We start from the raw sequence: 72,089 nt of genomic DNA, 5'->3' as shown, positions 1-72,089 counted from the left end.
TAATCTGTAGTACTGAAATTATTCGTAGAAAGGGTCACATAAACTCAAATCACAGACCAATCACATAAATTAACTGTTACAGCCTGGCTCGAGGCTAGCAACAAAAAGGGAGGCCACGCACATTTAACAAACCAATAAGTCATTTCTTTGACACAAATTGTCAATTAAATTAAAGTTACATGTGAGATGTGTAAGTATGATAGGAATCAGTCATGTCTGAAGTGTATGGGTGTGTGAAAATGTGGTGTCAAGCATGTTGGCTGGTGCAAACAAACCAAACAAAAGAAGATGGCCTAGGTGGATGCAGGAGGCGCAGCTGAGAGAGAGTGAACCTCCCAGAGAGGCAGTGTTTTATGCCTTCCTGCAAAACCAACCCTGATAGGCAGGACTGAAATAAAGACAGCCCTTCCAGCTCCGCTTCAAACAGCTCCTAGACCTGCAACAAGGCAGCAGAGTTAGAACAGACAGGCAGAGTGGGAGGGTTCGCCACAACCCCACCCTTAAAGAATGAGGCTCCAACCAGAATCTCAGTCAAAAATTTGACCAAAATTCAACCTGTCAAATCACCCACGATTACCCAAAACAATAGTCAAACAACATATCTAGTCAAAGCCAGTCTGGTACATAACTGCTAAATTGTAAAATGTCTGTACCACCTGCAGGCAGGCTCAAACTGACCATCAAGGCCATCCCCTCAGCAACTTTGGTACCTTAGAAGCATTTAAGAGAAGAGTACCTGAACGGGCAGAAAGAGAGACGCTGCAGAGAGAAAACACAAGTTAATTTATAAAGTCATGGCTCGAGACATGGCATCAGCCACTTTGTTTTCCACTCATGTCGTATGTCTAAATGATATGGCTGGAGGAAAAGACACCAACGCATAAGCCATTGGTTTGGAGTGGATTGTGGTCAGTGTACACCACTAAAGGTCTTACTCCACTCCCAACATAAACCTTGAAGTATTTTAGTGCCCAGATCAGTGCCAGAGCCTCATTTTTAATGACAGAATAATTCAACTAGTGTGAGTTAAACCTTTTTTGAAAAGAAACTCACTGGACAGTCTGCACCATTTTCATTGGTCTGCATGAGCACAGCACCAGCTTCCACGTTACTAGCATCAACATACAGTGAAAAAGGCTAGTCCATCTGTGGGGCTGCCAAGACATTGGCAGAACACAACAAAGACTTCACAGACTCAAAAGCTTTCTGACATGAGGGAGACACATTCAAACCTAAACCTAAACAAGAGAAGTGAGTGGAGCAACCACGGTAGAGAAGTTTTTACAAAATCCACATTAACGGTTGACCATGCCCAAGAACCGATAAAGTTGTTTTTTGGTAGTTGGGACAGGACACTCGTCAACTGCTAAAACCTTTGCTCTTCTTGGACACACCTGCCCCTGGCCAACAAGTTTTTCCAAATTTGTGACTGTTGCCTTAGCAAACTCACATTTTGCCAGGTTAATGGTCAGATTAGCCTAAGTCAGACGGTCAAACAGGGCCCTGATGCGCTGAAGATGTTCCTCCCAAGTGTCACTGTAAATAACAACATCATCCAGATATACCGCACAGCCTACCGAACCTGACACCACCTTGCTCATTTGGGTGGTGGAAGTTGTCTGGGGCATTTCATAGCCTAAATGGCATAACTATGTCGTAATACAACCCACTAGGCGGTAATAAAGGCGGTTCTTTCCTTTGCTCTCTGCCAGTAACCCTTAAGTAGGTCAAACCTCCTGACAAACTTAGCATAGCCAACCTGGTCCACATAATCCTCCATATGCGGAAGTCACTTATTTACTTTACGAAGGGCAGTACATGGTCGAAATGTACCATCTGGTTTCTATACAAGCAGGCAGGGAGAAGACCAACTAGAGGCACATGGCTCAGCAATGTTATTTTCCAACATGTAACTGACCTCTGCTTCTAACTGCTCACGCTTGTCTGGAGATGTGCAATAAAAGCATTGTCTGACTGGCAGAGCATCTCCCACATCAGTGTCATGCTCTACAGGATGAGTATGAGATGAGTATCACTAAACAGACATGATTAACTTTTAATGAGGTTTACCAGCTCTGTTAGGTTAGCTTCAGGTAAATGTTTCAACATTATCTCCAGATTTGTCAGTGACTCTGAGTTTTAGAGTCGACCTCTTAAAATCCCATCATCTGGTGAACACAAATTTTCCTCAACATCTGCAACCAGGTCAAGAGATGGAGGAGACTGATCAATAGTTTTTCACTGTTGCTGTAGAAGAAAGTGACACTTTAGGACCTGGTACAGAAGAGCACGCAAAATGCGGTTTTAACAAGTTAATGTGGCACAATTGTACAGATTTCTTCAGATCAGGAGTTGATATTAAATAGTTCAGGTCTGACACTTTGCAGGTCACTGTATAAGGGCCAGAAAACTTGGCTTGAAAAGGAGAACAGCCAAAGGCAGAAGTGCCAGAACCTGATCACCATGACTGAACTCATGACGTTCTCCACAGGATCATGGAGGCTTTTCATTTTTGTCCCGGCTACTTGCAGAATTTCCTTCACCATTTTATTTGCTCAATACAGTCATTGTTGGACATCATTTGCATAATCATTTAAGTTTTTTGGGCCCTCCATAGCTTGCCAGTCACTGTTAAGGGCAGCTAAAGGGCCTTGGTCTGTGTGACCGAAAACCAGATCATTTGGGCTAAAACCCCAATTCTCTTGGGAAACCTCCCTTGCAGCTAACATAAGCCACAGTAACCCCTCCTCCCAGTCGCGGTCCAACTCAGTGCAATATGCAAGGAGGAGCGAATTTAAGGTTTGATGAAACCATTCCAGAGCTCCTTGGCTCTGAGGATGGTAGGCACTAGACTGAGAATGTTTGATGTGTAGCTGCTTCATAAACTCTGAAAACAACAGAAATTAGAGCTCTGATAAGACTAAATAACCTTTGGTATGCCAAAAATAGACTCATAAAGAATGCCACCTCACAGTGAGGCTACAACGAGCCTGCCCGTTAACAATCCAAACAAGTTTTTAAAAAGCTGAAGCTGTTACACACACACACACACACACACACACACACACAGCAAGCATACAAGCACACAAAGTAAAATATAATTAGTCATCAACACATAAACCAATACAACCATATAGTGGAAGTCACACTGGTGGAAACAGTAACATTACTCACTGTTTAATTTATTTTACATGACAATTTTGTCAATTTTCTGTCCAGCCGAGGCAAAATTTCAGGTCAAGATAAGCTAGGTACGCTGAGCTTTTTTTTTTTCTCCCACCGGTGCAGGGTGTGATTGGCTAGTCAGTAGGGCGGGACAAAGCAGAACGAAGCCTACACATTGGCAGGTTATCTGATATTGCTTTCAATTGGCCTGATTGGCTGATTGTTTGCTGGCACACGTGGGTGCTCGGCCTTATTCTTGGGTGCTCAAACCCTGAAGCACCCATGCAATTAGATCTATGTTTGCAGATAACACAGTGGCTGCAGTGGAGTATTGGTTATTTAATCATGGAAATACAGCAGTTAAAGCACAAGGCAGCTCTGCAGCAGCACCATTGCTGTGTATGTGCAGCAGCAGTTCACACACACAGTGTGTGTGAGCTTCAGATGTTGTCATAGATTGGTCTACGCTGAAGTTGGTGGAAGTGTCAAGCCAGTGACAGATTTGTAGACAATGAGAAGTACTTTAAAACAAATGTGGTGTTTAACTGGGTGCTACCAGGGCCTCATGTGGCTGAGACTTCTCCTAGATGAGTTCATGAATAGATGGATTCTAACCTTTATTTGTTTTTCTTCCAATGCTTTTTATTACATTACATCCATTTATTATATTATCAGTTTCTACATACCCTATAGTATTGTACAACCCCAATTCATATGAAGTTGGAACATGTAACATGTGTAAAACCTGTATTCAATTGAATACAATACAAAGACAAGATATTTAATGTTCAAACTGATAAACTTTATTGATTTTGGCAAATATTCACTCAATTTGATGCCTGCAACACGTTCCAAAGAAGCTGCGACAGGGGCAACAGAAGACTGGGAAAGTTGAGGAACGCTCAAAAAACACCTGTTTGGAACATTCCACAGGTGAACAGGTTAATTAGAAACAGGTAAGTATCAGGATTGGGTATAAAAAGAGCATCCCTAAAAGGCTCAGTCGTTCACAAGCAAGGATGGGGCGAGGTTTACCAATTTGTGAACAACTGCGTGAGCAAATAGTCCAACAGTTTCAGAACAACGTTTCTCAACATACAATGACAAGGAATTTAGGGATTTCATCATCTACAATAATATGATCAAAAGATTCACAGAATCTGGAGAAATCTCTGCAGGTAAGCGGCAATCCCGAAAACCAACATTAAATGCCTGTGACCATTGATCCCTCAGGCGGCACTGCATTAAAAACTGATATCATCCTGTAAAGGATATTACCACGTGGGCTCAGGAACACTTTTGAAAACCACCAGAAAACCATTGTCAGTTAACACAGTTCGTCACAACATCTACAAATGAAGTTAAAACTCTACCATGCAAAGCAAAAGCCATATATCAACAACACCCAGAAACGCCACCGGCTTCTTGGCGTGAGTCCATCTCAGATGGACTGATGCAAAGTGGAAAAGTGTTCTGTGGTCTGATGAGACCACATTTCAAATTGTCTTTGGAAATCATGGACATCATGTCCTGTGGGCCAAAGAAGAAAAGGATCATCCAGACTGTTATCAGCGCAAAGCGCGGGCAGGATGAGGAAATGAACAGATATAACGTAGACACCATGAGCAAAGATTGGAGGAAGTGAAAAACAAGGCAAAACAGCAGCAGCGGCATGGCGGTGTTCCTGCCTGCACTCCCTCTCACACTCACACACATAAATCACGGGCAGGACTGTCCTTGCATGATAGAGCCAAATTATTATGGCTAAACACACAAGAATACAGAATGATTAAAGTGTCTGGAGCCTTCTAGGAGGAGATGGAGACATGATTTATTACCCTCCACACAGCAGCAGACTGAAATGTAAAAAAAGAATGAATATACAGCGTTGCCTGTTGGCTCCTGCAGTGTTTCAATGAAAACATAGTACAGTAGGTGGACAGTTTTAAGGACAGGCACTGACTGTTTGTGAACACTGTTGGGATTTTAATACCATTTATGTCATCCCTCTGCACCTCAATCTGTCTTCATAGGTTTCTGTCTTGTCCAGAGGTAGTAGAGAAACCCAAACTGCCCTAAAGTAAAAGTACTGTTAGTCGGATACTGATATCATGAGCTTAACATAATGTTTTGCTCTCTGTATCTGTTTGGGCTCGCTGCTGCAGCAAGTGCTAACTCTAATGTTAGTAGAGTAAACAGCAATAATTGATGGAAATTCAGAAATAGCGGCTTGTTCTTATTCCGAACTCATCATATACCATGGCTTTTGCAGTGCTTTCGGGGAAAAATACCAACACCGAAAGCCACCTCTTGCGTCTGCATGATATGCCACTGGACGCCGTCAGGTGAGAACACGGCCGGACAGAACCGGTTGAAGTGTTATTATATGACTACCAGATGGCACATGCTGCAATTGCATGATACACAGACGGTCCGCGTCAGTTGAAAATGCAGCTGAACTGAAACTGTCGCGTTCACATGATTTTACTGGATGGAGTCAGGTTGAAATGTTGATGGTAATCATATAATATAAGAAGTGCCAAAGCGTCTATAGAGCGGGCAGGAGGGTCAGTGGATGTATCCCATGAATTTCAGGCTTTCGTACAGTAGTTGGTGTTTGCTTTCCTTCTGAATGTGATGAGTTTTTTTTGTTTTTTGTTTCTTACCATGTGCCTCTTTTCCTTAATCCTAACCAAGTGCAGTGTAATACCACTATGTGCATTTGTTGATATCACACATCCTGGAACGTCAACAGCAGATGCAGAAATATACCTAGAGCGTAAAATGTAGACGTGGAAGTCCACTGCTAAACGGCAACATGTTATGACTTGGGGTGTGAAGGTGCTGGTAGTTGAAAACGAATCAGGGACTGCGTTGTAGTTGCTGATGTAAAATCCAGCTGAATAGTTATGGCGGTTCTTGTATGGCGTAAGATAGCTGTCAAAAAGATGTATCCATAATTAATCATTCTTATTTGTAATTAATATAATTAATAACCTTCTCACGCCTTCCATGTTATCACAAAGTTATTGGTTCACATTAACTCATCCCAAATGTGGCATGATTGTTAATGCTGTAGTGATGAACATATAGGGACAGTGCATTATGTTTTGGGTAACGTTATATGTTTCATATCATGCAGTTCAGTGCTAACTAATGAAAATAACTTCATTCTTAACTCATTCATAACTTCACTAGCACTGGCCAACTTCTAATCCCAGTAACGATAGCACTAAGATAGCATCATCGGCGTGTAAATGTCTTTAGCTTGCAAGTTAAAGCAATACGTTTGTGACTCCAAGAAATGTATATTATACATAATGGTTCGATTTTATAAAATAAATAATGGCTATGCAATGCACATTATGATTGACATTACCTGTGATGTTTTCTCCGGAGCTGCTACTACTTGGTACGCTGTTGCCGCCCATGGTTGCCTCTGGGGCATGCGCATGCGCATGTGCAGTTGGAGGAATTGTGGATCGATTACTCTCCCTGCGACCTGACTTTGACCTCAGTGACGTCATTTCAGCACTTTTCGATTCATGTAAACTTGGATTCCTGCTCACAGTGAAGACTTCGTAGCAGTAGAAACGTGAGCTGTAATCATAAGACTTTGCACTCACAGATTTTACACACATACTCATATAAAAACAATCCAAACTCGAATCCAGTTTCACAGACTCACGTATGTGACAGCAGAATTTTGTGTAAAACAACTTTTTTGACATACAAATTGTTAAAATTACAAATAAGTCAAGTCAAGTCAAGTCAGTTTTATTTATAGAGCCCATTATCACAAAACATGGTTTGCCTCAGAGGGCTTTACAGTAATAAGAATGATTAATAATGGATACATCTTTTTGACAGCTATCTTACACCACATTCTTGAAGCAAAAAGTGCTCCAATGTTAATAGTGTAAACACAGCAACAAGTGAATTTTTTTTAGTAAGTAAGTAAAAGACGTTTTCACCATTCTTCCAACCAGATTTTTTCCAAGCTTGACTTATTAACTGGCTTTGTTGGTGATGAAGAAGATGTTCTCTGGCACATCCATGACCATTCACTGATTGCGCTAATGGAGGAGCAGATAAGAGCTGCTGCAAAGCTGGAGATCACGGACATGCAGATCAGTGTGTTCACAATTCCTCTAACAGATAACAAGGACACTGCCAGCTGGTATTCAGCAGTCCAGAGGCACCTTGCTAATTTAGAAATTGCAAAATATGCTGGCAACACCAGTGTATCCCTGGGATTGTTGTTGATGAGGTACACGTCACATGCAAATATATAAAATTGGGTAAATATCAATAAATTGTTACTTACGGATCAGATCTACTGTTACTGTCTAACATACAAACATATTTGTGTAATACAGGCTAGTGTTAATGTCAGGATTGGCTGAGGGAGTCTGTCCGTCAAAGCGAGTAACTCCCACTCACTGAAGGTGTTTGGGGTTTCACAGAGTCCAGACTGATACACAGAGAGAAACAGGATGTTGAGCTCACATCATTGGGATAGTCTCACCAGTAAAAAAAAGTACTCCAATAGTAGTTAAATTAGCCTTTGCAGTGAGTCCTCGAGTAAGTGTATCCACTGGATGAACTACCTCAGTGATGAGTAATTTCATAAGTAAAACAAAATATGAAAAAACATCAAGACACACCACTGCTTATTTGACCTTATGTTAATCTCTATAAAAACAGTCAGTTTATAGTCTGGGCAGTGCTGACCAATCAGTCAGTACTATAGATTAATAAACCTATTGTCTCATTAATCTATTATTTTTCAAAATGTGTGGCCACACCAGGCTAGTAAAAGAGACTGGGCATCTAATTGCAACTAGCTCATGTTTGAAGTTTTACAATAAGCCTAAATAAAAGTGTAATGAGTATCCTAGTGATACAGAGTTAAAGTATACATTTCTTTAAAATGAACTCACCAAAAAATAAAAAGTATACTGCATTAAAATCACTCCATGAAGGACAATTTACTCAAATAAGTTATTTGGGTAGATGTGAAAATTAAATCCAACTATGACCACCCACCTCTGGTCCCATCTACAACAGACAATTACAATCTATGGGAAGCACAAATACTAATTTGCCCCCAGTTTCTTGTCAATGAGTGTTTGCTAAAATCCCTGTGTTGGAGACCACAGGCATTTTTCTTTATCCTATACTGTGAGTGGCCTGATGGCCTGCCCTTTTAAGGCCATAAATTGTGATTGCTCTTCGCACTGCTAATCTGCACACAATGCTTTTTCCACATAAATTATCAATAAGTGAAATGTCACGGGGCAATGAGAGAAATGGTGTCTGGTTACCCCGTGTCTGTGGCCTATCGGAGAAACACTCCCTGAGTTGTAAAAAATCATGCATCACTGCTGGAGCTGAAGATTTACTCAACATTACAAGTGCATCAGACAGTGTCCTGCATCAGCTCCAGCATATCATGATACAGGAGAAGGCTTGGTGCTTTTGTAATTTGGTTTCAAATAATAACATTTTAGAAGGTTATTTTTCTTTCTTTTTTTAATGACAAGGTAGCATACCTGTACATTTTCATCCCAATTCGTCAAATTGTGCCGCTCTGTCACTGACTTGCGTCTACTTGTAACGTTTGAGGTATCCTTCTGCGTCAGCTGTTTACGTCCCAGGATGTTGCTACCGTGACATCAACAAATGCACATAATGGGATGACACTGCATGGTCCTTGTTACGAGCACATGGCAACCAACGCAGACCGTCAGAATGGTTAGGATCAGGCTACAGAGTCACAGATGGATAGGTTTAGACAAAAGAGGCACATGATAAGATGCCGGAAAAAAAAAACACACATGTCCACATGGGAAACAAACTCTAGACTCCCACACAGAAGTCAGTTGTTTGTGGGATCCCCTTATATTCAGCTTTTACCAGCAGCGTTATTACCTGACGCTGTGACCAGTACCATCCAGCCACATTCTTAACTGACACCATCCAGCCGCATCCTGGTTGGACGGAGAAGGTTGGCATCACGCTCGTTTGCCAAAAACACTGACAGAGGGGATGTATTTGATGAGTTTGCAGTGTGAAAGTGCTGTATGTGCTTATGCTCTGTGCGTCTTTCGGCTGCTGCCCTGAGGTCTCTCTTGGTCTTGATTTCAATGAGATCACCTGGTCAAAAAAAGTTTGTACATACGATACATTCTAAGCACCGATACATTGTGTTATCTCACACTACGACACATGGTCGCGGACCAATCAAAGATGAAGCTTTAAGTGTCAAACTGACTCATTTCAAGCCAGCGTTGAGTGCAGAATTTACACTCTGACTTTTAATGACGTGTAATGGGCTGCAGGTGTTGAGTGTTAGCCTTGGGCGCCTGTAAATGGAAGTAAGAGTGTTCGCAGTACAAGAAAAGATTTGTTTTGCTAAGAGCGCTTAATGGCACCAGCTCGAGGAATACAAACAGTGCTGGTGGCACCTTGCCACGAGGGTGCTTATTGCTGCACTGGGATTTAGATGTGCTTCCTCCAAATTCAGATGAAGCATCCCTAACAGCACCAGGCAGAATAACAAAAAGCATCACCCTCAGTGGCAATGCAAATTGCACTTTAGAAATCTTATATTGTGCACTTGCTTCTTAACAGATTGCCCTTATATCCTTAATTTTCTTTATGGAAAAACAAAGCAGACAGCACGACACAAATATCACTTTAGCTGTGCGTGAAGCCACCGTCCTTACAGTGTGTTCTCGATTAGAATATATTACATTTAAAGAGGAGCCAATTGTGCTGAGGGTGCTCAGGATGATTTCCAGCACTGAGAGAAATGTTTATGCATGACCCCCCCCCTCCTTTCTACTCTCTCTGTCTGATGCCACGGGAATTCTTTTTGGCATTATTCAATTTCACCCATCACCTCTCATTAACGTATGGCACTCTGTACATTGAGGAATTCAAACCTCCAATTTGCAGTCGCACTGATGATTTCTCAATTGACATTTGAATGCACCTGCATAAAAAACACATGGAAATAAGCCTAATGATTATTAATGTGCTATGAGTCTATGTGTGTGTGTGTGTGTGTGTGTGTGTGTGTGCATGTGTGACAGTCATCCCCGGACTGATATGGTTAAGCACTGGACTGATGGCTGAGCGAAGGAGAAGCTAAGGCTCTTCTAGGAGAGTTTAGCAAGATCAAATTGAAATATGGAGGTATATTGGCTACCTTACTGTACAGCCAAGTCTCCCTTTTATCACTGTTACAAGTAATCAAATAATGAAGAATGTGTGAAGGTAAAAGTGCGCCGACACACAGGCATACTACTCAAGATGAAAACCCACTCAAAGCAGATCATAAGCTAAACACACAGAAAATGTCATTATCAGGCTTTTTCCTGAGACAGTCTGTCATCGCAGCAACTCCAACACTCTCAGAGTGTGTGAAGGTAAGTCATTCATAGATAGATTAAATATTGGATTGTCAATAAACCCTGCTGATAATAAAAATCATATGAGAGTCAGTGACATTCCCATCTAATATGATGGATATGATGACCTTTGCTTTATAATATTGTATATGTAGTATAGATGTTATCAATACTACAACCAGTGATTCAATAAACTTCCTTTTTTATCCGTGTATCCATGTGCAATTGTGGCAACCTCATCTGCTGTGAATCATATGCAAGTAAAACTATTTTGAAAAACTTGAGGTTTAAAGTTTATTTCTGGAAACAATACTTACACAATTTCACCTCAAGGTCCATTGAATAATTGTTCCTGACGTGAAAACACTTGGCACACAAAAGTTTTATCTTCTTTTTTAAAGCATCTTTGAACACTGGAAATATCATACATATTTTCTCTGAATAATGACTATTGGCAGCAGAAGGGACCCACAGACTGTATAATAATAATGGACTTGGGCATCACCTATTTTTTTGGATTCCTTTTTTGAAGCTTCGAGTTTGGTATTTGGATGTTTTTGAGCCAGAGGTGAACAAACATATTTGGATGAGAGGGTGAAGCTGTGGAGGAGGGGGCGTGGATCTTACTGAGAAGCCAAGAGCACTATCAGCAGACAGCCATGTATATATATATATATATATATATATATATATATATATATATATATATATATATATATACATATATATACACATACATACACACATACATACATACATATATATATATATATATATATATATATATATATATATATATATATATATATATATATATATATATATATATATATATATATATATATATATAGTGTATAGTGTGGGTCTTTAGTGTTGTTGTTGATTGATGATTGATTCAAGTCCAACTCTTGACATTTGGGTGCAATTTCTCATGACATCTTTGTGTATGGGACAGGTAGGTGCTGTGGATCAAGAGGCAGCACGGTTGAGTGACTGGATGTGTCTTTGCCCCCTCCCAGCCCTGCCGACTTTTAAGACTTTTTTCACATTCGAGGTAGGAGGCACTCAAGCAAAAAGTGGAGGGTTTAGTTCTTCCTTGAGGTGACACTATGTGACTGATATTAGGTGCTCATCATAGCGACTGCCTTTGCACAGTGTTCTGTAGCACCTACTATAGGGCAGAAGAAAGGTGATTAACACTGTGTTGTCTGAAAACTTTAGGAGTTTAACAGGTGGGTCTTTAAGTGTGCAGTTATTTTTGTAGTGGGAAAACTGCAATGGGGAAAGCACACATCCAGCACCAGCGCTGATGGATCAGGTGCTGGATGTGATTGTCCCCAGCTGCAACTGCTGCCTCTGGTCTGTCTGGAAGTCTGAGATGCACTGACAGGTGGAGGCTGAGACAGTAAGCTGAGCGAGTTCGTTAAAACAATACATTCTTAACCCAGAACTTCACATTGTGCATCTCTGTCAGTGACTTCTGGGTCTACTTAGAAAATTTTAGGTATCCTTCTGCATCAACTGTTCAAGCTCTGGAATGCCATCAACAAATGCACATGGTTGGACAAAGCAGCTTGGTCCTTATGTTTACACAACTGCACATGGCAACCAACGTGCACCGTCACAAAGGTTAGGATTTGGCAACAAAGTCATGGATGTGTTTAGGCAAAAGAGGCACATGGTAAAGTGTAAAAAAAAACAAAAAACAAAACACCCACACAAACACACACACATTCACACGGGATGTAAACTCTTCTCATCTGACGCCATCCAGCCGCATTCCAGTTGGACACGGAAGGTGGCTTTTTGCGTTCAGAATGACAACGGACTGGATGAGAAGGATTCCAGTGATAATGGTGTTAAACACCAAGCTGAGCCGGATCCTTGCACCTCTCCGGGGTGTGGAGGTGTTGCAGGGTGCAGTGTAGTTCCATGATGACTGATTCACCCACTAACCTGTTTGCTTGGTAGGCAATCCACACGGGGTCCAGTAGGGGGCCTGTGATGATTATAAATTATTCAACCAGCTTATTTGCTAAAATATGGGTTCCGCATGAAGTTGTTCTCTGGGATTGATGTTGCATTACACTTGCTTTCAGAATACTGATCATTTCCATGTAAAAGAGACAGTTTTGCTCTTGAATAAGCCTCAGGTCACACAGAGTTTTGGTTATTTTAGCACAGGACTTGCTGTGAATACAGCTTGAGTGAAGCTTATGAAGGCCAGTGGCCCTATCTAGCCAGCGTCACTGCCTAATGGCTCCTCCATTGGCACTGCTGTTCTGCCTTTGGCTCAGCAAGCATGGTCACTAGCTTTTCAGGCCACACAAGGTCAGAGTTTCTAAAGGAAAGGAAAATTCCGCTGATGGGGTGGACACAATCAATAGTGCTGCAAACAGCTTGAAAAATATAATAAAGAAAAATGCTTTCTAGGTAGGTCAATTAAAAAAATATCTTTTATTTATTTATTCATTAATTTTTGCATGTTTTTCTGCTCAGAGTTACTACAAGAACATTCCAAGTTCTCACTACCAACTCATCAAATATGGATGCACAAAGGCACCCTCTAGAATCTGCAGGAGACGCACTGAGCCACATCATGATTTGACGCTCTGAGCAACAGCTGTAGTAAAGAAAACAAGACAGTTCAAGAAGGGAATATTTTGGGATGGATGGATGGGTAAAACACAGGATAACTTAGGAGTCTACTGCCCAATGTTGATACTGAGTTGTTATCAAGCTGTCGCAGCAGGTGCCAGCACTTTTTCATAACACTGCAAATAAAGCTGCAAAAGGTGGCTTTTAGCATCAAGATGTGCCAAAATCACTGCAAAAGTGTCATTATTTGATGACCTCGGAATGAGAACAAGCCGTGGTTACATACAGTGACAACATATTTACTGGAGGACTTTATCAGTTGCACGATGGGAAAAAGTAATGTTTTAGGAACTTAAATATACCAGAAGCCTCTGCTGCTTCAAATTGGACATTTTAACACAAAGGATGTTTTTTTTTTTGTTTTTTGTTTTTTTTTTTAGTTCTTCAACTTTCAAGAGCTACAGCACTGAATCATTTGACTCAAATTCATAGTCTGACAGCAATTTTAGCATCTTTGTTCATTCATTTTGACAGAAATGGCAAATGTTTTATAGATCACTGTAGCCAGTTTATTCTACTACACACACACACACACACACACACTCACAAATGCATAAATGGACACAACACAGATTGGCATAAATCCCACACATATACTGTGACTGTATAATGTCTATAATGTGAAAGTGTTTCTCACATAACAGTGTTTGACAGAGGGGCATATGGTCGTTTATTGTATAGTCTTTCTGATGACTGCTGGAGGGCGACCATACAGATGTTTTAATGTGTTTTTTCATTGGTTTTATGTTGATTATTGAGACCTTGAGAATGCGAGACAAACTTACAGGTTTCGTCCTGTCCTGGTCTGTCCTGTCCTGCTGTCCTGTCCTGTCTAGCTCCAATTCCCCAATTAAGACACACAATCCAGAAAGAAAGGCTCCTATCTGTGAGAATAAATCCAGTCTATTGCTGTAGGGCCAGCAAAAAAAAATATTCTAAACAGTTTGCGTACAGTTTTCTTGGATTGTAACTGACTTTACAGGTGTGCTCACGGTTCGACCTCCAAATAAAAAGTAGTTGAGAGATAAATAGTTGATTAACGTGCAAGGAGGCTCCAGGCTGAAAAATCATCTGTGTCTCTCCATCCCACCACCCCAACATTAATAAGAATACAAGGCCTTCCTAAAGGCCCTAAATATTAACATTAATACAAACATGTTTGCAAAAAATGAAATCAACACAAACTGCCACACAGTGAGCACACAGTTTTACGGGCCCCTGGTGACCAGTGACTGCTTTCTTTGGGTGATGTCATGTTCAAAAATTTTAGCAATTGCTTCATATCATAACTTATAGAAATGATGGGCAAAACTTGAAAAAGTAAAGTCGTAATAAAGTGGAATATTATCTTTCAGTTCCTCATTGAGTGAGACTTGTATAAGACAGAGCGGCAGCACAGAGTGGGCAGTCAGACTATGTCCTTGGCTCTCGCTGTAATTGCCTTACATAAGATTGTCATTTGGTGTCAATATCTGTCAAACCCCAGGATGCCAGGGACAGTTACATCACATCCAGGGCCTTGCAAAGGCACATTCAATTTACGCTGGCTGTAGAATAGCTCCTGGAAAAGCCTGTCTGCACGCTGTCACCAGGATCCACCGGCGCACAAGGACTGCTGAGGCCCGTTCTGCCCCCGAGGCTCTGCTATCACAAGAGACCCAGGGAGCCTCAGCAGGATCCTGCAGGCTCAATGCTCCGCACACCTGGAGCTCACCTGTCACATGGCTCTGTGTGTGTGTGTGAGTGTGTGTGTGTGTGTGTGTGTGTGTGTGTGTGTGTGTGTGTGTGTGTGTCTGTGTGTGTGTGTATCTTGGTGTGTGTCTGTGTGTAGTGTGACAAGATTTTACTTTGAAGTTTTACTTTACCTGAGAGTCAGGATTTAAAACAAATGAAATTACATCTGAGGGGTTAACCTTTTGAACCCTGGATCGACATCAGTTTTCTTGTGCTGCATTTTAATGCCTTTTACAAGCTATCTAACCCTTTGAAACCTGAGCAAATAGGTCTGGTTTCTTAGGGACCAAAAAAGGAACTAGTTTTAAATAAGGAGATAGTTAAAAAAAAAAAAAAAAAAAAAGAGGTTAGATTTTTTTTTTTTTTTAAAGAAAAATAGGGAGAAATATCAAAGAAACTATATTTCAATGACTTTTTAAGAATAATTTTATGGTTGTCTTTTTTTACTTTTCTTTGTTGCTTATTATCAGGTAATGGTCTTGCATTTTGTTTTTAATTTATTGCAATTTTTTGGGTGATGTCTTGTTAAGTTGCCTATTGCCTTCTCCCTATGTTTCTACAAGAAATCAAACCAACTTGCCCAAGTTAAAAGGGTTCATTAGGAATGTCCTGAGACAATCCCGAGTATTGTTATCAGCACCAATCTGGAAATGGATTGGAATCAGCTAAAATAAAGCTGATAAAAACCTGATCCTTTCTCAATGTTGCTCTTTCCACCTCAGTTTGGTAATGCTGCAAAGCTACTCTCATAAATAACACCTGGGATCTATTTGCAAGTGTATAAGTGTACTACATTTGAATCAGCACCTTCAGTTTTTGGATGAAGTGCATGTTGCTCATGAAAAATAACCTGGGCTAAATTTAGAAACCTAGTTGTTATTTAAGTTAGTCAGATACATATTTAATCAACATTTACTGGAATATACTCTAACTATCAGCCAGGATTTCCTGTCACATTTTTTTCCCCAGCAGCAGTGCTGAATTTTGCAAATTTTGTTGTGCTCTGCTGGAAGAGATTTTAGCGTGTCCGCTGACATGAGAAGAGCTTTAGAGATATGAGTTGTAAAGGTCAAATCCCATCTAATAAGAAGGTTTCTATACTGCATATGGTGTTACAGTAATGTTTGACATCTAGTGTTTCAATCAGTGTTATAACTCTAACAGTGCTTGTAAAAAACAATTGATGACTCTTAACTGGTGTCAAGTAGAACACAGAAGTTTACCACATAAAAAAAATAAAAAATATTTCCAAATAGTAGAGGACTGGGTAAAGTAACATCAAAACCCTAAGTTGTTACAATTGGCCCCCATCTCCCCTAATCAACCCTGTGTTTCCAGTTGCAGAGATGAAACAAATCCTTAATCTGAAAAGATTTTGGTTGTTAGAATTGACTGACACCGGAACTCTGTAGATGTCGACTAGCTGATAAGATTACCGTGGAGGCTGATCATCATTCTTGTTCTTAAGGCCAGCACTCACATCGGCTTCATCTCTAGTGACTTAAATAGCGAAAATAAACAATTTTACAATTCATGTAATATTTTTAGGTGTTTTTTTTTAATTATGAGAAGAATTTAAAACAAAAAAGGTTTTTATTCAAAAGAAAATTACAGTTACATAAGATGCACATCATATGTTGCATTTTCAGAGCTCATCTTGGTGTAAAATTTTAAAAAAAAATAAATAAAAATAAAACAACATGTCCAAAGTTTTCATCATTATATATGTCATTGCCAGTCTGGATGATATAGTGATAATAATAATCACCATTTATCATCATCATCTTGGTGGTAGTATAATAATAGTAATAATAATAATACTCAAATAGAATAATATTAGTAATCTAAACCACTCACATGAAAGGTTGGATGACCCTCCCTTCAGTTACCCTCACCTAAACCCCAGAAAGTGTCTGTGGGACAGGCAAACACCTCAACGCTGAGGGTCAATGAAACAACATGGAGAAGGACTAAAAATACTAATGCTAAATATTTGTGAAATTAAGAAAGAATAAATAAATAAATGAAACCATCATGGTGCATCAGGTGAAGGAGAGAGGAGAGAGAGGTGATGGTGGCAGACAGCAGACAGCTTGCATCTCTCTGTTTCCCCTCATCTTCATAATCATAAGGCACCCAGGGTGCTACAGCTGTGCCAATATTATGCGAATGGGCCCCACATCAGCATGTGAGGGTAGCGGTCGGGCAGTGTGGGTGGTAGGTGGGCGGTTGGGTGATTACATTAGTCTTTAAGCCTCGGTGCTCAGGCGTCTGTGCCTGCAACAGACTGCAAAGGAGAGTGGAGGGACCTTTGAAAACAGGAACGTTGAATATTACAGAAATTGGATAAAATTTTGAAAAATGTGTCTAAATTCGAACACCCTGCACCTCCTAGCTCACCCTCCCTCACTTTTCATTCAGTACCCCCGACTGCTCAGTATTCAGCTCCACTGGTAAACAACCTAATAAAAAAGGAGACAGGCGGAATATGAAATGCAGCAGCCCTCTGCATAGACACTCGCAAGCACATGTTCACACACTGACGCACATACACCACCAAATACTGTATGCTCTGAAAATAAGTGATGGGACTGGAGGCTGGGTGTGCTGTGCTTTCAGGCCCATTTCTTCAGGTTTCTTGATGGGATTACCAAATTGGAATAAATGTATTCTTCTTTTTTCATAATCTGTATTTTGCCATCATTCTAGCAGGACAGGAAAAATCAGAGGCAGGTTGATCTATAGAGCCCCTTCCCCACAGGATAAAATACCCACTAACACCCACTAACATCTGGATTTTGTCTTTAGTGGGTTACAATGGGAGTCAAATGACTCTGCGGTAGTCATGGATATTTATCAGCTCCAGCTCTGATCCGCTGTGATTGGCAGTGACGGAAACATCCAGCACATTTCCATCTTAAGTCGTCACATATTGCATTGGACTTTCGCATCTACATATTACACTCTAGGTATCCTACTGTATCTTTTGGCAACAAAGGCACAACAACCAACACCAGGATCAATAAACATACATGCTGGCACAGATGGCTTGGATTAGGGGAAGGAAGCACATGATAAGGAGCAGAAAAATACATTGCGGTCAGACGGGAAGCAAACACCTGATTCTGCATGAAAGTCCATGGTTTGTTGGATCCATCCACCACCTTTCTGCCCGCTGTATAGACGCCCTTGCGTTCCTTAAATTATGTCCTTACCAGCAGTGTTTCAACCTGATGCCAATTTGTGGTGCATCAACGCAGGTTCCATCCTACGTTCTCAAGTGAAGCCGCCTGTCAGTGTATCAGGCTGACACAGCAGATGCTGTCCGGCGGCATACAATGACAACACAACCATTTCTGTCCGGCCATGTTCTCAACAGATACCATCGTAAGGCATATCATGTGAATGCAAAAGGTGGCTTTTGGCATTGGGATCCGTCCAAATCACTGTCAAAGCAGCGCTATTTGACAAATTCGGATTGAGAATGGGCTCGCCCTTTAAATCTGGTTTGACATCAGTTTTCTTGAGCTGTTTTTAGATGCCTCTTACAAGCTATTTAACCCTTTGAAACCTGAACAAATTTGTTTGATTTCTTTCAAAAACATGGGGAAAAAGGCAAAGACCAACTTAGCAAGAAGTGTCCCACAAACTAACCCTAACCCTTAAAAAAGGGGTCTGTTATAAAAAGAATATATCAAAAAAAGATTTTGCTTGTTTTCAGGTAATTTTTGGGCCATGTGTAGTTAAGTTCCTCATTGCTTCCTTACCATGTTTTTAAAATAAATCAACTAGACACATGAGAAAAACAAAAAAAAAAACAGGAAGGCATACTCATCTATTGCAGTTCCTTGTACATGGTGGTCCACAGGCAAAAGTACAGGATATGTATTTTAAGTGGCTTTTCCTGTGTTTAAATAAATAAACAAACTCACCCATGTGTTATTTAGGTGGAAAAGGGTTGATGGTTACCATAAAGAAACTCTACAAAACAACCATCGTAGACTGAAAACTTGTCTGTTCAGATTCCATCTTGGCCCATGAAATACAGTAAAAATAGATAAATAAAAGAAAAGCCAACAAAAACCTTTTTCTTTATCTCCTGTTGTCTCTGAATGAAAGTAATGAAGTAGATGCAGTTCATGCACCAGCATGATTCGTGCACTGTTTGGGTTGCACCCACATGGTTTAATGCACTTATTGTAAGTTGATTTAAATAAAGGCATCAGTTTAATCAATGTAACGTAATTGTTGCATAGAAAACAAAACAAAAATGTGGATGGATTCATAAAGGTCTGGTACACCTATCAACAAATGTTTGATTCCCTCAGCACACTTACAGGATATTCTGTTGATGTCATGCACACCAACTAACTGTCAAGTTAACACTTTAATGTTCCAGTTTCACCTAGTGGCTCAACAGCAACAGGCATTAGTAATAGATGAGGCAGTGGGACAATTAGTGTTTTGTTCTTTTTTTTTTGTTTTATAATGTGCTATGAGAAGCTGCAGCAACATTTTATTTTAAGTGCACCGTGATGTCTAACCAGCAGATTTTAAAAGCATTAGAAGCAGAGATCAGCTTTCATCACACATCAGGGAGAACATTATCAGCAACGTTACAGAATCACAATTCAGTTTGATATTGTGTCATTAACTAAACAGCTTCCCCATGAACTCTTCAGCTTCTCAGAGTTTTTGCACATTGTGTATATTATATGAAGGTATGACATTTGTATTATTACGGCATGCATATCACTTATAAGACACCATTAATCCATACAAGCAATTTCCAGATAACACCCAAAGTCCAGCGAAGCAGCAAAACAAGCTGGAAACACAACATTACATACTGTCATCATATCAAGCTGTTAAGAAGGAGCCTCTTTTCACGGTTGACAAAACATCACCACTATACCCTTAGATATGATGGTAAGTGGAGCTGCACTTGTATAGCGCTTTTCTAATTATTTGGCCACTTGACTGACCACCCTCCGGAAAGATTGACAGTTCAGAATTCAGAAAGTTCAGTTCAGAATTATCAGTATGCTTAATGTTTTGCTTTATCCCTTAATAGGCATGGGTGAGCTCTGTTTTCTTTTTGCATTAATAAGGGAAATAATAGAAAAAAAGCTCACTAGTTTTATATATATTTTTTATTTTTCACCTTTAAATTTTTTCCATCTGTGTGTGGACATTAGTGTGTGCCCTTTCTGCCTTGGTGTGGAATATAATAAAATGAGGGTTAACATTAACTTGCTTGATTCCAAATGTTTTCAATTTGTTTTCTTTTCTCACTGAGTGGAGGGTGGGGGTAGTGCAGTGGCAGAGTGCAGGGCGGCATGTTTTTTTGTTTGTTTTTCTTTGTTTTGTTGTTGTCGTTGCTGTTGCATGCTAGCAATACTATTCCTCATTAGTCACCAAACGCCAGATCACTATTATACTTCATGTGGAATTTGATGAAATAAATAATGTTGAGGAAGAGAAACCCATTAGAAACAGTATGCTTTAAACTGTCACTGAATGTAGAGTTACATCATTTCTGTAGGAATATGATGTGGGTGCTGTGGCTGAGGAGGCAAAGGCTCAACCCTGGCTCCTCCAGTCAACATGTCGAAGTATCCTTGGAAGATACTTAATGTCAAAGCTGAGTAGCAGGTGACACCTTGTACGGTAGCCTCGGCCATCGATGAATGAATGTGTGAGTGAAATGGGAGAATGTAACTCTGTAGTCTAAAAGCACTTTAAAAGCACCTGTTCAAAAGACTAGAAAAGCGCTATACAAATGCAAGTCTATTTATCATTCTCTCTTTCCTTTACGTCTATGTTTTATTTCTGTTAAGATAGATAGGTTTACATTATTAATCCTCAGAGGGAAATTAAGTCGTCATAGCAGCCCGATATATTGAAATACAACAACAATTAAAATATGAGAGCACACAGTAAAACACAATGACAGCAGATTAAAAACAATTAATAAATGGAGATAATTTATGTTCAGCCCACAAGCAACTCACTGTCAATGGATCTGGCAGCGGCAGAGGAGTTATAAAACCTGATAGCACCAGGCCAGAATGATCCCCTGTATCGTTCCTTTGAACATTGGGGTTGGTTAAGTCTGTTGCTGAAAGAAGTCTTCAACCAGGTCAATATGTTATGTAGTGGTTGAGAGGCATTGTCAATTATATCAGCAGCTTTGACAGTGTCCTTCCTTCCACCACCTCCTTTAGTGTGGCCACTTTTGTTCCAACAAGACTTCTGCATCTATATATTACACTCTAGGTATCCTTCTGCATCTGCTGCTACAAGCACATGGTGGGATTATGCTGCAAGTGGTGATATTAGCAACAGCAACACCACGTGGCAATGAACACTGGGACATCAACAAATGCATATCCTAGGTTTAAGGGAAGGAGGGACATGGTAAAGTGTAGGGGAAAAAAACCACCACATTCAGATGGGCAGTGAACAGACTCTAAAGTCCAGGATGTGTTGGACCCATCCATCACCTCTCATCAAGTGGATGCGGCAAATTCCATCCAGCTGCATTCTCAACTGATGCTAACTGTCCACATACCATGCTGCCATGATAGGGGGCGACCAGCCATCTGGTGATGTATCATTACATCACAAACAGTTCTGTCTGGCGGTGTTCTCAGCTGATGGCGTCCAATGGTGTATAACGTGGACGTGACAGGTGACATTTGGCATCAGGATCTTGCACCAAAATCACTGCATAAGTGAGGCTATCTGACGACTTCAGAATGAGAACAGTCTGGCTCCACTCATGTCTTCATAAACTCCATGAACAAAAAGAAATCTGCATGGTCTATTATAATTTTGCACAGGTGTATATTTTAACAAATCTCAAAGGTAGAAATTAATTGTCATGTGATGATAGTGAATACACTGAGGGGAAACCAACACAAGAGCTTGCAACACTATTCAGTGCCCAGAGCCCCTGCATGCACTCACAATACTAATGCAACACCGCCTCCACAGCCCACTGGCCAGTGGATAGACTAACGTCCCCACTGACAGCCACTCTCTGTGAAGACAACTGAAGAATGATGTCTCCAATCGAGCACCAAATTGGAAACAGAGCGGGGGAGAATATTGAGGCTATTGCTTGGATAGCGACACATTGATTCAGTACAGTGTGGAGGCAAAAGAGACAGCTCTCTCTGAGTCTCTGTCCCAATGGAGAGACAGGGGAACTTCCATGCAGTCACATTGGAAATCAATACATGCTTATAATCACATGTGGAATGTGAAGTTGTTTTAATATCGAAGTCTGGATGGGGGTCTGGAGAGATAAGATGTTTTTAGATGTGCATTGTGTGTATATGATGTTGTTGGTACAACACACGGTGAGGCCATCAGGACTATTTTGTATGACATGATCACACGTTTCATTGTTATGGTGTCTTACTGAGTGAGGTTCATATATTTCATTAATCTGAAATGACTGGAAGACACTGGTGAATGGATTCTATGTTTGTATAATAATCATGATGATGATTAGATTTTAGGGTTGCACCTAATGATTATTTTTGATCAATTAATCTATCGATTGCTTTTTCAATTAATCTATCATTTTTTTATCGATCTATTAGCTATTATTTTTTTATTACTCAATTAATATAACAATGAATTTACAGAAAATAATATTTTAAGACTTGTCATTTATATTTCAATATTTTATTCAATCATCTTCAATCATGAAACACAGTATACACTGCAGGTCATTATTCTCCAGCAAAAAATATCCCAGTCTTAACTGGTAATCTGTGTTTTACAGTCTAATATAAAGTGTCTCCAAAATAAAATCAATGCAAGAGCTTGTTCCATTTATGCAAATGAATGTAGTGCAATCTAAATTTAGTAATCCAACAGCAAAAAAATAAAACAATGTAAAATTCAAGTCATTTTCAGGAGGAATAACAAAACAGTTACTCTTTGTTAAAGTAACAAACCTCAAATCCAGCAGCCCAACAAAACATCTTACAGTAAAACTGGTGCAAATTGAATAACACTATAACTGTTATCTAACAGAAATAATTATAACTAGTCCATTCTTTCTGCATCAAAATAGTCCAGCCATAACTAGGCCTTAAGGCATACCGCTGCCTGCTTATATGAGTGCTGTATTTTCATATATATAAGCACAAATTCCACTCATTTATGAAGCTGTGCAAGCTACTGCACAGCTGACAACCCCATCCTGTAAATCTTTCAAAATAAAATGCATTGTATCAGCAACTGATGGTATTCTGTCTACAGAGACACAGTCAGAGGGCTTTTGTTTTGAAAGGAAAGCAAGGAAGTTGAGGTAAAACAGACATTTCTGTATTTCCTCATCTCTGTGACAGAGTGAGACTTCAGTATAAAGTGGTACAGAGTCACTATAATCATCAAAACACCATATTGTTTATTCTGCTGACAAACACGCGTCACATGCGTCAAAAAAATGCCGAGCCACTGTTTCTCTAGATGTGCTGCAGCTGAGATGCAGCGCAGACATGCCTGACAGGCATTGCTCAGACAGGCAGTGTTCACGCTCTTATTTGATAACATGAGCACCGAAACAAAAAACAACACACACTCGGAACTGTTCATGCTCTTATGATGCTCGATGTGTGAAACGGTGCAATACGTGAATCGACGTATTTACATCATCGATTACGGCGAATACGTTGACGCATCGCCCCAGCCCTACTAGATTTTTACTTGGTTTTTATGTGCTAAAGCTGCTTGAGACACTGTAAAACCCCAACACCAATAAGCCCCTGTAGGAAACTTCCAGGAACCACTGTGACCCCACATGGCAGTTATTCGATAAGAAGATTCTCAATTCTGTGCTGCTTTAGAGCTACACTTAATGATATGTTTTATATTAACTTTGGATAATGACTAGGGGAGTAAAGATACATTGATCTGAGCAACACCTTCTCTTCCTAAATTGTCACATAATGCCACTTTGCATTGGAGTTCAGCGCCTACATAATAAGCTCTAGGTATCCCTCTGTCTGCTGTTGACTGTCTGCTAACTTGTTGCTCTCACTACGGCAACATTAGCTGAGAAAAGCTGCATGCAGGATGGAATTAAACAGTGCTGTTCTGCCAGGAGATGCAGTGTCTTTAACCAATGATGAGTTATATAGAGTATAAATGATATGTGCAATTTATTAAGCTATGAATAGAGTTCTTTTTCAGTGTGAAAGTGCTTATGCCCATAATGGGTGAATAGGAAAAAAAAGTTTTGTCTGTAAATCTTGACAACTATTATTGAGCTGAATTTTAGCCCTGAAGTTTTCAGAAAACGTTCATGGTTTGGGTTAAAATGAAAACATTTCCTCAAGAAAGGACTTTCTGACAGAAAGTCCTGAGGGTTAACTTATCCCATGTAATGTTTTATGTGTGTTGTTGGAGTCCATATGTAGAGAAAACTTTACAGCATGTAACCGGTTACAAAGATAGAAAATTGCACATATATATTTGCACATCTTCATGCCTGTAATCTTTGCAGTATGTTACCTTTTTTAAAAAGTTGTCATAAAGTGATGCCATCTTGGAGTTTAATATTTCTTTGTATTAATAATTCATCCGGCACCATTCTGCAGGTGACAGAGGCCAACTTTCAACTTTCAAATGCAGTGTAAACAATATTCATTCTGTAAAAGTTTAAATGAGTGAATCAAGGAAGATAGTTTAAGTATGGATGGGTTTAGTTTTTGCAACCCTGGGCGGCAGAACTATTAAACCACAAACCACAGTTCATTCTTGTTGCCTTTTGTTTATGTTCCTTGCTTTATTATCTGGCCATTGGAAACGCAACCCACAACTGCTGCATCCACGCTGTACAAAAAATTAAAGGCCAGCATCCTTCAACTATTGAAAGACAGGGACTTTAAAAGACACTCTGAATTGAACAAGGTTACGAAAAAACTGCCACAACGACTTGGAGGTGAAAGCTGATCGGGCTGCCTGCTGAGAGAGAACGATCAAGATACCAACTCAAGCCGAGCTCACCACGGGGGAACTGATAATTACCGCAAGCAACCGAAATGAGAAGCATCTGCCCTGCCCCTCCAGTCATTGCGACAGTCAGGTGAAGCAGTACATTTTCCATGTGTTAATGAGTTGATGCTAGACTTCTTAAAAAACTAATAACCGTTGGACCAAAACTTGGATCCCCCCTAAAATTAGAATGAGCATTAAATTGCTTCCCACTCTTCCCTGGTGCTTCTTAAACTCTCAACTGCTGAACATGTAACAACTCAGAAATCACAGAACACAAAAGCACAAATTCAGAGGCAGTAGCCGAGTCCAATAACTTTTAATCAAGTTGAGAAAAAAAGAAGTAGGAGTCACAAACCAGGCAGGCAGATCAGGCAGACAAAACCAAAGGGGATAGCTCTTGTTTATGCTCAGTGTTAGATGTGTATAAGGACACAGATGCAGCTGTCTGTCTGTAAACTGCATTCATGTCATCTGTATTTGCACATACTTTACGATAGAAAGATCCAGGTGAAAACAGATGATGTCGGGGTTCTCATGTTCACAGCTTACATCGGTCTTCATCTGTAAAAGTGACTGACAACTTTAGTTGTCAGTTTTATTCTGTTTACTTGTCTTTCTGCAGTGAGCGCTGTTTTCAGCAAGCAAGAGCAGTGACTGACATGAGTTAGATACCTCTACTGGATTTGTTCGGGGGGTTTTTTTTGGCACAATAAATTCTTGCAAATGCCATTGAGAGCACCAGGAGGAACCAAAGGAAGATTTCATGTGCAACTGAAGGGAGAAAGCCAGGCTGTGCTCATGCACTGTTTGTATGTTTTCCTACAAAAATGAATGCGCCAAAATTTATACATATTCCATGTAACCATGAGCCAGTAATTCATCTGTAACCCATATACTTGGAAAAACTGTTACCACGTAAACAATATGCTGACAAGAATAAAGAAGGAAACTGTCCCAAAAGGAGTTAGGTTTTGGTGATGGATGGATCACAAAGCACAGGAATTTCCAGAGAAGATTGGCCATTAGAACTGAGTAAACTTAACTGTGTAAAATGAGTTGAGTTATTTTGTCCCTTAGGGCCCGCTTTAATATAACACACTCATAGCGTTCTTCGCAAAAAATTTGCTTTTTTCATGATGCCACTGTGTTTTTATATTACAAAAATCCCCAAAACTGAAATGTTTTCAATATACTACATGCTGATTTTTTTATTTTTTGGTTCAATTTGAATGGTTTTCAATGGTGCATTTTTTGCACTTAATAATATGACTGTAACACTTTTGTTTACCGGTGTATTTTAGACCTATTGTAGGACCTGAGCTGTAAAATTCCAAGATTAAACAAAAATACCCAATCTTGATAAAATGTATGCTTTATGCACGAACACAGCCAAAAATGTCAAAAAAAACAACAAAAAACTGTAGACTGTGATACAGCCTAGCAACAGTTTGAGCAAATAAGACAAGAGGTTTTTTTATTGAAAATTATCTACTGTTGCTTCAATGCAGGTTTCCATTTGGTAAATACAGTGAGTACAGTTAACAGAAGAAGTTCAATGTACTGTTTTATAACCATAGCCTCTGGCTATTTTCTATCTGCAGTCTCTTGGCAGATTAATACACGCTGATTTTCAGCTTTGTGAGATCATGAACCAGTGAAGCCAGATACCTAAATGAGACCCTAACTAAGTTGAACTTGCTTGTGACAGGCAACAAAAGCACATGTAAACCAACACTGGGACGTCAACAAAAACACATTGTTAGAATTAGGCAACAAGGGCATGGATGGTTAGGTTTAGGCAAAAAAGGTACATTGTAAAGGGTAGGAAAAAAAACATCACATTCAGGCAGGAAGCGGACACCAGACTCCCAGGTAAAAGTCTGGGGTTTGTTGGACCCATCCACCACCCCTCTTCTAGTATATCCAGCTGAAGAATGTCAGAGCCCTCAGTACCACGCCCCCCACCACGGGAACCATGCCCACCGTGGGACAAACACAACCACAACTGGAACTGAGGTTTTTTTTAATTCCTCAAACTTTATTGACAGATAAAATGCATAAACATTCAACAGTATGTCTTAGTTAAAAAATAAATAAATAAATAAATTGCACAATAAATACATTGTTGAGGAAATGAATAAATAATAAACAAATAAAATAAAATAAAATAAAATAAAATAAAATAAAATAAAATAATAAATACATAAATAAATACATAAATAAATAAAAAACAAATACAACTTAAAATATAACAAAAAATTGAAACCCAAGTAAATAAATAAAACAGAAACAAACACATTTTTTTAAAAAATAAAAAATGAGAATCTCTAAAATAGAAAAGGAGGGTAATTTGGAATTTTTTTATGATGTCATTTTATGTATAGTATATATTATGCTACACAAAATCAAATAATTGATTGCTTACTTTTAAGATATTGTTTTCAAAAAATGATTAATATATCTAATAATTTTGTAAGCGACATAGCTTGACAAAAAAAAATCTACAAAAACATGTTCAATAGATTTTCCTGTACATTTACAAAAAGTGCATCCTTTGTTTATTTTTTAGGAAGACAAAGATAAATATTAGCTGTAACTGTGTAGTACCCAAGTAGGATCTTAAATAAAAACTATTTTATTATATTGGCAATAATAGAATTGAGATTACAGATAGTGTTCCTTTTTTTCATTTTAAAATGTAACAAAATATTTTGCATGTGGGAGTAACAAAGCCTGTAGTGTATGTGCAACTGCTATCATATAACAAGACCCCACATTAGTAAAACATGTATGACAGACATGCAAAACATTTAAGCCAGGGGGAATTTCCTAGATAAATTCATTAAATAATAAATACATAACAACAGTTTTAGAAATACACGTGGTACTTTATTCATTAAAATTCTGTACAAAAATTACCTTATAAAGGTCAATGATGTTGGTTAAAGGGGGAAAAAAACTACAAATACCGCCACACAGTTGTATGCCTGTATACACCTGTCAAGTTGGACACATAGAGTTTACATCCTTGTCTGCAAAACATGGATGCTTCACATGGGGTACCCCCCTTTCTTTGGACAAAATGGACACTGAAAGGTGTCCGAGTCCAATGGCTTCAGTTTTGGGAAGGCTCCATCGAAGGTTGTGATAGTCCGTTGAAGAATAATTCAACATAATTGAGATTTTAACTAAATTTCATGCATCCATATATACATATATACATATATATATATATATATATATATATATATATATATATATATATATATATATATATATATATATATATATATATCGATGTTATCATTCACACATCACATCTTTGGCTGTGTCCACCTAACGCGTTTGTCTTCAGCAGAAAAGTGGTGGCAGGGTGCTGGGTAGCACCACATGAAGCGCTTTTTAAAACGTGCTTGGCATGGGTATTATTTCAGTAACAACCATATCTTCATATTAGCATTATCTATTAAGCTACCGTGACACTTCGTTGAATACATTGGGGTAAACAACCTTACAATGGGACGGGTTAACGGGATAACGGGTGATAATGCCTAACCGGCCTACTGAGAAAAAACACGAGGTGGACAAAGATAAAATTGTCATAATGCCAGCGTTTGATAAAGCATATCGCATGGGGATTAGCAAGACTTGCAAGGCTGCGCTGGTAGGATTTCCAGAGAACAAGCCTAATTTTGGTAAATTATTAAAATACACAAAAAATAAAACTATTTACAATGAACAAACTTCCCAAAAATCGTGAAGACATCCGAAAAGTGAATGCATACCGCTGAATAATCACATTTGAATTAAATCACAATAACAATCATATTATAATTAAAATAATCATATTTTATGTGCATTCTTACCCATGCGTCTGCCGTCTTCAGCTGGACCCTATTCCCCTTCCTGCCCACCAGACCTTTGTGCTCTGTCCTTACCAGCAGAGTTTCAACCTGACGCCATGCAGCAATCACAAGGACACCAAAGGTTCTGTACATTCTCAACTCAACTCAACATCAGGCCGTGCCGTGGCGAATGGCTCCGTCTGGCCGCTTTTTAGTCTGACGGCAACTGCTGGCATTTGACGAATTCGGAATGAGAACGGGCTGTATAAAACAGCTAAAATGCTCGTGAAACCCCTGACTGTACTGTATTATATAATGGTGCATTTTATTCCTTATTAATTAAATGATTAAATTGTAAGAGAAAGAAGGAGGAATTGCATTGCTTCCTTCTAAATGTTCATTTTTTTAAGAGCAAATAAAATTTAACTTCAAGAAAGTCAATATCAGCTCAAATTGTCCTGCATCAGCAGCCTCTGCCCCAAAAAAATAGGTGTGTGTGTTTGTCGGCCCTCCACAAAGCCCATAACAGTCAGAACTGGTCTGAAAGCCTTTTTGCCTTCCCTTTCAAAATGAATGCATTTGCTTTGACAGTAAGTTACGGGTTTGATCAAATAAAGTGGGAAAGTCTGCTGCCGCTCTCTCCTCTCACTCTGCAGCTTAGAGTGCAGTTTTTTTTTTTTTTTTTTTAGGCAGGCATTCGAGCAAACAGGTCAGTCCCACATCATTAGTTATTCAGCACAGTGTCAAAGCACATAAAATTCACATTCGGCAATGCACCGCATCCATGAATGTTTGTGATATTCTACTGAATACATTTGCATAATATCACATTGACATTCTTCCTACAGCTGTTGTCTGCAAATGATGGATTGCTGAAATGCGTGTAGACACGGAGAAATGCGCTTTGAAAAGAGCATTTTGGAGTCGATATTTTCCCCATCTCTCCAGTGCCGTCTTCAAGACGTCTCAGCTTCAGAGTCTCCACAGAGAAGCAGTGAGGAAAGAGATCAAACATCATGAGAGTCAAGTTTGCAGTGAGGACAAGGATACATCTGCCAATCCCCCGTGTCACCAGCGGCCATGATGACGTCCTGACATTTCTGACATTCACTTTGTGTTGCCTTTTAGGATGGGCGGCTTTTAGTCTAGTGCACTTAAACACACACACACATATACACACACACATGCACACACACACACAGGCATGCGTTTTGTCACTCTGAGAGAAAACTGGAAAGGACAAAATGAGACAAATCAAAATGTCAAGCTGGAGGGTCACTGTGAAACATGACAGGGAATGCTGTCTCTTTAGCACAGAGGGGCACCAGCGCCCTGATTTTAATAAATGGGTTCTCCGACCCCGCAGAAATATTCATTCTCAGACAAGATGACATTTTATCTCCCTGCCGGTTGCCATGACACAAATGACATTTGATGACATTACTGTTCTCTGTTTAAATGTTTCAATTTCAAGCATGCAGGGCTAAATTACCAACCTGAATACCGAGCGAGCATCAGCACTGATAGCTTACTCAGGAAGCTCTGCTGTAGCCTACTTTACCTCAGTGTGTCTGTGTGTGTGTGTGTGTGTGTGTGTGGGAGTGTGTTGTCAGCGCGCATATCAACTCACACTCAAAACTAATGTGGCTGATTAAAGGTGAGGGAGATATTGGAGGCGACACCCACTGACACACACCTCACACCTCCAGCAACACATCCAGTCCCTCAGCCACGCATCGGCACAGACAGCCTGACCCGATCGCAGTGCCCTCGCCCTCATAGGTCGCGCTGTGATGACATCACCTCTGACTGAGCCTGTCACAGTACACCTCCTAATGATGCCTCCGCTGTGACACCGTTGTCAACGAGAGATGAAAGCTGTGTGTTTGCATGTGAGGTACACAAAAAACACACAGAATTTGTATACATAGATTTTACATAGCAACCTATTTTTACACAGTAAGCATGTAATAGAGTTAAATAATGTAGGCACAAAAACTCCTGAGACATCTGGGCCTATATTTATCAAGTGTCTCAGTGGCTAAAAAAAATTCTCAGTGACAGATTTTTGGTCTACTTCTCAGTGTAAGAAGAAGCATAAGATGTGTTCATACACATACATGGAATTCAGTTTTTTTCTGTTAGTGTGGTTATACAAAAAACAACGCAGGTAAAACAGGATCAACAAAGCTGAGTGCTTCCCATTAATAACCAAGACTATGGCAGGCCATCAAGTATATACTATATATATATATATATATATATAAATATAATATACTTCCATATATAAGCCAATTGACAAGACGGAACTGGAATTGAACCCAAATGCACGACACCAGGTATCAAAAGTCAAAAACACTTTTAAAGGCAGCAGCAAAGTTTTCACAAAGGCAGAAGCAACACTCAAAATCACTCCGAAGAGGAAAAGTAACAACAAAAAATCTCTCAGAAGAGGAAAAAAGTATCAACAAAAAATCACTCAAATGAGGTACATGAAAAAACTAGAGTTCAAGAAAGTATCAAATGAAAATAGGTTTCAAACCTGAACAATGCAATTGAGTGAGGAACAACAAAACTTGGGCATAGGTAAGGCGATGGTTCACTGGCAGACGAGACAAGACAAACTGGCACAGGACAAAGGGAGACATGGACTATATATACACAAGGTAAGGGGAAACAGGTGGAGACAATCAGGGCGGGGCCGACAATCACATTGGCGGGAAAACACACAAAGGGAGTAAGTAGGTGACCTGAAACGAGAAGAGAGTTAGGATTTCAAAATAAAACAGGAAATCACAAGACAACATAGACTCAAGACAAAAAACAACTTAACATAATTTCCTTGACATGACACCAATGCAGAAGTGCTGAACATTGCCGTTCCTCTGATGGCCACTTGAACACATGAATGAGTCAACACCCATAGACTCCCATGTTTAAATGCCCAATTTTATAGCCGAATACAAAAAAGGTTTTGATCTCTAAAACTTATTTCCCCATTCATGACATCTGTGCAGGGGGTGAATTTATATATAATAGAACTGCTTTGTTATTGAGGCCTCAAGTTACATATAATTAAAAGGATGGATTCAGAGGACCCTATGGCTCTAGCCATAACTGTTGCTATTTCAATATGTTTTCAGTTCATGAAAGTTACCTTAATTGTAACATTTTGGTTGTATAAACAAACCTTAGTCAGTGTTTGGTTGTACTAACAGACCCTCTAAGGAGATGGATGTTCAGTTTTTCTGCAAATTAGTAGTAGCATAAGCATGATCATTAACCATAGCTGTAAATGCACCTTGCTAACCAAGCTAGCAGCTAGTGTTAGGGTTATCTCCAGCCTCCTGTCCAAATATGGTCAAATCTGGCTCCAAAAATCCAAGATAGTGACGACCAAGAAGCCAAACATTTGGATTCAAAATGGGGATCCATAAGGCAATGGGTGGCGTCACGGTGGCTATGTCCATTATTTTATACAGTGCTTGGGTTAGGTCTATGTACATGAAATGTAATTTTATTTTATTTAGACAGGGACAGTGCACAATAAAACATTAACCTTATTTAAAATAAGGAGAGTTGCATTTTACCAGGTTTTAGCAAAGCTGCTATTTTCCACCCCTAGTCTGACAGGAAGGTGGAACAAATATAGCCTGCATATAAATGTTATTATTTTCAGAAATTTTATTTTTTCTTACGTCTGTAACTTCTGGTCCTACTCTGAGGTAGGAGTACTGCTGGACCTAATTTGACCTTTAGTTAAACCTTTTTGGTTCCTAGGAGTGATTCCGAGACACTTGATATGCCAATCCATGTGAATTTAGCACAGCATTTCATTTCCCTCGCCTGTTTTGTTTCATTCTGTTGAGGACTCACAATTTGAGTGGCACTCATTACAAAATAGAGAAATTTCAAGTCATAAAGTATGCCTTTGTCAGTGGCAAAATATGTCTGTGGTGACTTAAGAGCTCATTTCAGCAACCTATTCCCCTACTTAGCCCAACCACATTGTTTGTCTCCATATCACATTTGACAGGCTTGTTTTGTTTTTTTGCACCCCCCTCCTTTTTAATAACAATATGACTTGTATCTGTGGTGCAGCGGGCTCCATGCAGGATGTCAGCCCACTGTTATTTCCTGAGCAGCGAGCAGGACTGATAAACGGCAGTGATTTGCTGAGCGTTTGACAGTTCGCTTATTTCCCTTTTGCTCAGAGGGCCCCTCATCAGCTAATTTCAACATGGCAGCCTCAGAGGCACAAGTCTTTGGGGAAATGTCATTTTTAATTAAATCCCAGGTCCTTTAAGATAAGCAGTTAGGCGTTAATTTCACCCAGGGCGTGACGTTGTCAGGAGCCCAGGAGCATGACGTATGTCTGTCAAGATTAATCATTATGCAAAAACTGCCCGTTTTTTTTTTTTTCTCCTCTACGTTCCCCTTGCAGTAGGAGTCCCTAACTGCCCGGCTGAAAGAGACGCTGTGTGATAGGTCCAAATGTACAGTCCCTGTGTGTCCCTGTGTGTACAGCTCCCAGGTCAAATCTGGACTCCGAAGGGGCGCCAGCCGCCTCCCCTAACCATTTTAATTCACAATATTAGTAACGTGATTCACACTGGGAATTGTTTATGTACTGTCATGCATAAGGTGTCAGAGTGCATAAAACTGAGGAGGAATTGAGGAATCAATAATCAAAACTATATTATTGTATCAGTATTGATTCAAGCTAAACAAGTAGAAATTAATTTAAGAAATTACACACACTTTATATCTTATATGAGAGGCAAGAGAGGGAAGACACTGTAAGGTGATATATGGAGTCATGCCATAGCATAACCAACAGACATGTTAGCATGGCGGCCATGGCAGATAATCAAACAGATTGGTCGGCACGGCAGCCAAACAAAAACAACACAGACATGAAAAATAAAAAAGGCACTTATTTTTTTTAGACCTTGCTGGGCGGCGATAGCTCAGTCTACCAGCACTTGAATTGGAAACTGGAGGATGGTGCCCTTGAGCAAAGCACTAAAGCTCTAACTGGTTGCAGCTCTGAGTATGTGTCAGCTCCATCAGTCTAACATCTCTTTGCAACTTATGCATGTCTCTAGGTGCTGTGTGTGCATGTGTGTGTGTGTAATAAATAATGATAACAGTGTAATATTCAATTTCAACAATTATTGTATCATATAGATCTAAACTAGTAGATCCAAGCAGATAACAAACAGATAGTCATGGCACAGCGGCCATGACAGATAATCAAACCAACCAAATGACACAAACCACCACCTCTGAGGTTCAGTCTGACTTTTTAATGTTATTATTCTTATTCTGTGACAATGTATTAATATTATGTGAGGTGTTTCATAAAAAAATCTATGTATTGTTGGACTTTTTATTTGTAAAAAAAAACACAGATAGAAACTCATAATTCTAAGGTGGCAAAATGTAAACGACACTTATATCTCACAGCAGATAGAGACAGAGAGGAGATATAGAGAGATAGTCAGGGCACAGCGGCCATATATAGATAAAGAGGGATGCACAGAGAGATAGAGAGGTAAAACAAGAGATAAGGGATAGTTACAGAGATGAGAGATAGATAGTCATGGCACAGCAGCCACGATCAATAATCAAATAGATCAGTTGGCACGGCGGCCAACCAAAACCACAACACGGTCTGAAAGAAAATACAAATTGGCCCTTACTATTTGTAGATCTAGTTTGACGGCGGTAGCTCAGTCTGGTGTGGGAACCAGACGGTGCTGGGTTGGAGTCCAGAAGTCCAGTGTGGACCATGTTACAGAGTGTGGACTGGTATAAAGACAAAGAATAAGGAGATATAGAGGGATAGTCATGGCACAGCAGCCAAAAACACAAAACAGACATAAGGCCCATTCACACCAGAACATTATTACCTAGGGACGTTATGATATGTCAAAATTATACCCCCACATCTGTGTTTTATGGAGCACATTCACACAGGATAAGCAATGGCTGTGTTTTACCCAAATTTACTGACAATATAATACTAAATTTGTAACACAGTAAATGTAAAATCATAAATTTATGGTTGATAATGAGGTTGATTTTTTTCTCTCTCTCTCTCAAAATGAGACAGAAAACATGTATTGACTTAGAAAACATTTATTGTTTTAACAAACAAAACGTGTCTATTTAAAACTATTTACAATTTAAAAAAAAACAAAAAAACTTTATGTATCCCCCAACTATGTCAGCTGAACACAAAAACAAAAAAATGGGAATATCAACTAAATAAATATGTAAAAATAAATAAATAAATTAAAACAAAATCAAAAAAATAAATACATCTTCCATTACTCCATCACTGCTAAAGCAGGTACAGTTGAGCCGCCGCTGTATGGAAAAGTTTTAATTAAGACATTTTGATACCAATTACAGTCTTTTTTTCCAATTAATTAATCCAATGCCTTTTATGACTTTTCTTTCCTGGCACACCGTGGCAATACGCACATTCATGAGTAGGTTCTAGTATTTCTTTCATCATGTTATATAGCCTCCTGAATTACATCTTTTTTTTTTAATGGCTGTTGTTCCCCTTTAAGGCAGAATTTATGTAGAGCTGTTGTTGTATTGGTTAGCATTAGATTGTAGGTGTAGCTAATTAAGTGACCATACAGCCACTAGATTTCCAATAATGGATTTCATCTGCAGACAGGAAGAAAAAACATTGGTCCAAGATGTCTATTTAAAAAAATTGAGAATATCTGTGTCATTCAAATGTATATTTTATGTATATAGCGTGATTGACGTGCACTTAAAACAGCTTGTTAACTTCATCACATGTTGCTAACAGCCTATGTCACGTTACAACCAGAAGACAAGTGTTTTTCTGTGGGCAGGCTGATGAGACTTTAATCCTTTTTTTCTCAGTGTAAAATAATGAATTTTTGGTCAAATTTAAGTTTTCACGTTTTCAATAACTGTAATATATCGCTCATGATTTTACCCTTAAATATGTAATCTGTTATGATGATTTTAACTATGTTATTAGCTTTTTTTGTTGTAATGGAGAAATTCTTTATCCATAAACAAAAAAAAGGTTCACTTCCCTCTTTCAATCTATACTGGATGGATGTAAGCTCAACACTTTACTCTCTTGCTTATACAAATAAAATAAAAAGCAACAGATTTTTAGACTATTACAAAATTTTAACTGGTGAAACCCTGTGCTGTGATATGAGTGTGAATTTTTTGTTTGTTTCTTTGTTTGTTTGCTTCTGTCAGTGTCCATTATTTATTTATTCATTTTTTATTGATTTATGTATTGATATTATTGATATAATGATTATTCATTTATTCCTCAGCCTATCTGCTCACCAAAATAACCTCCATTAGCTAATGTTATTGAGTTAGTTAGCCAGCAATGTAATTTGCAAAAGCTTCTTTAACATAATCTTTATAATATCTTCATGACCAGGCTTATTCCCTAACATTAGCTAACTGTTAAGAAGCTAACTTTACACTGACAGGTTTCATTTGAAAATAAATGCTTGGTAGCATTTACATTAAATTGGTTAACCCTAAATCATAAAACCCCAACATCAGTTTGTCACCAATTTTAAGTGAACCTCACCTTATCAATAAATATTTAATATATAATTGAGTGTATGGAAGTTGAGAGGAAGTTGGCTTGTAAGCATGGTAACAGTAGCCTACCTTGTAGAGGACCTTCTAAAAAGCGAGTGTTTCTTTGTGAATACATGATTATAAAAATGACAAAATCATCATCCACCATTAGCTAATAATACTCTATATTTACATTAGCTTGTTAGCTATCTATCTATCGTTAGCTTAACCATGATGCAGCACCACATCAAGCATTCTCACGTCAGTGGTACTGAAGTTACTAAAACGTTTCAAATTGTCTGAAAAATACTAGTTTTCCAATCACAGAGAAACAATTTTCACCACAGTATGACATTATAGCTTCAAATACATCAGTAATACATCTTCAAGAAAAAGTAATACTGCCTTTTTTAACTGCAAAAATGACAACAAAAATATTGGAAGATTTCTGAAATACTCACCAAATGAGAATTCCTTCAGAATGTTAGCGGTCCAGAAAGTTCCCTCAAGTTAACGGTCCACCTAGCTAATGTCAAGGGTCCACCGAGCTAAGGGTCCTGGTCAGAACCATGGTCTGAACGTTCAAAATCTGGTGGTCCATAGCATGCGCGTGATGCTATCCGTCTCTCACTGACATGTGCAGTACGCGGGGTCAGTCTGAGTTACTGGGCAGTTTCCATTTTTTCCCGATTTCACTATAATATACTACACCAATGATTTGTCTGATAAAACACACACACACCCAACCAGTTTGTTGGAGATGTTAGACGTCATCACACTGGACAAAGAAACTCATTAAACCCACTTGTCCGCCTTTATGGCTTTACAGAGTCGCATTTTAACTTGTAGATTTATCTGTTTATAATATTTTTCGTTCGTGTTTCAACGTGTTTTTACAGTGTTTAAGTTGTGCGACCGCAATATAGTTTGTATTTAGCCGAACAATAGCTTTTTGCTTCTGGCGATTTCATTTGCACTTCAAAACACACAAAAGTGGTGTTCATCTGTAAAGATTATCACACTAAACAAAACGTGTAAGTCTCATGAACTTGTGTTTGTCACAGAGATTATTTTTGGTGATAACCAAATATCCCATTAAAAAATCCAATAAGGTTTTTGACGAGGGAACCAGTGCCAATGCCAACTTCCTGGTTGGCCTACAAAATACATCATACCTTCACCACTCTATGGGACACTGGCAAAATGGGATAGTTGAGCTTTGCAATGATTTATATTTATGAGGAATACACAGAATAACCCAATGCCATGGCCGCCATGCTAACATGTCTATGCATTGCTTGACAGGTATATAATCAGGAAAAAAAGGTCAGACGGATATTACATCATATTTGTAGGCGTGGCTTCACCTGCAATGACACCTGATACAAGAATCACAATGGTAACTGACATGACCTAAAACTCGTTAAGCTTTGAAAAATCTTAAAACAAATACTCATTTTTTCATTCCAATATATTTTGCAATGGTATATAATTTTGTATCAGTATTACCATGAATCAGTGATGAGACATTACTCTTTGTCATTTTGAGAGGGAAAAACTTGTTTTTTGAGGATCATAAAACACTTGCTATATTCAGATAAATCATTTTTATAAATTTTATCAAATATATTTTTTCTAAATATGTCAGCTAGCTTGCTGGAACTAAGCGAAGAAGGGCTAGCATTGTCGTGTTTTAGCAAGCCTAATTCAAAAAGCTCTAGCTAGCTGTTCTACCCTACAAAAGAGAAAGGCAGTAATTCTTAGAGAGCAGAACTAAGAGCATTGTTAATAAATATTACATATAGAAATGTTTTAAATAACTAAGTAAACAAATCATTGTCATCATCATCGTTTACATTTCAGTGGCAGACAAAGGGAAGGGATTATGTAAAGACAGGAAACGAGAAGCAACAGCAAGGATAAGTCAAGGGAATAAGTACAACCAGGGGACTGAAGACAGGAGGACAGGGACAGTTTTGGACTATCAACAACAATCAGAGGCAGAGCAAGCACCAAAGCTACAACTACTGGCTCAAGCATTGTATTTATCTAAAATAACATTGCAAAGAAGGGTGAAAGGTGAAAAGTGTTGTAAAATTACTTCTCTTCTTCAATATCTCTGGCTTTTATATCATAATATAAGTTGTCCCATTTTAGCATTAAAGGTGTCCCATTTTGCAAGTAGCGCCTGCAAAAAAGTGGTCTCAGGACATATTGTGTTTGAGATGAAATAATTGATTCTGTGTTTTATTATTCTTAATTTTTTATTTTGCATATTGTAGTTAAGTAGTTGATATTTATAAGGTGATATCATGTTTGGAGCTCAGACAAGTGGAAAATTCTGTAAATTGTTCCAGAATGCAAATTTTCAAAAAGTGTCCCAATTTAATAATACTCACTATATAACTTTGGAATTGACCTAAAATAAGCTATAGTGGTCATCCAAAGAATGTGCATAAGCAGTGTGTATATTTATATTGTATATTTAAGTATTTAAACAGCAATCAAAATGTTCAGAAAACTTCCACATTTGCTGTGAGACCGTATTTTCATTGCTGAATTTAAATTAGGGCAAACACAATTTTTTTTTTTTTTTTTTTTGGGCTGCACAATAGTCCATTCCCCTAAGCTCCATGGTGTTTTTTATTTGTCTTTTTTCACCTCATTGTTTTGGTTATTACAGTCTGTCACTTGACTGTTTTAGTTCAGTCCTGCTGCTTATTTACAGCAGCAGTAGCATGCAACTGTTCACAGTAAAAAAGCTCTGATAAATCTGCTGCATGCTATCACTCAGTGGGCCAGCTAGGGAAGATAGTGGAGCATTTAGCAGCTAAAGAGACAGATGTTTCCCTCAAGAGTTGGCAGAGACCAAAGCAGAGGTGAAAGAAAACTTTCAATAGGCAGACACAGACACAACTCCAAATGCTTTGTCTTTTGGAGGGTGAATTGTAGTAGGGTTTGGAATAACTAGAGGGCCCCACAACAGGATATTATCACAATATAAATCACAATACAATAGCCTTTCATTGTGATTTTAAATTTGTTTCAATTTCAGAGGAAAGCAATAAGATATATGGTGATGCATTCTTTTTCTTTTTCTTTTCGTTTTTTTTTTAACTTTATTTATTTATTAAATTATGTCCCTAGTGTAAAACTTTCTCAGCAACAACTTTGTCAATATAAAATTTTCAGGCAGCATGGGCACTTATTTCAAGTTAAAACATAAAGATGTAACTTCATCATGATTCAACAGATAAAACAAAATAAAATACATTTTCTTTGATATTGGTTTAGTTGTACTTAAATCCCTTCTGTCAACAAATGAATTCAGTTATACATAAATCGGTTAGTTTATGGAAAAGGAACAACTTAATTCAGATCAAATTTATTTGACTAGAAAAAAAAAATGTTTTAAATCACTGCAGAATTATGAGGCCTACTCAAATTCAGTCAACTTAAAATTTTGAAGCAGCATGAACACTAACTTTTTTAATTTTGTAAAAATATGATGAGTCCCTATTTACTGACACTGAAATATTGATGTGGTTTTTCACTTCCTTTCCACTTTGCTCTTCTGTGGGGCAAGTCTGTGTCATTTTTCATCATGTTATCATATTCCGTCCTTTTATTGACTATTTATTGGATTTAAATATATTTTCTGTCCCTGTCAGAATAAATATTTCCTCAATAAACATTTACAGTGTGTTTTTGGTCATTGTGGCTGCAGGCAGAGCGCCCTGTAGCTTCGGCACTTTCCGTCCATTTCCGCCACTGCATCGTATTGCAATTTACCATTGCCTCCATTTTACTCTCGTGTGTATGTGTGCGTGCGCACTGTCGGTGTAAACTTAAAAGAAAACAGGACCGAAAGCAGACGCACTGAGGATTTTCCACGGAAATGGACGGGTAATATTTCAGCAGCGACACTGATAACATCTCATTTGACTTTTATCGTTGTACAGCGAGCACTAAGTTTGTGAATGCGTCGTTTTAAGGAGAGCTGAGGAGGGCTCGCACGCTTGTGTTAATGGGTTTCCATAGCCACGCGCTGCCTTCCATTAGGGAAGTGTCTAACGTTAGCATGCTAACAAAACTTAGCTAACGCCTGCTCTTCATTGCATTAGCTGCATTGCTAACTCGTTTATATTTGTCTAAAAAAATAATTGCCGTGTGTGACGACTTTAGGGGTAGTCGTGTTTACACAGTTTCATAATTAACTAGTTTTTCACTGTAGCATTTTGGAGCACTGTGCTAACGGAGCGGCTAGTGAAGTTTAGCAAACCGTTATGCTAACTAACGTAACCTTACAGTAACGCCGATCCTTTGTGTTGTAATGTTAGCTTAACTGGCTAGCTTAGCTGACCGAGTCCAATCAGCTAAGTCCGGGTCCAGTAAATCTAAAGGTTCTTGTAAAAACATGATATACTCCTGGTTTTAAATAAATAGCATATCTTATATAAACACTTTTGCGAAGTGGCGAAGCCGTGCGGTGTTTAATTCTACCTAGCATCGATATTACTTCCGTAGTGTAACACTGCGGTTGATATAAAGTATTCAACATCGAAGGTTTCATTAAGTGTTGTAGGGTGTGTCAGTCAAAGACTGTGGGTGGACCGTGCATGAAGCGTGATCTCAACCTTACTTGTGGATGTGATGAATCATAAATGAGCGCCTTGGCGAACAGATTGGTCCAGCATAACAGCAAGGGGCCAGATCATGTTGATGTGGTTATTCATACATAGATATGTATAGAATACATTCATAAAAAGTGTGACCTGTGTTTTTAAGTAGGGAGTGCGAATTAACAAGTACTGGTATCAGGATGCATTCTCTATCCAGAATGAAGGACCGGAAATGTATCAGAAGGCACTCCATCTATAAAGCATATACAACCAAACACCCCTGGTCCTCAGTGGGTGTAAAAGTGCTTCTGGCCTTGTAGGTAGACATAAGTAACAGATTATTTTAAAAATATCTTTAAAAGCTATCATACATCATTTCAGTTTGTTAACCCTTTGAAATTAGAGCAAATACGCTTAATTTCTTTGAAAAACATGTAAAGAAAGCAAATGGCAGAAGAAATTACGCCAAAATTTGCAATAAATTAGTAAAACGTAAAAAGTGAAGAAAGAAGAAGAAGAAAATTACCTTAAAATTATTTTTAAAAAATACCAACAAAACAATCAAAAGAAAAAAAGTTCATACAATTATTATAATTTTGTAACATACAACAACAAGCATACACATACAATTACTAGCACTGCAACTCAAGAAGCTGCAGAAGAAAAAGGGGAACAAAAGTGTTAAAGGACAAAAAATTATATTCTAAATTATAATTATAGAAATATTACCCCCCAAAAAAAAAAAAAAAACAAGAGAAAATGATGATTAAAGATTAAATCTACTAATCATAGATTTGAATGCTTGTGAAATGTGTCTGAAAGAAGCACAAGAAAAGTGATGTCGATCCCAGCTTAAAATTTTACAAATAGACACTAAACACATTTCTTCAAAGAAAGAGGGATATAGATCACATGCCTGTGTATCTGACAATATCTTTTTTCCTATTTTGTGTTTCACTTGAACTCCTTAATTTTTACTAAACGAAAATTGCTTCTCTTTCAGCATCAGTGATGTTGCAGTTGGAGTGAAGGTGAGTTTCCTGTTTTTTTATTTTTTTAGCATTCACAACACAAATCACATGAGCCTGCCTTTGACACTGTAGATGTGTCTTTTCAAGCAACATTATGAAACAACATCCACATTGTTAGTAGACTGCCGCAGTTGAACAAAGCAAATGGTTTGAGATCAGTGGTGTGGATATTGGACAGGGGTGGAGAAGTGCACAAAATTCATGGTATGGTGTGTACATTGGTTCTGAGGTCACGGTTTGGTTTTTAGTACAGCAGGGAAAACTAAAAAAAAAGCTGTTTTTTCCCATTTATTTTAAGAAATGTTAACATTCATCCGTGGCTCATCAGCCATAATTCTTACTGTGAGAGTTAAGGCACTGAAATTCAGACGTATTTTTAAGAACAAAAAATAAATAACGTAAATGTCAGTGATGATCCATCATAAATCTCTGACCTTTTCATAATTCTTTCGTTGCAGCTTGTGCTTGTTTATACAGGGCAGGGCTGTTGTTTCCACAAACAAACCAAATTCAGTTGAACAATATTGGCCAGGGTTCCTACAGTCATGGAAAACATAGAAAAGTCGTGGAATTCTACAGTCACATTTACCAAGCCTGGAAAAGTACTGGAATTTCATTGTGTGTAGTGAAATTGTCATAGTCAGGGTCCCCATAGTCATCTAGCACATGGAAATGTCATGGGGTTCCATAACCTTATTTCCAAGGCCTGAAAAAGAGAATCAAAAAAATACTTGACAGTTTTGGAAAAGTCATGGAATTTTATTGTGTGTAATGAAATTAATCGTTACAGTACATTTTTAGAGATAACATGTCAAGAAATGTCATAACAGCGAATTTATTTTCTGTTAATGTAACATAGATATGCATCAATGAGGAACATTATTGTTTGCCACCACATACCTTTTTTCATTTTGTCCCTGCAATCTGTCTTTGTTTTTTTAACCAAATTAATCAATCGGTGGCTGTTACTCCCCCACTCAGGGAGCTCTACTACTCCTTGTCCACAGACCACTGACAATAACATTAACATTTATATTAAAGCTTTGTGATGGATAAGTTTTGAAATTTTGTCCATAAAAATGTTTGGGAACCCTGGTAGGCGTACATGTAGCCAGAAATTGTTGCCAATTGACTAACCTGGCTAACTGGGCAGGCTAAGTCAACCAGCATACTACAGCTAATAAAGTGCAACTAGAGCACTGCCAAATCTTTTTGGATAAAATCGCGCCCCAGAGTTTCTGCTTTGTGCATACATGTCATATTTTCAGAGTAATTTTTGGGCCACGAGGTGTACTGAACCAAGGGTGTAGCGCAGGTGTATTTTCAAATATACTTACATACATCATGTCTTTAGCACAGATTAAGCCTTTAACAGTCATGCATGGTGTACAAATGTCTAAATTTTATTAATATGTTTCACTGTTATTTTTATTGTGTATTATCTTACACAGAGACTACAGTAAATTGTCAAAGATTGGCACTGACCAAACTAGTCAGCAGAGTCATCACAAACCAGTCACTTGCTTGTGGCTGCAACATGATTGTGCTCACTTATCCACTGTTTTGCAATTAAGTGTGGATAGACAGATGTGTCATCCCCAGTGTTTTTGTGGGAGTCAGTCAGCTGAGGTGGTTCTGTGTCTGGACATACGGAAACACTTTTTACTTTAGGTCATGGCACCTGTCGTTTTCTCAAACCATGGCCAAAATAGCTGAAGGCCGGACTTTTCCAGGAAAAAGCATGGCTCATGAGGTCTTATGGCTTTTCAAGTTGGATAATTGGTTAGGGAAAATACTTGCATGTTTTATAGCAGCAAGGCTGAGGAAGTTAAAACAAACGTATGAGGTTCTGTCATTATTCCAAACTTCTCTTGGAATCGCGACTTGGACGTTTTTTACTCCTAGTTTACTGGTCTGAGCAAGCATGATCATTCTCATGCTTAAGTTCTGATTTGAAATGATCTGATTCATAAATGGCACAAAAAGCTAATTCAGAGCAGTATTTTATGTAGTTGTTGGATCATGTTTTTATTTGTAAAGGCCCACATAGGGATGAGCATTGCAAATTAGCTTAGGCTAAAAATGTTGTAGTATGTGGCATCAGTTTTATGGTATAAAGATGACATACATAAATCCTCAGTAGCCTCAAATACATCCTCACTTTCACAAAACTCTCCAATTTCAAAGAGTATACCTGACACTCAGGTGCTACACCATCATTTTACAGTGACAGGAAGCTAATATAAACATACCTTTTCATAATTGTGGTTGCAATTAATTATACTAGCATTGAGAAAACTGTTCCATCGTGAGGCACGACAGGAAAACATTAAGTTATCTCACAGTAACATTATAACAGTGTGTACCATGGATCTGTAGCAGCCCAATAAACTTTTAGAGAAAAACTTTTTGACATTTTGACACCACATCATTAGAAACAGTTTCAGGAATAATATTGACTTGAGTGCCTAACAGAAGCAATGAATGAATTAGATGGTGTAACAACTTTTGGGGTAGTTGTGTTTATACAGTTTCATAATTAACTAGTTTTTCACAGTAGCCTTTTGGAGCACTGTGCTACAAGGTTTCTAAAATTTAACTTAATTCCTCAGAATATAAGCAAATGTCTCAAAGAGGCCAGTAACCAGTCCAACTGGCATACTTCTGACTTGTGGTGAATTTACAGGTCCCAGCAACTAAGGGGGTTGTTTTCAAGGTAACGGTTCTTGGGTGAAACGTTAGACTTTAGTTGCGGTATGGCCTTTCATTCGCACTACAACAGCGTTTTGGGGGCCTATAAACCCAAACTTTACACGGGAATCGTTTTCCAAGTGGTATCATATGAACGCAGATTTCTTTATGAAAACAAAGGAAAGATTTTTTTCCTGTTTTTAGTAGGGCTGTTCTCCTCTAGATGTGGCCTGAATATGACGCAGTGTCTGGCATTTGTTTGATTTGTGCAAGCAAAAAATGTTGTAGATTTGTGATCTGTCATTTGTGCTGTTAGCTTACTTAAGATAAGAGATACAATAACATAGAACTTTATTAATCACAAAGGAAATTCTTTCCTGAAGGAAATATACTTAATATATTAGATGAATGTATTGAACAGCCAAATCTGATTCGATTGACATAATTCTAGCACAGCCCTTCACATTTTAGACATTTAAACAAGTATTCATTTTTTTGGGCATTTATGCTAACTCAAACTTCCACTTTAATTTTCTAGCACCTTTAGAAACCATTATTCTCAGGCTTAGCTGTATTTTAAACAAACAAAACACACACATCCATTAGATAAATATAACGATACATGCCATAAAGATTTGAATTTGTTTTTTTTTTCCCAATATGTTGCCTATATGTTAACTCCAAAATAGATTCCTGAAAAAAAAAACCATTGTTTTGAACTTTCATAACATAATAGCTTTAAAAAAAATGGGTAGGGCCCTGCTGATCAGCAAGCAAACCCGTTTCCTTGTGTGAGCGCATTGTTGTTGTGGCTACCTAACCTGATTTGTTGAGTGCCTGCTGCATTTCCATCTGCACCAAACAAAGTTAAAGTCCTCTCTCGAAGGGAAACGGACCAGTCATAAAATTCAGATTCCTCTGATATGGTGGGCCTTTGTCATCCTGTTTATTTCATCAATATTTCAGTGTCAAAGACAAAACAGAGGGTAGCCAGCTGTTGGGAGAGAAATCATTTATTGGATTCTTGTAGCCCGTGCACTGTGTGCTCACATTTTGGCCCAAGTCAGACAACTTTATTACCCTTTCAATTTATTTGTGTCATGTTGCTGTAGCAGGGCCTGCAACATCTAGTTTATCGTAACCATAAAGAATGTTAGTGACAAAAGAACAATTGGTTCAAATTCAGTCAGACAGAAACAAGGAGGGGTGTATGAAGCTATTATAAAGTTGTGTGTGTAATGGGTCCCCAGCCAGGTTCCTCTTCATCCCATCAGTCAGGTTTAAGAGCACAGGGCGTCCGTCAGCTCCAGCAAGCCTTCTGGGACTGAGAATAGCTCAGGATGAAATGACACATCTTGACATCTTAAATTCAGCAAGATTAAACCCACAGCAGGAGATGAGCAGACCACTCTTCTGCTGTTTTATGTCCTTTTTCACCCACTCCTCTTCCCTCCTTTTGTTCCTTTAAACTGTCTTCAGAGACCTCTGCTTTATTGTTTTTTTTGAGGGCTTGTGTGGAAAATGGAAATAGTTTTTCCCCATTATTTCACAACTGTGCCTGACTGTCTGCCTTTGTCTTTTTCTTTCCGCAGAGAGGATCAGACGAGCTGAGTATGTACAACAGTCCCAACTCTGGCATGAGCAGTATCAGTGGTGAGTTCGTTCCGACCACCCTTGAATAGAGAGGGTCTTGACGGAATTTGCAGGAAGCCATTTGATCAGTAGTGACAGACAGCATTTAAGTGAATCAAAGGATTAATAGGTGTTTGAAAAGTGAAACAGGCTGCGTGCGTTGAAGCATTTTCCCACGGGAGCTATTTAGTGTCTGAATAACATCACGCTCCTCAGTAGGTGGGCACCCACGCACCGAAACATGTGACTAGAACAGACGTAGTGGATACCACTGCTTTGTGATGCCTCTTCACTGTGAAGATGTTATCAGAAGCATCTGAAAGAAAACTGCAGGATTAAGGCTGACTCAAAGAGCTAGTCAAAGTTAGGCCTTTAAACACTCTGCTTACAAAATCAGAACAATGTTTAAACCTTAAGGCCCGGTTTAATATCGCACACTCTCGTATAACACTGCGCACAAAATGCACTTTTCCAAGTCAAGCTTTAATAAAATATGATACAATATTATTTTCTACTTTCACTGAGTTCATTTTTTATAACTAACATCAGTCCTGATCATAAATATCAAATAATCATAGATTTTCTGAATTTGAACCCTTTAAATGCCAGATTTTTGTCCTGATGCCACTGTTTTTAAGACAGCCTGGGGTATGTCAGTGATCTGCAGCAACATTGACTGTGACAGTGCACCTAGTGGAAATAGCATGTATTTTCTCCATATGCCAAATATAGTTAAAAAAAATTAGGTGGAAAATAATAAAAGTACAAATTCCAAGGCAAAAGCCCAGAATGACAGCCAGAAATAATACAATGCATGCTTTATACTTTGATGGCTGTGGGATCAAAAATTGCAGTTTGAATGGGTTTCAATGGAGCATTTTTTGCACTTCACAGTCTGAATGTAACAACTTAGTTTCCACAGTGTCTTTTACACTCATTGTAGGAGCTGAGCTGGAAATTCCAAGATTAAACAAAATACACAATCTTGCCAAAATTAATGCCGTATTCATGAACACAGCCAAAATGATAACAAAATTTAGAATGAAAAGTGCGTTAAATGTGCCAAACAGTCCCTTAGGGTTAAAGTATACACAAGGGACTGTAATCAAGTCCCTGTCAACTATTAATGCATAACACCCCCCAAGGTATGTTTCTAAAGTGACAATGATTCACAGACTGCCTTTATTAAGGTAGCTTTAGTGTCAGCCATTGGTGATCTGAAAAAGTGCAGAGGTGGATTGATGGTCCTTTAAGTGCAGGATTTCCCAGTCCTGCTATAATGGCTTTAAAAAAAAGAAGGATCAGTAAGACATAACCTCTAACCTTTAGCATGAGTGGGAGTTGTGTTATGCTAGAAAACAAAATTATAAATCATTTTATGGTTGTTTGACTGGCAAAGACTATTGTGTGCACTCTGAGCATACTGTTAAGCTTTTCTCATCAACAAGCTTATTCCAGCACTGTAATTTTGCATGTATTCTCATTCTGATGTGTAACAAGACAAAGTTCTTCTGCTGTCAGTTTCCCATCAGCGCACATGCTCTCACTAATGGCCTTGGATTTGATACCATGGACAGGCGATTGTGAGCTGGATGAGGGCGGGTTACTATAGAATTTAAAATAATTCATAAAATGATTTCCCAAATGAAATTATTCCTGAATAGGAGCTAGGTATTCTTGGGCTGCTATTTAAGCAGTAATTAGTTCATTTAATTGTTAGAATTCACTAATTTATGTTCCGAATATGAACAGTGGTTAAAGCAGCCACAGTTCTGCACCGAGTGTTGTTTTCTGCTGATAAATCAACGGACTGCAAGGTTTCTAAGCTCCACTGATTAGTACCGGATCAGTGTGCTCGATACCCCAACAGAGGGGTGAAGAAAAATTGAAACCGTTCCAAAGGTACTAAAGGTACCATCCACAACCTTTCACAATAGAAACATGCAAACAAAACCGAAAAAAACTGAACTCAACCGATCTGAACTACAGGCCTCAAATGTGTGGGGAAACCCTGATGTCTGTCTTGAGATTAGCTGGGTCCTTCAAAACAATAGCACAATGTGTTCTGCTTTGATTTATTGAATTTTAACAATAATTTAACTTTATTAAGACAGCATTTTAATTAGCTTCATCGTAAGGGTATTTTATTAAACGTGATTATAACAATACTTTTACTTAGTTATTTGGTAAAAGCTACTTTATTTTAAATTCAGCGTCTTTAATAATTTTAGATTTATAAGTAGTCTACATAACTTTAGAGGAGATTTAGAAAATACCGATATATATCGTAAATCACGACACAGCTTAAAAATATTGCAATTTTCTTTGAAGGCCATTTGTGACCTGATGTCCAGTCTGAAACACCTGTATTTGGGTTGGTAAATGGCACATAAATGATGGCGTCCTAGCTATGTAAGCACTGAGCATATGCAATTATATATTATGTATGCCCAAAAACACGTAAATGCCAAAGGGACGAACTACAATTGAGTGCTTGAGTAGATTTCGAAGAATTCAGACTCAAAGCCTCCGCTTCACTAGCAGTAGTCTAATACTGAAGGCTATAAAGAGAACACGTATAACAACCCAACTCTAGAAGGGGCAGTGTACCATAAACAAAGCACTTATAGCCATTAACATGCAAACATGAAATACTTTATTAAAATGTACAATACATTAGCTAATATTGTTAAAACACACAAAACCCATGCACAGTTGATTAAAAAAAATCCTGGGAGAAAATTTTATTTGGATGTTTCAGGGAGCTGTTACATAGCTATTACATGTAATGACATTATATATTTTTTTCTTTTTAGTACCAATATCATGTGCACACCCGAAACTAAACCAAAATTAAAGTGTGGTTTATTTAATTCCTCTGCTGTCTAAAATCTATTAAGAACACATTTGTGAGTCACACAGTGGCATGCTTTGCCATTGCCATGAACACACAAACTGTGTTTATTTTGACTCAGTCCCACATACACCTTCCTGCCACCCCAAATACTTGCTAGAGCACCAAATATGGAAAATAGTCAAAATAGTTGCTGAAAATGACAGTGGCCAGCTATTTAAAGAAATAACTGTGATTACCTTCGTGGTTGTATATAATCATGAGTCAGTTTCTAAGAACGATTGCTTGAGTAGGAACCAGTGAGCTTTGGGCTGAGAGAATGCATCGATGGACAGACACATTGTTGGTCTTGGTCTAACTGTATTATGTGAAGTTGAGAGATGTAGAGATGGGCTGAAAAGACATTCAGTATGTTTACATGCACAGTTTAGTTAAGCTACGGCCACAGCTCGATTAGGCCATTTATTTGGACTACTGTCCTTGTGCCAGTATACAAGCACCGGGGTAGAGTCGATTTATTGATGGAAGTAAATCCGACTCCACCATGGCAGGTGCAGATATGCCCCCTTCAGCTAGTTGCAATAAACCCTCTTATTTATACAGTCTATGATATAGATTGAGTCACCATCATAACTGTTTATTTACAACAACTTCGGGGTAGGAAACTGCTGCGTCACATACATATAATCAAACAGCGCTGAGCAAACTGCCTTCATTTATTAGTTTTAAGCCACCTAAAAAAGTAGATATCAGTTTAAGTGTAGCCTACGCTACATTGAGAATATTTTCACCGCTTTGCCTTTCTATAAGACAGCCCTTACTGACGGGGATTTGAAGCTGGTAAATTAAAAACAGCAGACTCCACTGAGAAAAATCATTTCACTCCACTGAACAGCAGAGCTGCTGCTCTACTGCTGCCTCCATCAGCTGCTGTGGAAGCTAAAGAGGAGACAAGATTTAAATAAAGTGTACACTGATACTGATGTGTTTTAGGTACCTAAATCTTGTTTTGGCGCGGCTTTGTCCACAACAGTACATCGCTTAGCCTCTGTGCTGGTGTTGTTGCACTATGCTCATTTATCAGAGGAGGGGAGGGGGGGTGACTGTAGTGTGACCTTTTTTTGTTTAAAGCAAATATAAAATACTCCCTTTTCAAGTTTTATGTCAGTGTCTCGAGCCAAAATTTAATTCACAAGTCCCTCCTCAGTACTTGCATATGAAAAAAAAGATGCCTGACCCATTTTGCAGCACTCCTTCCCCCCTCATAAGTGGTGGACAGTCCCTGTCTCTTAAATTTATATGACAGAATAGCTCGACTTTCAATAGCAATATCTGGCTATGTCAGTCCCATTTCGAGAAATTCGATTAGTCTGATTTCAATCGGACTAACATGTTAACATGTATTTTAACTATATAACTAACACCATTTTTTTTCTAACACCATGTAAACATACTGATTGCTTTTTGTCTTTTAACAAGATTTATTGACAATTTTGAAAATGCAGAATTTTGCCAGTCTTATCCTTTAAATGACAGAATCTGTTGCACTGATTAGCACAGTTAATCAGCGTTTATGCTAAACTTTTAGATGGGGCATCCAATGGCAGTGACAGTAAAAAACTGAGGGTGGAGGAGGCCCCTCCGTCTCGCGTGCTCCACATCAGGAAACTGCCCAACGAGGCCTCGGAGACAGAAGTCATCGCCCTGGGCTTGCCTTTTGGCAAAGTCACCAATATCCTCACACTGAAAGGAAAGAACCAGGTGAGTGAAGAAACAGGTGAGCGTGGTGGATTTGTAGACAACAGAGCAATTGTTAGGCTTCATTGTTCTAGGGGACAGTGGACAGTGTCAAATCTTGTTTCTGTTTCTGCTTTGACCTGTCTCTAACATTTCACTGTGTCACAAGTTCTTTGGGCTCATGTTATCTTGTGCTGCATCTGAAAGTTGCCCACAGCCTCATACAAAGGCTAAGCAAAGGCCTATTGTGTGCGTGCTGAGGAGGGCTGTAGGAGACACTTGGCATTTGTCCCCTAGATTCCTGTCGAGTACAGCTGCTTTGTTCTCCTCACAGTAGCGATGCTGGTGTGTCGGCTGGTCATGATCGATTGGCAACTGCATCATCTCAATGTTCAGCCATCTTCATCTGTATTGCTCTGATAACTTATCTGTTGCCATCGGTGGTGAATTACAGTTCACTCATGTACACTTTGCCAGGGTTCCCACAGATCCTTAACCCTTTAACTGGATCACCATCCGTTTTCTTGTGCTGCATTTAGATGCCTTGTACTAGCATTTAAACCCCTGAAACCTGTGAGAACTGGTTTGTTTTCTTTCAGAAACAGTTTTTGGGCCATTTCAGGGTAAGTTGCTCTTCACCCTCTTCCCATGTTTTATGAAGAAATCAAACCAATTTTTCTCGCTTTTCAAAGGGTTAAATAGTCTTAAACGCCAATGAATTCATACATTTAAAAAAACAAGGTCGTAATTGGCATTAAAATGTATTAAATCAATCTTTCAAAAGTCTTAAATGCTAAGATGGGAAGGAGAATATCATAAATCTTTTTTTTATTTTTATTTATTTTTAATTGCTCTGTAAAATCTTAGAACAATTAGTAATATGTCATGCAGATCAGAGAACAGAGGAATTGGCTACACTTATATCAGTCTTTCCTATGAATAATAAAGACTGGCGGCCGCCATAGTCTAATTTGTCCCGCCATAGTCTCAGTGGAGCTGGACTGTTAATTAAGAGCCGTATTAAAACACTGTTGGGTTATTCATAGCGCAGTAGCGGCAGAGACGTGCAGCAGAACATCAGGCGCATGAAAAGTGAAACTGAGCCGTTCATTTTGCTGGGTCGCAAACTCTCTTTCACTTACAAAAATCTGCAAATATCTTCTCTCATCCATCGATCTGATCAGCTGTGAACGTATCAACAGAACAATTATTAACCCCACCAGTGACATTCAGCTGCCAGAGAGATAAAAAGAACTTTGCCTGCTGCACTGCATTCACGGACCCGCAAGAACGTCGGATATTAGAGTGACACCACAGATAGAGTGACATAGGCTGTCACTTGCAGGATGTCCACAATTACTTAAGATAATTTCATGAAAATGGTTGGAAGGTTTAGTATAAATTAGGTAGAATTTATCTGATAATGACATCTTGTAACTGTGGTGGGGAATTTATCAGATTTGCTTTCTCTTTTCTCTTCCTTCAGGCGTTCTTGGAGATGGGGACAGAAGAGGCAGCCATTACTATGGTGAACTACTACACGACTGTAACTCCCCATATCCGCAACGTCCCTGTCTTCATTCAGTACTCCAATCACAAAGAACTCAAAACAGATGCTGGCAACCAGGTCAGTAGAGCCAGAGCAACAGATCACACTCTTACTTTATCAATCAGTATACCTATAACACACGGCTACTACTCTTGTATCTTAGTTAGTATTTTGTTGAGAACAAAGGCTTTTTGTTTGGTTGTTTTAATACTTTAAATTCTGCAATAACTTTAAGTCTAAAAAAGATGATAATGTTCTCTTTCTCTAACTACCAACCTTAGAGGCTACCCTGATTAGTATTTGGCAGGTCTGGACACATGTTAGTGCTTGTTCTGTTTTCTTTGCATTCATTTTATCATTATTATTATTATTTCTTTGAGTTCGACTAACATCAGTCCTAATCAAAAATATCAAATATTCTTTATTTTCAGAATTTAAACCCTTTAAATGCCAGGTTTTTGTCATGATGCCTCTATGTTTTCAGATGGGGGAAAAAAAACCCACAAAAGATGAAGTGTTTTAAGTCTATTGTTTTTTTATGATCACAGCCTGGGATATGTCAGTGATTAGTAGCAACATTGATTGTGACAGTGCACATAGTGGAAATAGCATGTATTTTCTCCATAAGCCAAATATAGTTTAAACAATAAAACAACATCGGGTGGAAAATAGTAAAAATACAAATTCCAAGGCAAAAGCCCAGAATGACAGAAATAATGCAATGTATGTTTGAATGGGTTTCAGTGGCACATTTTTTGCACTTGACAGTATGAATGTAACATTTTAGTTTCCACAGTGTATTTTAGACTTATTGTAGGAGCTGAGCTGGAAATTCCAAGATTAAAAAAAAAATATATACACAATCTTGCCAAAATGTATGCCATATGTATGAACACAGCCAAAATTCTAAAAACATTCGTAAGCACTTGTAAAATGCACCAAACAGCCCCTAAGGGTTAAAGATAGTGAATGACAGCCTGTGTTTGGCCGTAGCGGACACAGGCAGTGCTTCAGGCAGTGTCGGCAGTCCAGTCTGGCGGGTCACCAAGCTCAGACGTACAGGAGGCTCTAGCTGCAGCCTCCAGTCCTGTGCTGCGTATCATCATTGACAACATGTTCTACCCTGTAACACTGGATGTACTGCAACAGGTACGCAGCCCCACACAATCACAGCTCACTTCAGTTGGCATGTGACTTAATATCCACTGTTTGTATGTGAATGCAAAATTTTTATAGTTTTTTGCATTTATTTTGTTTGCAGATTTTCTCCAAGTTTGGCACAGTCATGAAGATAATCACATTTACCAAGAACAATCAATTCCAGGCCCTTCTGCAGTTCAGTGATCCTGTCAATGCACAGCAGGCCAAACTGGTAGGAGAATGTTTACCTGCAGCTTCCGCCAGTCATGTTATCAATCTTTGTTATCAGTCTACCATCTAGTCCACTGTTGGTCAGTGCTTTGCAAGACCAAATGTAGAAGTTGAACAGAGAGAGTCATTACTTATTTTAGCATTGATATTATAGTGTTTAACAGTCAATCACAGTGCTCAATGCATAAAGAAGACAAAGACTTGATTGATTGTATAGTTTCATTAAGAAAAGATGTAAAAAAGAGCAGTAGATGTATATGATGACTTTCTCCCTCCTGCCAGGCTCTGGATGGCCAGAACATCTACAATTCATGTTGCACACTACGTATCGACTTCTCCAAGCTGGTCAACCTAAATGTTAAGTACAACAACGATAAGAGTCGCGATTACACGCGACCCGAGCTGCCTGCTGGTGATGGCCAGCCCAGCCTCGACCCCTCGGTGGCTGCTGCCCTCACCAAAGACTCCAACTCCCTCCTCGGTAAGATCCCAGGTAGATCACACTTTTATTTTTCTTCTTCTTTTATCTTGTTGTTGTTTGTGCCAATTGGCTGAATTTATCCTCATGAGACTTTTTGATTAGAATCTGGACAGGTTTGAATAATTGGGAAAAAAAACTGTTCTTAAACAGACTTAATGATTACTGAATAGTGGCTGCTGCTGCTGAGTGGAGAGTATCAGTCATTTTGGCTGGTTTAAAAGTGACATCATTACTCAGTGTTGTAATGCAGTAGTTCAGTGGAAGTGCTGCTCTCCATTCCATGATTGTCTTGTCTGCCTTCCGTCAGGAGCCCTGAACCCTCTGAGCGCAGCAGCGGCAGCTGCTGCTGCTGCAGGGAGGGTGGCCTTAGCTGGGCAGGCTGGGTCCAGTGGGGTCCTGCTGGTCAGCAACCTCAACGAGGAGGTCAGTAATACGCCTGCACAGACACCAGTCAGATGGACCATCTGAGGCTTAAAGTCCACCACTCCCACCCACCACCTTCATCCCTCTTGTTTGTTTTTTTTTTTCATTTTTGTTTTTCTTGCTGGTTATAATCAGAAGTCCTCCTTGTGCTTCTGTTTTCATAGTCAAATGTCTGTCATAGAGGAGACATCAAAAAGGACCATGGTGGAATGTTGTAACATACTTCAACTAAAGGAGAACTCAACTTGAATCACGCTAACTAAACAACATAATTTGGTGCATTTAGATGTAACAGCTCCTATTTTGCAGAATTCTGTTGTTAAGCAATTAGAAACTCTCTCTTATAATTAGAAAGCAGAGGGCAACAACTCTTGTGTGAGCTTTTTACCCTACAAATTGTCTTCCTGTAGTCAAGCTGATAATATCTGAGGCATAAAACTGGTCAATATTCCCTGAAAATAATTTTTTTGCAAAACATTTTGAATCTTAGAGTGGTGTCCAGGGTTTCCCACACTCATTTATTTTTGGCAACTCGCTATGATTAAAACATCGGACAAATTGATTTTACATTCGGAGGAGCACTGGAAATATCGTTCAGGTATTCATTGTTCCACAATCTTGGAGGGCAGAGCATACTCTGGGCACAGATGGAGCATTGCAAGTGATGCTCATTCTTTTGGGTCTAAAAGGTTACATTTTCAAGCAGCAGCAAAGGGGCACACTCATTTAAAGAAAAAAAAAGTTGCTGTCATCAACATCATGTTGTCTCCCCATTGTAAACTAGCGCCACACAAAGCCCTTTTTTCACGCAGAGACCGCGCGATAGGGCCGCTGCTAAGTCCCCTCTTTGTTCCTCCTTTGCATTTTTACACAGGACCAGACGACAGCAGCATCATTGTGCTCCAGGGTGCCATTTTAAATAGCATCTGCCTTTGAGGAACCAAAAGTGGCGTGATGTGTTTAACATGGCGTCTGCCTTTAGTGTGACACATAACATTGGCATCAGCAGCACTCTCTAATAACATGACATGTCAATAACAATCATTCACCATCTCTGTCATATGCTGGATAATTTCGTCCTCTGTTTGGAGGGTAAGGAGTTCCTGAATGTCACTGTTTTCCTCAATTTGCGACATTTACGACTGCTCTTCTTCTTTGTATTAGCTGCTAATTGCTAATAGCTGCTTTTTAAGTCTCCCATGGTGTAGACGCACACATAACACGTCAAAACGTCACATCTGTGCCGCCCATGGTCGCATCTTTACAGCTTTATGTTTTATGTTTTACTAGGGTTGGGCGATTTATGATTTTAATCTATTTTCTTTTTCCCTCTTAAAAACAACAAACCAAAAATCCCTCAAAACAAGTTTTGCTTTGATTTTAGCAATAAAAATTGACACAGGCAAACTAAGAAATGGGCTTCAAGTCAGTTTTTACATATTGCACAGTTTTGCAGTTGAAACAGTACAGTATTACTTTTGGAAACGTACTCTTCATTGTCATTAACACTTGCTTTTTTGTTGCAAGCATTGGGGGATTGCACAGGGAAAGGGCGTCACCCTGTATGAACTACAGAAGCCCAAAAAGAATGGCAGAGAAAGTTTAAGAGAGAATCTAGATTTTCATTTTAAAGATCATCCTACAAAATTGCATTATTTGATAAAACTGATTTATTGCCCAGCCCTGTGTTTACAAAGACATTGTTTTAAGTGTTGTTACTACCTCCTGCCCAAGCTCAGATGCAAGACAGTTCAGCCCCCTTTCCGCAATCGGACATTCTACACAGAACAGCGAGGTGGCATAACGGCATGATACTTTCGCCTTGACCAAGCAGTGTATAAGCGGCTATGCACTCTGTGTGGGAAACACTGGTGTCTATCCTGATAGACAATTGACATTAAACCTGGGAATCCAAGCCTCTTTAGAAGAGACAGACTGGACTTCATGTTATTTCAGTTAATTTTAATATGAAGTACAATATATGTCTAACCTTTTTCTTTGCTTTTCTAGTGTCCTTTACATACCCAGAGCCTCGCTGTTTTTTTTTTTGCTTATCGTTTGGTCAAGTCTCATTATGTCCCTGTTAGAGAGAGGGGGATTTGCTGTTCGCCACCACACCAAACTCCTCCCCTTTCCTCCTCTGATGTTGCGCCCCTCCCTCCTCTTGTCAGACTGTATCTAACTCGGCTAACTGTCTCCTGTCTTCTGTTTTTCTCTCTAAGCTCTCCTCACCTCTCCTCAGCTCATATGAAAGCTCATATGAAATCATTCTGTGGTCTCCTAACCTGTGTCTGGGAACAAATACCTGCCTCTCTGAAACGCTTCTCTCCCTCCTCCTCTGTTTTTTTTTTTTTTGAACTGTGACTTAAATAGCCTCTAATTTGTCTCACCTAATGTCTCTGTCTCTTTCCTCATCAGTCTGTTCTCTCTGGCTGTGAATAAATGTGTCATAGCGGAGCCTCTGACAGTATCTCAACCATTCAAACTAAACCCCTGATGTTAAGATACTGTGCTTAATCTTTCTTTTAGCCTCTCAGACTTGTGTGAACGCCATGTTGCCTTCACATCAACTCTTGCATGCCAAATTGTAAAAACAAAATTTGAACTGCATGGTCTCTTAACTAATTTTCTCCCCTCAGCTTCTCACATTCTCGTAGTAACCATCCTCCCTCGCTGAAAGATAGTAGATCTTCAGATTTCTGACCTGCTGCATGTTGTTTTGATCCCATGGGTCTGATTTTATATTGCTGGTTTTATTATGATTTTGACATGAATGTACCTTTACCCCATGCTTGTCCAGGGTGAAAGACATTTTGGCACTAGTTATTTGCTGTATTTTGACTAAAGAAAACATTGATCCAAGCCATTATCTCTGACCAAACTACCTGCATTATTCCAGTGTACTGACCTATATTTTATTTTTTGTCCCTCCCCCCTCCTCACTTTTATTTATTTTTTTATTTTCCCCCCAATTTGCATTTGCCTCCCTCTTCATCTCCCCCTCTCTCTCTCTCTCTCTCTCTCTCTCTCTCTCTACCCCCCACCCCTCCTCTCCCTCTCCATCCATCCTGCCCCCCCCCCTCCACTACACGTGCTGGTGGGGGACTTTTAATTCCTCAAATCACCCCTTCTTCCACCTCCTCCCACATTAACGAAACCCCTGCCCTCCTCCATGACTCCTCCTCTTTCGCCGCCTGCTCCCCTCCTCCATGACCCACCACCTCCATCACTCTCCGCGGGGAAAACAAAAACCACCATTCCTCCTACCTACCGTTCTGGATTGATCTGTCCATCTCTACCTCCGCTCCGCTCCGACTCTTCTACCTCTCTACCTGTCTCACGCTGCTTGTTGCTCTTCTCTCCCTCTAAAGATGGTTACGCCCCAAAGTCTGTTTACCCTCTTCGGTATGTTATCGTTAGCTCTCTCTCTCTCTCTCTCTCTCTCTCTCTCTCTCTCTCGCTCTCTCTCGCTCTCTTACTCTACCCTCACTCTCTTTCTCTCCCTGTCTGTTTCTTTCTTCAACCTACCTCTTTTTGTTCTATTCCATTCTATCTTTGAGACATTTGTCATTATTATTATTATTATTATTGTTATTATTATAAGCTTATGTATATTTGTTTGCGCACAGTAGCTTATTTGGTAATTTGTAATACATTTTGCCCCGTTTATTGATTTGGGTTAATGTTCATTACTTTGCCCGATAATCCCCTATGTAAGAATCTGTTAATGCACGGTTAAGTCATAATTTTGCATGCTGTTTTTTTTTTTTATTTATTTATTTATAGCCATCTGATACAGCTTGATAACTTATCTGTTTAGAGGGTGTCTCTTCTCTCTTTCCCTCTTCTTCTTTCTACACACCTCTCAATCTAAAGTCTACTGTAAAGTTCTTGTGTGTACTCTGCTAGTCTCTCTTCTGTGTTTTCTTGTCTGTAAATATCCTTGTCTGCGATGCTAACTTTCTGTTTTTTTCTAACTGTCTGCTTTCTCTCCACCTCACCTCTTCTCCTCCTGCCTGCGGCTCTAATGCAGGAGTGTACGGCGATGTCCAGAGGGTGAAAATTCTTTACAATAAGAAGGACAGCGCTCTCATTCAGATGTCAGATGCCAACCAGGCCCAGCTGGGTGAGCAGATGTCACAACCGCCCACTTTTCTCATTCACGTCTAATTGTCTGGTGATGCTAGAGGCAGAGTTTGTCTGGGAGGACAGCTGCAGTCCTTTTTGAGGACTCACTAGGCAGGTTTCCATTAACCTTCAAATTGCAAAAACAGAAATTGCGCATCAAAAACACGTCCAATGGAAAGACATCAATAAAATAAAACTCCCATTTATTGCAAAAACGTTTTTACACTCGCATGAGGTGGTATTTCAGGCGATTCTAAAAAGCCACGTCAGGCAAAACTGCAAGGTCACATGATGCTATGGTTATGTGCTTGTCTGTAGGAACTGGCTCCCTCATGATGTAGCAGGAGATACAAATGGTGTTATTGCATCACATAAATCAAAAGTTGAGGGAATCATCTGGAAGTTTCGAATCCACAATTCCTCTGTGAAAACGTGGACTATAACCTCCCAGAAATCTTTGGCCGCTCCCACGTATAAGGGGCTTGCCTTTCCATTTATCTCCCAAAACATGCCTACGTGGCCTTTAACTGGAAATAATGACAGCTAGTGCAATGGCAACATAAGAAATAAAGCTGCTAATGTTTTGAACATCCATCTCCATGCTGTTATCGCCAGAGGAGAGGTCACATAACGTCGCGAGAGAAGTTGCACATCTAATGGAAATGCAGTCATCTCACGATTGTGTTATATCGACATTTCGAAAAAATTGAAATAAAAATCTGTAATGGAAACCCGCCTACTGTAGCATCCTCAAATCATACTGTAGAACTCTACACCTGTGGGCTAGTACAAATGTTAACTGTCGTTACACATTACATTTTTAAAAATTTTAGTCACAATAGACGAAACAGGGCAATAAAGAAAAACCACCACTATATTTCAATTGAATTACTGACAAAGATTTTTTTCAGTACTTTTAGCTGCAGTCGGCGTGTGAATGTGAAGGCTGAACATGTGGATGCAGCGGCCTTAATGGCAGCTATCGCAAATTTGCGCTTGTTACTTTGTTTTTTACTTAGAAGCCAATGAAGTGGATCTGTATCTACAAAACCAGACCAATGCAGTGAAGTCCACTTTTAGGATTTTGGGGGTACAATCCTGTAGTATCTGTTAGCCTTACCTGTAGGTGAGTTGTGAGGTGCTGTATAATCAGCATATACAGGGATGGAAAACAACAGGCTCAGTCATGTAATGCTTCATCGTTTATTGATAGACTTTCTAACAGGAAAAGACGACATCCACTTGCAAAGTTCTGACACATTAAAAGAATAGTGGCATGCCCCTCAAACAGTCCACCTTTGGGAGAGCATCAGACTTGTGATGCACCTTTACCAGAAAAAGAGCTAACTAATTTAATTTGTGGTTTGGTTAACTTGTGGAATTAATGTTGACTCCAGCAGATAAAATTCAAAAATTAAATGCCTGCCAACAGCATTGATTTTACAGCGTATCATTAGATGCAGGGAGATTAGAGTGACAGGACAATCAATGTTTTAAGGATGTCTCTTTCACAGTGCAACACTCTGGATCAAACCCTACTGTGGCTCGGTATGCTGTACCCGAACTTTAAAAGATCAATGTCAACTAAACAGTCTCCTACCACCAAAAATGTACACTCCTAAGTTGAACCTTGTATGACTCTTATAAAGATCATTTGAAAAAGATTGTGCACACAATTAAATGCAAAAACAGAAATAATACATGATGAAGATCACCTTATTCCAATAAAAGTATGTTTAATACGGTTTCTTATCTCTTGGGTATGGATCTATTATCACTGTTGGGTTGTTAGCACAGCCAGTAAATAGCACGACAGGCTGCAGCGTCCTCCACACTGACTTTCCTTTCTGTTGCCACTGTTAAAGCAATGAGCCACCTGAATGGCCAGAAGATGTACGGCAAGATCATCCGGGTGACGCTGTCCAAGCACCAGACTGTGGCTCTGCCTCGTGACGGCCTGGACGACCAGGGTCTGACCAAGGACTACGCCAACTCCCCACTCCATCGCTTCAAGAAACCTGGCTCCAAGAATTTTCAGAACATCTTCCCGCCATCTGCCACCCTCCACCTCTCCAACATCCCGTAAGTACCAGGGCAGTCAGCTCAGCTCAGTCGTTTTTGTTGTTAATGCTAAGGAATGCTGTGTCTCAGATACCCTCTGAAACAACCACAGCTGTTCATGCACGTCCACTGGGAGATACTGTAGGTTTTTTTATTTCCTTTTGAGTGTTATTTTTTAGTTTTATTTTGCTAATGCAAAAAGCCATGCACTACAAAACAAATTTTCAGAACCTACGTGGGGCTGAGCGAGATGACTTGAAATTAACTTGAAAGCTTACTTAAATATATATTTTTTTTTTCCACTGTTGACAGTTTTCATTAGAACTCCTTTCTGCTAAAGAACGAGTCGCTGTAGAAAGTGTTGACAGTGAAGTCTGTGTGTGCCAGGAAATGCATTATCTTCCTGCCTGACTGTAATCTGTGACCTTTACTTCAACAGACAAGATGTGACGGAGGATGACCTGCGGCTGCTCTTCTCCAACGCTGGAGGCACTGTGAAAGCATTCAAGTTTTTCCAGTACGTAGACCTACCTGACTGTGAGATCAGACACATGTACTCAGTGAACGGGACCTGGCAGCTTGTCATCCTAAAAGATACATTACAGCAGGGATACTCGACTTGCTTTGCTTGGGGCAGGCCAGGGGCCAGGGGCCAGGGGCCAGGGGCCAGGGGCCAGGGGCCAGGGGCCAGGGGCCAGTCACAGTGGCCCCATACCTGTTTCTAGGATTTTTAGGACATTTCAAGACGTTTCCAGGAATTTAAGGATGTTTCTCAAAATGTAGGGTTCAAGGACTTTAGGCCTTTCTTTAGGATTTTAGCACATTACTAGAATTTTAGCACATTTGTAGGATTTTAGGACATTTGTAGAATTTTAGCATGTTTCTTGGATTGTAGGATGTTTCTGGGATTTTAGGACATTAGGGGCGTAGCTAGGACCGGTAGGTACAGGGGATCCTTTCACTGGCACTTTTTTTTGATAAATTCTGTTTTATGCACTCTGGCACCTTATGTTTACTAAAAGTACAAAAACAATTCCCAGTGTGAATCACTTTATTTTACTGTGAATCAGAAAATGGTTGGGGCGGGGGCACTCAGATTTGGCCTGCGGGCTGTAAGTTGAGTATCACTGCACCATAGGCTCAACAATAATTGATTCTTGCTCTTGTTTTTCATTATGTTGGTTTTGGACTCTATCAGTTTAATTCCTGTGATTTTAAGCACTGTGTCCTACTTTTCAGGGATCGCAAAATGGCTCTGATCCAGATGTCGACAGTGGAAGAGGCCATCCAGGCCTTGATTGACCTTCACAACTACAACATGGGAGGCAACCAGCACCTGAGAGTCTCCTTCTCCAAGTCCACCATTTAGACCAGCTGAGCCACAGTACCAGGGCTCAGAGTGTCAGAGCTGGTGGTCAGAAACCCTTCAGACCGTGTCTGGACACTAAGGACGGGGAGGGCGGGGGGGGCACATGGAGTGAATCAGTTTTGTTGTTGGGGTTTTGTTGATCCTGTCATTCCTTGAGAGACTGGAGTTTTTGACTTGCATCCTTTTTTAAAACTGAAAAATTGTTGCAGATACTGGATCCTCCCAGCAATTCTTAACTGTACCTGTGTATTTTTATGTCAAACAAAACAAAGACATGATTGATTGTCCCCCTGTTTGATGTAGATCAGTGTTTAATTCTTTATTTAGTTGAAAAGATACAGTTCTTATGTGCCTTACATGACAATATCAACTGTTTCTACAGCTGGACATGTTCATGAATTACTCCTCTGCTTTTAGGCACATTGGTATTGGGTATTTTGGGGGGTTAGTAAGAATGTTTTGTCATCTTCTTGACATTTTTGAAGCTGTGCCACCAACCAGGCAAAGCTTTTTTTTTGTTTTGTTTTAGCTTCATAACATTTTCCTTTTTAGTTTAGCAGCAGGAGAGAATATTCCTGAGGCAACATGTAAGAGTTGTGACAGGGAGCTTAACTTGAATTCCATTATTCCATGAAGTATGTTGAGTGTTCGATTGTTCTTCCCCAGTTTTGAACTCGCCCGTCACATATCACAGCGTGGCTTGTGGCTAAGTATTTCTTTCTCCGTGTTTTTGGAAGCCTTCCATGCTTTTTTTCCATAGCAGTGAGGTGTAATAGTCAGTGACAATGGTTTTCTAAGCATGTCTAGTTATGGTAGGATCTCACATCAGAAAGTGTTGCATGCTGTGAGAGCAGTTAGAAGATGAGTCCACTGTGATTTCATTGTCATGTGACAGTTTACTCGAGAGGGCTACTCAGTTGGACCAAAGTTTCTGTGCCTTCAGTATTCCTTTGAATTCATTTTAACAGAAAGCATTTGAACACACAGTTGCCCAGTATTTTATGTGGAGAGTTAATTCCCTTTTTTTATCGACCCAACAGGATCTCTTGACTTGAGGTTCAGAAATAATAGGTATGTGTATTTTTTTTTTTCTCAGATTTTCTACAGATTAAAATGTAAGGATTTGGTCTAGATCTGAAGAGGCACAATTAAAGGATGAATTATTTTCTAACAAGGGGAGGTGCGCCTCGGTTTCCTGCTTTTTGAGTTTTACCCTCTCATGGTCTCTCGTGTATTCTGCATTACGTCTGTAGCATGCTCAATAAAAGGATTCTGTAGCTCTGCATTCACCTCCTCTGTCTCTCTCCTCTGTTCTGTCTGCTCTGCTCATTTCTGAAACCATCTTCAGTCCCAGGGTGGGAAAGAAGCCAAAATTCATTTTGGAGCCACTTGAAAACAAGCTCTAATAAGCCAGATTGAGCCCTCTGATGGTACTAATTCACAGGACAAGAAGTACATTTAGTTGATGCCTTTCCCACCCTGCCAACTGACACAATCTATTCCTTTGATGTCTTGCTCTCCTCTCTCCTGGTAGTTGCCTATTTTCTAATCAGTCTCTGAGGGCCTCCGCTCTCCTGACAATCTGTCTGATCTATCTACTTGCTCTCACACCTTTTATCAATTACATAAATGGCCTTATTTGTCATATTTCCAAGCTTTCTGCATTTTACGCTGCTGCCAGCTTTGGAGCATCTTTGAGTTAAGTTGCTTCATACGCAGTCATAGAAAGATAATAGCATATGTTCAGCCGATTAAAGCCACACTGTGAGCTGCAGCATGCAATGCAGCACCAGATACTGCTCAGAATCTCACGTTTTGGATGCTGCTTTGGTCTGTGAAAACATAAACGACTGATCTTAACTATTCGGTCCAAGTTAAATTTTAAAAAAACTTGAAAGAAAAATGAAAGACTTTGAACTTTATAGTAGTGAATTGTGAAGTCAGGCTGGAAATTTACTTTTAAACCCTGCGTTCATGTATGCAACTGGCTGCGTCTTAAGTGTTTTTGTGTATATACATGCCCGTACACGTTGCTTGTTACAGGAGGATACCTCAGAGAGCACACCAAAGACAGCCCATGTCTTATTGAGTGGTGAAGGGATGACATATTTTTGTAGACCAACCCGGAAGTTAGCATCGCATTGGTTTCCTCTTCAAAAACCTTATGGGATTTTTTAATGGAATTTTCCATTATCTCCAAAAATGAGCCCTGTGACGAACACAAGTTTATAATACTTGCACATTTTGTTCAGCATGATAATCTTCATAGATGAACACCACTTTTGTGTGTTTTGAAGCGTAAATGAAATTGCTAGACACATAAAACTATTGTTATTGCTTTAAACCAACTGCATCACGTTCGCACGACTTAAACGTCACAGCCGAACCCCGAATCCTTCAACTTGACTTAACGCAAACAATCAAAAATATTGTGAACAGATAAATCTGCAGGCGGGTGGGTGGGTTTAATGAGTTTCTGTGTCCAGTGTGATGACGTCTAACGTCCCCAACAAACAAGGTAGTCTGATTTAGCCACCTGATGGCAACCGCCTTTTTTAAGATGAGTAAAACGCGTAAAAGTTCAAAAATGGGTTTATACAGACATATTTTATGTTGCAGAACAAAACGTCTAATTATCTTTCGCCTGCATTAACCACGGACCTTATTTAAGGCATTTTATCGAAAACCTATTAAAAAAAAGAGACTTTAGAGACAAGGGACTGGAACTGCAAAAAAGCTAACAGACTTCTGTGTTTTAGGACTCATTACTTCACCACTCTATACAACTACCAGATGTGTTTTGTAAACGACATGGCGGCACTTGAGGTTACTTTCATGTTAATGCTGAGATTACCAGGCAGAAAAGGCGACAGCGGGGACGTTGGTGGTACGCAAGGCCTCTAAATCAAGCCCACCGCGACAATGGGAAGTAAACGTTTCTTGTTCAGTGTGTGAAGCTGGATGAGACATGAAGCGATGTGTTCTGGTGTCTAAATAATTCAATCCTAAATCTAACTAAACCTGAGTCTAAAACAAAGCGATTTGTAGAAGTCTGAAGAAGTCACTTTCCACTGCTGAGTATTCGGCTGTTTGATGCTCTGCGCTGTCTGTCTCACTGTGTTTGTTACTGTTTGATGATCAGCTGTCCACTATCTTGAATTTTTTTTTGTTTTTTTTTCTAATCTTAATCCAAGTTTTTAAACAATTGAAACATGGGAAGCTTTCATTCTAGAAACTACATAGTATAAATGATAAAGAAATGTGTGAACTGATAGCTATCATAGAACGACAGAATACAATATATTTCTCAATATGTATCACTACTCCTCTTAAAGTCGGACCTTCAAGATTTAATGTACTCGGTCCACTTGCTCCAAATCCAGAAAAACTTCTCTTTCTGGAGTTTTAGGGAAAGTAACATTTTCCATCGTATATATCCCATATATTAGTGGACAACTTTTAAGTGCTGGGCATTACGTACATACTCCACCCTTTACTTTTTACCTTTGTCTTGTTTTGTTTTCTTCCCCTCTTCTTCTTTTGTTCTAAGAAGAACAAAAGACGAATTAATGCTTTTTGACTTCCCGGTTCAAAGCCTAGTGCAGACTATAGAGCATGTACAGAACACCGAGGCCAGTTCAGGTCTGACTGAGGTGTATACATAAGACTCAATGGACGCCCATTATCTGGGGCGATTGATTCTTGCTTTGATTCAGTACAATTTCAGTTTGACTAACATGTTTACGTATATTTTAAAAATCACGTTTTAGTCAAACTAACACAATAAATGACTTTTGCTAACATCATGTCAATGTACTAAGTTAGGAAAACATCCATTTACCAACAATATTGTACATGAGAATTTAGATTTTGTCAATAAATGAAGCAAGTTTAGTTCACAGAGGTTCGACACCAGAGTCATGGAATCTGTTACCTATCTGTAATAGTAACTTGTGCCTGCCGTAATGGCCAGTGAGTAATCTATTTAGCCAAATTTTGACTTTCATAGTTACATTACTGATTGATCATTACATTCATTAAAAAGTGAATCTAAGGGCAGCTCATTAAGAAGCTTGGTCCTCTGGCAGCTGGACACAAAGTTTAGAGTTAATGCAGAGGAGGTATAATCACAAATGAAGACATTCTACATCAGTCAGCGGTGATGTAATCAGGCGGCTGAAAGTAATGTCAATCATTAATTGAACAAGACGCTAGCCAATGCAAGTGTTTCTGTGAAATGAAGCTAATCATTCAGCCGTGCGCTGTTGACAGTCTTATTCATTGTGCGCGACACGCCTCGCAGCGCCGAAATAAATTAATCAATAAATAATTAATACAAATGTAATCACAGTGTAATGAAAAATGACCTTTTCACCTTGTTAGCTACAGTATAATTTTCCACAGCAATGTAGGTCAAAAGAGAGGACTTCCTCGTGCATTAATATCCCATATACATTTTTCCCCTGTGAAATAGTGGATATTTAATCGTATGTGTTACCACATTGGCTGTGCATATGATGTATTTGTACTGACTCCCAAAGTTCCCTCATGCCTGTTAAGACTGCAAATGCGTGTCAGTTTGTCAGCGCTAACTGGGACGACCCCCCCCCCCGATTAATGAGATCCTGTCACAAACACAAACACATGGCTCAAATGTGCTCAAACACCTTATTTTTACATCTCACATGAATAAATGAGTAGGATCAACACACCAGCATGACAGCTATCCATCAAGTGACACATAAAACAACACAAGCACATGCAGGAGCTTCGCACTGAAGAGTACAACAATAACGATCACACTGACTTATCCAAAAACACATAGTCTTGATTATATAATAACATGTTATCGCCCTATTTAAAATGTATCCACATTGTCATGTCAGATAAGCATCATTATTCTTATCAGTCTCATCAACAAGTTTTTGTTTATATTTTGGTTGTATAGAAATAACCATCTGTTAAGGCGGTGATACTTAACTTACGGCCTGCAGGCCAAACCTGGTCCCCAATAGGGTGCCAGGTGGCCCCCCAACCATCTCCTAATTCCCAATAAAAATATAGTGATCCACACTGGTGATTGTATTTGTACTTTCAATATATGTAAGGTGCCAGAGTGCACAAAATAGTCCAGTTAAATAGCGCTTGTTTATGAAAAAAAAAGTGCCAGTGGAGGCTCCCTATTAGATGTCCTAGCTAAGCCTCTAATGGCCTAAAATCCTCAAACTGCCCAAAAATATTAGAAATGTCGTAAAATCCTAGACACATTCTGAATTCCTTTTTGATTTGAGCAAGGTGTGTATGGTCTATATGTGTATGTGTATGTAGGTATATATATATATGTGAGTGTATGTATTTATGTAGGTGTGTATGTATGTGTGTATGTATAAATGTATGTGTGTGTATGTATGTGTGTATGTTTGTATGAATGTATGTGGGTGTGTATATATGTATATGTGTATATGAATGTATGTGTATATATGTGTATAGAAAAAGAGGAAAAAAGGGGGTACGATTTGATCTATCTTTCCTGTAATGCTTCTGTATGTATCCAGATATTTTTATAAACTGATATTTTCTTTGATGTTTGGGCCTCTCTTACAAACAGAGCTTAGGGTCCTAAAACAGAGATGTTTAAAAACACCTTCTAAGCTGAAGATTCATCAGAACTGCGGTTACTATTACTTTCAGGAGTTTTTCCCTAGGTGATGTGAGGGTCTAAGGGCAGAGGGATGTCGTGCACTGTAAAGCCCTTTTAGGCTTTTTTTGTGATAATGGGCTCTATAAATAAAATTGACTTGACTTGACTTGACTGTTTATCTGTGTTTATTGATGCTGAAAATTGAGAAAAGTACAGTAAAAAAAAAACAAAACAACTCATATAAAAAACAGCAGTTGGGAGCCTGTGGGCCTGAACCTCTGATGAGGACTGAGCTTCAATTTGTTTCCAGCTCTAAATGACTGAAAATGATAGAGTTGCTGCCGAAGTGTTGATGTAAGCAGGCGTTGCTCCATCAGGGACCAGGCCCATCGGCGTGACTTTGCGATGATGGACGTCCTGTCAGGCGTTGTCTGATGAAGATGACGCTTGGCTCTCAGGCCCTGGGACCAGGCGTATGACCTGATCCATCATCACGCAGACACACTGCTGCTTACAACCAATGCAGGGGCTTTTATTTTGCAAGCTTTGCAATGGAAGTGCTGGCGTCCTGGATCCCACTCTCTAAACAAAGATGACATGATGTATCAAGGCAGAAGAGCAGAGCCAATCAATATCTAGTCTGGCCAATGTATCAGCAGGGCAGGACACTGATCCTGCTTTCCATCACTCTGTTCACAGACCATGGAGCTAAGGCCTCTCTGGTGTGTGCAACTCCCTCATGGCTTCTCACTGCTGTCCTCACTATTAAAGCATTTGGCCATTATGGGCTCAAAGTGATGACTTGCTTTTGTTTGCGTTTGAACCCAAACAGTGTATTTAAGGATAAATAAAAAGAAAAAAAAACTAGAGTAATAATTAAATAATAATAATAATTCCTAGAGTAATAATTGAGTATCTTGTCAATTATCCGCATGACAATACAGACTAGCAATTTATCTGTTGTGAACTATGAAAAGAATAAACTTGTTCAATTTAAAACAATTTGCTGCCTAGCTGCCTTAAAATATAAAGATATGCAATTGAAGAAACTACAGTTGTTTGCACATAACCCTCTGAGACCTGAGCAAATTGGTTTGATTCCTTCAAAAATATGGCGAAAAGACAACGAGCAGTTTAACAAAAAACTAGCCAAAAAATAATCCCTAAATGTAGTCAAAAAGTTGCGAGCAAATTACCGCAAAATAATACTAAAAAAAACAAAGAAAAACCAATTATCTTTCAATATGTTGGATATTTCATGCCAAGTTGGTTACTCTTCTTCAACTCAAACCAGTTTTACTCAGGTTTCAAAGGGTTAAATTTGGCATAATTAGTTGATATGACAAAGCTATAGCTGACAAACTAGTCTCATCAACTTTATACCTTTTAGTGATACCAACAAGACATTTTGAACAAACCTAAATCCTAGTTAAGACAGAATAGAATAAGCAGCACATTTTCCAGCTCTTCCTGGGGGATCCTGAGGCTCCTACGCCAGAGATGATATATAATTCCTCCAGCATGTTCTGGGTCTGCCCCGGGGCAAACCACCAGTTTGACGTGCTCAGAGCACCTCTAAAAGGATGTGCCTAGGAGGCATCCTGATCAGATGCCCGAAGCACCTCAACTTGCCCCTGTAGTGAGGGAGCAGAAAGTTCTACTCTGAGTTCCCCCTGGATATCAAAGCTCCTCACCCTATAGGGTGTCTGGGCTCTGGCCCAGACACCTTATAGAAAACTTATTTCAGTCGCTTGTATCCTCAATCTCATTTTTTTTGGTTGCAGCCCAAAGCTCATGACCGCAGGTAAGAGTTGGGGCGTAGATGGACCGCAGCAGCCACATCACTACAGATGCTGCACTGAACCGCCTGTCCATCTCACGCTTCATTTTATCCTCACTCATGAACAAGACCCTGAGATACTTAAATTTCTTTGCGTGGGACAAGAACTCTCACCCAACTCAAAGGGAGCAGTCCTCTATTTTCTGGCAGAGAACCATGGCCTCAGATCTGGAGGTGCTGACTCTCATCCCGTTCGCCTAACACTCAGCTACAAACCACCCAGGTGCACGCTGTGATGAAGTCAAAAGAATCACATCATCTGCAAAGAGCAGAGATGCAGTTCTTATCAAACTCTAACATAAGCAGATTTCCTAAATGTCAAAGTATTCCTTTTAAATAGTCCATTGGGTTTACTGACCGCATCCAAGTGGCACACGGAGGTCAGCGTCAGCACACTGCTGCAGCCTCAACTCAAATCTGACTCTACTGCAGCAGACAACAGCTGCAACACATAGTAGACTTCTACTACAAAGTAAAAGTATAATTTCCAAAAGCAAGTGATGAGTAGGCTCACTGTCAACATTTCAACAAGGCAGGCAAGTGTGAAATGATAGGATGCATTCCCACAAATAAATCTGTATCAAGTCAAATCAAGTCAATTTTATTTATAGAGCCCATTAAAAGCCCAAAAAAGAAAGGAAGAAACCTCAGGAAGAGTGGTAGAGGATGATGAGGGATCCCTTTTCCAGGACGGACAGACAGATGACGGACGATAGATGTCGTAAATAACAAATGAAATACAATTGTGGCAAAAAGAAAAGAGAAAGAGAGAGGGGAGAGAGGGGGAGAGAGGCACGGCAATAATAGAAACAGATGCATGTCATATTACAATAACGGTAGTTGTGAAATCATTAATTGCACTCTATGATGATGTTGAGGGTGATGATAAGATTCTCATGCATATGCTGATAGGGAGATCACAACATCAGTACAGTCACAGTACGAGCATAACCAAAGGCAGGGTCACAGCATCAGCACAGCTATCACCACGGTCAGGCACAGCCAAGGTTACGGCCAGGATCCGGGAAAACTAGGAAACAAGGGAACAGGAATGCTCCTGAGAGGCAACGGGATTAGCATAGTGCAGTTCAACAGACCCAGGCTCCGTAATCGCGAGCCCCAGGTAGTGACAGTACCACATGGCTATCACAGATGTAAGGCTAAGCTAAACTACTGAGGCTAAGCTAAGCTTGCAAATGGAAATCCAGTTAACAGACATGCATAGGTGAAGCACACAACAAAGTTGGTGCACAGGAGCCATTCTAACAAGCTTAATAAGGAAACAGTGTAGTGAATAGCACATAGTGAAAGCAAATAGTGCGATGGATGATAAACACCGTGTCATCTCATCTGTGCTCCTCAGAGTGTACCGTGTGTCTGCGCTCCCTCAAGGCTTTTCTCAGAGTAGATGCAAGATTCTCTCACATTCCACCAAATGTTAACACGTCTGAATGCAGTCAGTACATTTGGCCTCCTGGGCTTCATGCTACAGGATGTCGGGGGGGATGTTAGTTTCCTTCCACTATCTCTTTATTTCTGCTCTCATAAAAGGAAAACGTCTGGCGCTTCCCTCGGAGAACGAATCAAACCAACCAACAGTTTCCTGTCAGTGTCTGACATCCTCAAATGTGAAAAGCAACAGTGAAAATGTAGGAAATGTTTCCCTCTTTGGAAGCTGCTCAGTGTTAACATGTAGAGATGTCTCTGGTTCCCAATCACACAACACACAAGGAGCTCCTCAGGGCAAAGCTAGGAAAGGAAAGCACCAATAACTGATGGTTTTCTTTTTCCTGATATTCAGCATGTTGAAGAATAGACACCTAAACTGTCCTTTACATTTCTCATGCTAATATTCATTCATTCATTCATTGTCTGTAACCGCTTGTCTTGCTTGAATCCTGCTTGAATCTCCCTATTTGATTAAACCAGGAGCCAGGTTTGTAACATGACAAAAACCCGGCATTTAAAGGGTTAAAATTCTGAAAATGAATGAATATTTGATTTTTCTGATTGAGACTGATGTTGATTAATAAAAATTAACTGAATGAGAGTAGAAAATAATATAAATGCATAATGTTTTTTTTAAAGCTTGATGCTTGGGTTCAGCAATTTGAAAATATGATGTCACAGAAAAAGAATGAAGCAAAAGAAAGCATTATTAAAAAAAAATATGGTAATCCATCTTGGGCATGGCCATAGACTGTATATAAA

At 39.3% G+C, this 72,089-nt stretch overlaps 1 protein-coding gene across 3 annotated transcripts; it reads left to right on the top strand.

Annotated features, from left to right (window-relative positions):
* The first annotated feature begins 40,213 nt into the window (after window positions 1-40,213).
* Window positions 40,214-63,682, top strand: LOC121960384 (polypyrimidine tract-binding protein 2-like). Of its 3 annotated transcripts, none has more exons than XM_042510053.2 (14): window positions 40,214-40,354; window positions 42,074-42,101; window positions 46,385-46,403; window positions 50,867-51,039; window positions 52,502-52,642; window positions 53,558-53,713; window positions 53,826-53,936; window positions 54,218-54,428; window positions 54,724-54,839; window positions 58,211-58,244; window positions 58,873-58,965; window positions 60,833-61,049; window positions 61,468-61,545; window positions 62,268-63,682. In XM_042510053.2, the coding sequence occupies exons 1-14, from the start codon at window positions 40,347-40,349 to the stop codon at window positions 62,395-62,397; spliced, it is 1,515 nt and encodes a 504-aa protein (XP_042365987.1). In that variant the 5' UTR covers window positions 40,214-40,346; the 3' UTR covers window positions 62,398-63,682. The 3 variants fall into 3 exon arrangements, with proteins under 3 accessions (XP_042365987.1, XP_042365986.1, XP_042365985.1); XM_042510052.2 differs by having other exon boundaries at window positions 46,385-46,445; window positions 54,218-54,416; XM_042510051.2 differs by having other exon boundaries at window positions 40,215-40,354; window positions 46,385-46,445.
* The last annotated feature ends 8,407 nt before the right edge of the window (window positions 63,683-72,089 follow it).

The sequence above is a fragment of the Plectropomus leopardus genome, chromosome 21 (assembly GCF_026936395.1).
Source record: "Plectropomus leopardus strain MGB_pleo_1.0 chromosome 21, ASM2693639v1, whole genome shotgun sequence".
Lineage (NCBI taxonomy): Eukaryota > Metazoa > Chordata > Actinopteri > Perciformes > Serranidae > Plectropomus > Plectropomus leopardus.
The sequence above is the reverse complement of the archived record's forward strand: the minus strand, read 5'-3'. Positions and strand labels throughout refer to the sequence as shown.

Bases quoted from the DNA above. Each gene is read 5' to 3' on its own strand.
- LOC121960384 (XM_042510051.2), top strand. The intron at 53,714-53,825 runs GTACGCAGCCCC...TTTTGTTTGCAG, and splicing joins CACTGGATGTACTGCAACAG to ATTTTCTCCAAGTTTGGCAC. The intron at 54,429-54,723 runs GTAGATCACACT...GCCTTCCGTCAG, and splicing joins CCTCCTCGGTAAGATCCCAG to GAGCCCTGAACCCTCTGAGC.